The following is a 58,749-nucleotide window of genomic DNA, read 5'->3' on the forward strand; positions in this document are numbered from 1 at the left end:
AACAACAGTGTTACCCCTTATGTTTTTTTTCATGACGACCAATAAAAAACAACAGTGCCCTTATGTTTTATTTGAAAAAGAAAACAGTGTTACCCCTTATGTTTTTTTTCATGACGACCAATAAAAAACAACAGCGTTACCCCTTATGTTTTTTTTCATGACGACCAAGAAAAAACAACAGTGTTACCCCTTATATATTATTTGACAGAACAACAGTGTTACCCCTTATGTTTTTTTTCATGACGACCAATAAAAGACAACAGTGTTACCCCTTATGTGTTTTTTCATGACGACCAATAAAAAACAACAGTGTTACCCCTTATGTTTTTTTTCATGACGACCAATAAAAAACAACAGTGTTACCCCTTATGTTTTTTTTCATGACGACCAATAAAAAACAACAGTGTTACCCCTTATGTTTTTTTTCATGACAACCAATAAAAAACTACAGTGTTACCCCTTTTTTTTTTTTCATGACGACCAATAAGAAACAACAGTGTTACCACTTATGTTTTATTTGAAAAAGACAACAGTGTTACCCCTTATGTTTTTTTTCATAACCACCAATAAAAAACAACAGTGTTACCCCTTATGTTTTTTTTCATGACGACCAATAAAAAACAACAGTGTTGCCCCTTAATTTTTTTTCTCATGACGACCAATAAAAAACAACAGTGTTACCCCTTATGTTTTTTTTCATGACGACCAATAAAAAACAACAGTGTTACCCCTTATGTTTTTTTTCATGACGACCAGTAAAAAACAACAGTGTTACCCCTTATGTTTCTTTTCATGAGGACCAATAAAAAACAACAGTGTTACCCCTTATGTATTTTTTCATGACGACCAATAAAAACTACAGTGTTACCCCTTATGTTTTTTTTCATGACGACCAAGAAAAAACAACAGTGTTACCCCTTATATATTATTTGACAAGAACAACAGTGTTACCCCTTATGTTTTTTTTCATGACGACCAATAAAAAACAACAGTGTTACCCCTTATGTGTTTTTTCATGACGACCAATAAAAAACAACAGTGTTACCCCTTATGTTTTTTTTCATTACGACCAATAAAAAACAACAGTGTTACCCCTTATGGTTTTTTTCATGACGACCAATAAAAAACAACAGTGTTACCCCTTATGTTTTTTTTCATGACGACCAATAAAAAACTACAGTGTTACCCCTTATGTTTTTTTTCATGATGACCGATAAAAAACAACAGTGTTACCCCTTATGTTTTTTCTCATGACGACCAATAAAAAACAACGGTGTTACCCCTTACGTTATTTTTCATGACGACCGATAAAAAAAAAACAGTGTTACCCCTTATGTTTTTTTTCATGACGACCAATAAAAAACAACAGTGTTACCCCTTATGTTTTTTTTCATGACGATCAATAAAAAAAGAACAGTGTTACCCCTTTTTTTTTTTTCATGACGACCAATAAAAAACGACAGGGTCACCCCTTATGTTTTTTTTCATTTCGACCAATAAAAAACAACAGTGTCACCCCTTATGTTTCATTTGATAAAAACGACAATGTTACCCCCTATGTTTTATTCGATACATTTCGACAGTGTTACCCCTTATGGGTTTTTCATGACAACAGATAAAGAACGACAGTGTTACCCTCTCCGTAACTTTTAATAAAAACAACAGTTATAGACCCACTAGATTGGTGGGCATACCAAGACCCACTAAACCACCCCTCACTAGTACCTTAAGTATAAGTAAGTTATACATATAATGTACATAGTAATATCAGTTATTGTACTTCACTAACACCTTGGACTGATCTTGATTGATGTGTCAATGACTTTGAATGTCCAAGTTACATTGTCTGTAACCTGCCTGAATTTGTCTTCTAGGTTATAAAGCCTGTACTGAAATAAGTTCTGTAAAGTGACTATCAGTATCAAATGAAAGAACAGGGCTGTGGACACGACGGTTATCGCAATATTATAAGGCAATTTTGTTGGGACTCAGGGTGTTCACAAGTCAATGAAGTTCCCTTAACTAACTTTTCTGTGAAATTTAGAACTTGGATAAAATTTCTGTTTGGCACTGACATAGATGGACTAAGAAAATACATTAATTACCAGTTGCCATTATTTAATAGCACTCTGTGCCTTTGTTGTAAATACTTCAGAAAATATTGTTGCATGTATTGATTTTGCAAAAGGCATTCACGTTCCCCTGACGAGCCTATGTTTAAGACATTTGAAAAGGCAGTCACGTTCCCCTTACTTGTCAAAAATTGTAGTCAAGTAGTCATGCGCTCATCACATGTCTTCAGATCTGAAATATATGGAAAGTGTTTTAGAAAGTTATCATTCACTCTTAAGATACCATTGGAAGCCAGTGAAATGTGTTCATTTATGACATACAATGGACACATCAATATTTTACATGGTGACATGTGAGATAGCTGAAAATCACATAAAGCTAATCTCTTTGTAAAGGCTGCAGTAATTTAATAGATACTTTGTAAACCACTACATTACAGCAAATCTCGCAGAGCAGCTTGTTCCAGGAACTTGGTTGGAGAAAACTGGATATGATATCGAGGTAGATGCCTTTTTTTATCGTCTAACTTTTAAGGAATAAATCGTTTTTATATGTGTTTCTAATATTATGTTTTACCTTCATGGTTCCCAGGCATATGGTTACAACGGGATCTTCATGATTATGGATTATGGTATATAAAATGTACTGAACAAATATAACAACGCGTGTGAATGTTATCACCAATTACATTTTTCCATCACAGTACGCTTGGTACCTTGCCATGGAGGCACCATTTGACTTCACCGTTGTAAGTAGACATTAAATTTAATGAAAAAAGCTGCAGATCGAAAAGATAAGTTTAAAAAAAGGATTGGATTTTTGACATAATGGTTACAAAATCGAACAATTTATGCTTATATTTTATCATTGTCAATTCTTGGAATATCTCCTTACTTTAGAAAGACATGCCAGTCCTCAGAAAATGGTGGTGCACAGTACTGCTTGAGAACTGCCACCTGGACGGGTATGTTTATGTTTATTTCAAATATGAATAGACACCTCAACCCCAATATTAACTAAATATGTATAATTCCTACAATCATTTCTCTTTATTTATACAGGCACGGCAGAAGGTTTGCACGCTTCACGAGGAGGCCAAACAAATGGCGGTTGGACTACTTCCACCAGTCTTCTTACTGAGAGAAGTGAATAACGTTTCCAGTGACAGAATACAAATAATATATTGTATAGGCTTAATATTGATTTGACTCTTTGATTCTTTTGACAGTGAGTTGGAGCTGATTGCAGTCAGCATGAAGAAGCTATATCTTTATGCTTTTGTAGATTATTTGTTAAAGGTCCCATGACATGAAAATCTCACTTTATGAGGTTTTCTAACATAAATATGAGTTCCCCTAGCCTGCCTATGGTCCCCAAGTGGCTAAAACTTGCGTTTGGTGTAAAACAAGCACTAGCTGTTCTGCTCGCCTTTGAAAAAACGGAGGCTCAAGTGCGCTGATTTGGAATTTCTGTGTTTAGGACGTGCATGATAAGCATGATGACGTCCTAAACTTCATCATGTCCCTCCCCTTACTCTGCCTGGCCCGCCCAGAGACGTTGGCCCGCCAATGAGACTCGACCGTGCGAGTGCCACATGTGTGTGTGTGAATACACACAATGTAATGCAAGTGTTTCTTGTCGGTTCTTTGACGTGTCTTGTATTTCCACAACTAGACTGTTGTGGGGGTTATCTGAGCCATAGTTGAGAAGGAATTGGGGGAAAGGAACTTTGGCTTTGACTCCTACATGAACTGCGACATGCCGCCGGTTGCCGCGAGGCACCATCGCCCGGCAGCGGGCAGCCGGCAGCAGGCAGCGCGCGATTCAGTCGACTTCAGGTTGATGTGAAAGTGGAAGAACCAGAGACGTCGCAGAACCCGACGCAAGTCGTTTGTGATTCATAATATCGTCTGGAGGCGCACACAGCTTTTGGCCGTGATAATATGTATTATATGATATAGATATCTATGTATTATATGATATTATTTAGATATAGAGCTCCAGGACTGTAACGCAAGTGTTGTGCACTTCCTTGTTATTTGGATAACCATTCTGCTTTTGGTGTTATGGCGCATAACACGTCAGACTCTCGTCTCGTATTTCTACAACGAGACTCGTATTGGGGGTTATCTCAGCCAAGGTGGAGAATGAATTGGGGGGAAGGAACTTTGGCTTTGACTCCCTCAAGAACATGAACCACGACATGGAGGAGAAAGGGATTGTTGGCGGCGAATGTCTCCCGCTTGAGCCCCGCTGAGGGACCACCGCCGGAGGCGGAGGTGCCTAAGCGCTGCCCGGCAACGATCCCTTTCTCCTCCTTGTCGCGGTTCAGTCTACTTCACATTGATGTGGACGTTGAAGAACCAGGAACGTCGGAGAACCCAACGCGGTCGTTAGAGATTCATAATATCGGCTCACACAGCTTTTGGCCGTGATAATATATATTATATGATATAGATATCTATGTAGGCTATATGATAATAATAAGATATAGAGCTCCAGGACTCCCGTGTGTTCTAGAATATTTACAGAACATGGCTAAAGGCTGTGTGCGCCTCGCCATTGCGATACATCCACTGTAAACAGAGCGCATGGTACCGTGGCTGCAAGCTGCTCAGGGCCACACCCCCACCCTCCTCCTTGACCCACCTCGCTCCTCCTCATTTGCATTATAGCTAAAGACACCAAAACAGCGCATTTGGGGGAAGCTCAATGTGCGACTGGCTCGGAGTGGCTGTAACTCTGCACCACGGCTGAATTTCGGGAACGTCTTTGAATACTGTGTTAGTTGCCCACTAATACCTATATTAAAGAATACATAAAATAGCATGTCATGGGATCTTTAAATAAATTGTGAGGAAACTTTGGTGTGGTTATTCTTCAATGTCAAATGATGATATCCTTAACAAAAAATGTAATTTGATTCTATGAAACATATTAAAACAATTACTTAATTATTGCTTAATTCTTAATTCAATTAGGCCTACTTAATGAGTAAAGTGTATAATACGCTAAATTCCATTAAATAATTGTCTACAAACTAAATTAGTTTATTTGTCTAAATAACGTTAAAAAAATTAAGCTATAAAAATGGTTACTGACACGTCAGACTCATAATATTGTTCTATTATGTTAATGTTTTGGTCTATAAGATTAATAAAGCAAAAAAGAAATCCTGAGGTATTCGTCTAAAGAATGTTAAAAAACCTTTTTTAAGCTATAAGAATGGTTACTAACGTGTAGAAATATTTATTTATTTATTTGTTATGTTAATTCAAGCGATAAATACGTTTTTTTGTCTATAAAAATATTACCGGAGGTAACTTCCTTCCCGCCTCTGTTGCGCCAGGGTGTTGTTCTCCGGTGCAGCAGCTGGAAACTATTATTGGATTCTAAAGGGACTGAAACAGAGGGGAATAGCGGTAGGCGAGATTTCAGCTTCAAAAACATATGTTCTGGAACTCAAATACTGTGTTTACTTGTTGGGAAAACACCATAATATGTCTCCTTTAACTTGGAGCAGGTCCACTCCGTCAGTACTTTTATGCACACCGAACTTGACCGCTATCAAGGAAAGGGATTTTTTTTGCCCTGATTCACGTCTTTCTCAAGTAGTCCAGATTATTTCAAATTGAAGTTCTGCATAAATGTAAGATCTTTTTCTGCATGAATATATATGATGGTTTGTTTTATTTTAGCTCATGTACCAAACATACATTTTCTGTGGCTGTGTCCCTGCACACGCGCACGCGCGCGCACACACACACACACACACACACACACACTTGTATTTAGAGTGTTAGTGAGTTTTCTTTAACCTTAAATTATTTGATTGAGTGTATAAAGGACATAGCAAGACATTGGAACTATATAACACCAAATTACTTTTGATACTTAAGTACATTCGAAGCCAATTACTTACTTTTACTCAAGTCGACGTTTAAAGGGAGTACTTCCACTTTTACTGGAGTAATATTTTAGAAAGCACTGGGATTCATATCAATCACTCTACCTGCAAAAGGCATATTTGTCCTAAAAATGTAAAACAATTCTATAAACTGGTTACTTGTTACTTTTTGTGTTTGACAACTATTCAGTGTCTGAAGTCGTCCATAATTCTCATGAATAATATTTTAAAACACAGCTGTCCCTAACGATTTGTTCTGTATGGTTGCCATATGGTAATATACAGTAATTTCGTCAAAAGCAGCATCATACACCAACACGAATCAGCCAGTATACGTGTACCTGCACGAAAAATATATCAACAAAAAAAGAATGCTACAAGGAACGAACAACATGACACAATGTTGTTAATGTTAAACAGCAATCAATTAAATAATTCCATACACTTTGAAAGGGAGAACATGATCAACGTTTATTAAGGTCAGATCCCAACAGTTGTGAAAGTGGAGAGAGGCTACACCGAACTATGATAAGCAACCACCGGACCTTCCCGCCACTCTGCATCGTTACCATGGCAACGCCAGCAGCGGCCTTTTCGGGTTTGCTGCGTTTACACTTATCCAGAACCCACTTCCAAAAAACAGTCCGGGTTCAGAACCACCTGGTAGAGTTGTGTGCTGGTTTTTATAGTTTCCTCTTTTTTTTTTCTCCAAGCTAATGTCTTCTAGTGTGATCGGGTTTCTACCACCAGCATCCGGTCTCACAGTCCCAACCGAACTCAAACGTTTTGTTTTTGAATAACATTTGTAAATGCAACAAGAGAAGCACAATCACAACGGAAAATAGACGCGTCGTTTTCTAAAGTCAGTTTTAATAAAAAGATCCGCAAGTAAATAAAAAAGCGGGTCCTTCGCCGTCGCAAACCGCTTCGTGGTTCGGTACCTCGTGGAACACCTAGGGTTCCACTGGTGGAGCCAGAACCGCCACATCCAGCCGCTACCTCAGACTCACTAGGCTGGCGTCCAACTCATTTCTGTCGCGGTTGGTCATCGCCAGCAGACACACTGGCTCTGGGGTGACCCGGGCCGGGGGTCCATTCATTAAGAGCTACGGGGGCACATCATGATAACTTTCACCGACTTCCTCTGCGGACCCAACTACTGCGGTTATAAAAAACGAACAGAAAAAAGACTAAACGCTGTAAAGAGCGCCGGTCGTTCAGAGTGCGTCACCGGGTTCCGTTTAGAGAGAAGAAAAGAGGGATTACATTCTCAGAGTCCGCCTCGGTCCAGCGGGATCTTCCCGACCCCACCCCAAACGGCAGGGGACTCCAGAGAGGAAGCAGGCAGAAAACAGGCAACAGGCAGGATAGCAACAAACTAAACAGAACCAACGCTCGCAAAGCAAACAGCTGCAGCAGCGCTTACAATGCTGTGATTATTAATGTATCTTTTTTAAACACAAAGACATTGGGGCTGAGAAGTTCAAACTTCAGCTTTAAGCAGAGGAGCTCCCTTTAAAAGCAGAAACTACCAGACACGTACCCCAGAGTTAATGACGCTAAACGGGGCGACAGAGAAGAGACACATCACTAAATACAGTATTGTGTATTTATCAGAATACTTAAGTTTAACTTTTTTCTTTTTTTAAACGTTCTTTACTCCTCCTACAATGTTTGTGTCTCCAAGCTCGACAGAGCGACCTTGTGGTGAGAAGGTGGAAGTGCACCGCGGACCGCACCTCCCTCTCTCTCGACCGGCGGAAAAAACACCTCCGGCCGTGTGCAGCCACCATTGGCACACGCTTAGAAAAAAAAAAAAAAAAAGTCTTCATCGACGAAGACAGAAACCAGCCAAAGATAGTTCCTTCCTGCCTCTCTCCATAACAAGTAAAAGTAGTGAAGACATGAGAGACCGCCCCAGTATACCTCCAGGGCTCTTCCCCCAGGAAAATAACGCCACACGACTGCTCTTCCCCTCTGTCTCCCTCTTCCTCCCCCCTTTATCCCAACCATCTCCTCCCTCCCTCCCTCCCTCCACAGAGCGTCTTTAAAAAGAGATATCCGCCGGGAGCAAACAGCCAATCAGAGATCATCGTTGAGTCGTGACGTCGTTCCTGGGAAGACTTTCGCTCGAGGAAGAGAAGAGGTCCGAAAGGAGGGGGGTTCGTCCTACACGTGTGTGTGTGTGTGTGTGTGTGTGTGTGTGTGTGTGTGTGTGTGTGTGTGTGTGTGTGTGTGTGTGTGTGTGTGTGTGTGTGTGTGTGTGTGTGTGTGTGTGTGTGTGTGTGTGTGTGTGTGTAGGAGGGGTCTGTTCTGAGTCTGGGGCTTACAGTTGAACCCGGACCTTGGGTTTTTCGGCGGCGGCATGGAGAGAGAGAGAGCTTGCTCGCTTGCCCTCCCCCCTGTCCTCCCATGTGGTGAGGCGCGCCTCGGCAACAGATCATAGCAACCGTGGCTCCCGTCGTTGGGGCTCTTGGGTGGGTGGGTGGGTGGCGGGGTCAACTCCCCTCCACCGCTCCCCACAGTAATGTGGGTGTTCCTCCAGGTATTCCCCCCTCAGCAGGGGGCGCTGCTGCTCAGTGAGGGGGGTTCATGTTGCCGTGGGCCCGCTGCTGCTTCTGCTTCTGCTGCAGGAGGAGCTGCTCCAGGGCGGACGGGCCCGGCTGCCTCATGGAGCTGGACCAGATGGACTGGGACAGAGAGGGGGGCCGCCGTCATTATAACCTCACTTTACACACATGGTTTGGTTTGATATATGCTGCCGCTTGGCACAGGCATAGCAGTGTGCGTGTGCATGCGCGTGCTTGTGCATATGCATATTAGGGCTGGGTGATGAATCGAATTTTAACCGTGATTTCATCAAACGATTACAAAACTAATATAATCGAGTATTCAATTTATATATATATATTTTGTTTATCATTAAATGTTTTATAGAAAGTGCAGAACAGCTTGATATATTTCTGTACATCCTTTTAGATTTGAACATTTTCATTTTTGTTAATTTTTTGTCCAAGTTCTCAGTTATAAAGTGTTATTTGGGAGAGACATAATGAATAAATACATCATGTTTTCATCTAAAAAATAATCGTTTGAATCATCCTGATTTCAATATTGATCAAAGTAATTGTGATTATGATTTTTTCCATAATCAAGCAGCCCCAATGCATTTGTGTGTGCATGTGCGTGCGAGAGAGGTGGTACCTTGAGGCTGTCCAGCAGCACGGTGGAGGAGTCCTCCATGGGCGTGTCCTGGCCGGCCCAGGAGCTGTTTGCCGGGCCGGGCTGGTGCCAGCTGGGGTCTGGAGCCACCGGCCCCGAGGGCAGGTAGTCCAAGCCTAGGCCCCCAACACCCCCTGGAGGACGAGGGGCAACCGTCAAAAAAACTGTCCCGTCGCGCCCAGTGGCCTAGCCACAAGTAGCCTAAAAAAAAGTACCCTGGCTGCCTAGCAACTAGTAGCATAACAACAAGTAGTCTAGAAGCTAGTAGCCTAGCAACAAGTAGCCTCGCAACACGTTGCCTTGTAATAAGTAACTTTGTATCCTAGCAACAGGTAGCCTAGTAGCCTAGCACAAATAAGCCTAGCCCTAGACTTTCCAGAATTCTACCACTGAGATACAAGAAGCTGCCGAGTGGAACCCGCTTTACCGGTCTTATCGGTCTTCCAGCGGTCAAGCAGCCGGCGGTCCCGGCTGTCCGGAGTGCCGATGGGCCCGAAGTTGGAGAAGGGGGTGGCGGCGTGGCTGTGGGTGGGGGGGGAGGAGGGCAGGCTGCTGGGGTTGGAGGAGTGGGGGGACTGGCTGGCCGGGGTGGACTGGTCTGTCGTACAAAACAACCAACAACATGAGACGGCTGTTGGCTCACATGAATCACCCAAAAGCAATTCTACTCTTATCCTAAATCTAAACATGGATTAACATGCGAGGTCTGAAACAAACAAAGTGGCATTGCGGGTCAAAACCAGTGTGATTCGAGGAGCTTCAGATGGCCGGACTACATGACAGCGGTCGTCATAGAGACACGGACCCACTTGGACTCATCCCGTGTCGGGTCGTTGCGGGTACCTGAGCTGGCGGGCAGCGAGGGGGACCAGGGCGTGCCCTCGAACAGGGAGTAGAGCGAGGGCTCCTGGTGCATCATGGGAGCATCGGGCTTGGGGTGGGGTGCCAGTTGGTGGCCATATGCCTGGCTGAAGATGCTGTTGTTCTGGAAGTTCTCCTAAACACACAAACATTAGCTTCTTTGGTCCCCACACACAGCCACGCCCCCCGCCCCCCTTGGGGTGTCAAGGCACAGTGAATTGTCCACGTCTCATTATAACACACCTGGATGGGGAAGCCGCTCATGGGCAGCAGGGAAGAGGACTGGCTGATCATGTCCGAGACGCCGTCCATCCTGGTCTGACTTGGCAGCTGTTGATTGGACGAGACGGATGTCATTAGAAAAAGGGTGGCATCCCATGCTCCACACACACACACACACACACACACACACACACACACACACACACACACACACACACACACACACACACACACACACACACACACACACACACACACACACACCATCATGTCCGTGTATGGTTTCATCCAACACTCATTTCATATCGACATCATGCCAATGAAATGACGAGTACGAGGTGAACGTGTTGACTTGCTGTTGGGCTGTGAGCAGTGTCCACTAGGAGGAGCCCCGCTTGCAGACACTCACCCCAGCCAGCTAGCTATCCAGCAAACCAGCTAAATAACAAGCTCGCCAGCTAACCAGCCAGGCAGCTAGATAACAAGCTAGCAAGCTAGCCAGCCAGGCAGCTAGATAACAAGCTAGCCGATCATCAAGATAGCTAGCCAGCCAGCCAGCTAGCTAACCACCTAGCCAGCCATTCACTCAAAGCCTGGACAAAGACAGATGGATGGATGACTGCATGGAGCTGTGAACACAGAGAGGTTTACCACCTTCCAAATAACACTGTGGACTACAGTTACTACGGACCTGCTGCTAGCGTGGTTGCTAAGGGTTAGCCACACTGCGCAGATCAAACCCAGTTTGTCTTTTTGGGCCATTTGTGAAAGAGGAAACCATGCGGTTCGGAGGAACTGTAGCGGATGGGCTGTTGAACAGCAGGCAATAAGAGCTTGTGTCCCAGCACCTTTTGTTATTGATCAGATCTGACTGGCATCTAAACACCAAGCAATCAGTGTATTCTTTATTCTGTTAAAAAATAAATAAAAAAGTATAATTTTGTATTTAAAAGAATAAAAAAATGTCTGTGTATATATATATATATATATATATATATATATATATTAAAACGTTTTAAATATATCAAAAAACTATTATTTCAGTGTTAGGATACAGCTCGCTATGGTATTTGGTGGACAACTCATGCAAAAGTAGTCTGGATGATGAATGAATGAAAGTGTATCCGGTCTTATAATGTCTCAAAGACATATCTGTGACATTGCAAGACTACATTCACTTGTTGGATTGGTTCCCTAGAGTCGTGGTTCTCTGTTTGGGTTCTGGGGCCTGGGTTCGAGAGGCGAGGCTACATACAAACAGGCTGTGTCTGGTAGCAGTGCTAAGAGGCCCTGCCAGGGCCTGGTAGAAACCAGGGGCTTTAGTACACAGCAGGCCCTCCCCCGTCTCCTCCAAGTCGGCCAGAGATTTGACCAGCTCTGGCAGGAGGACCGAGCCCCTGTTTTCCTGCTGGGAGAAGGAGAACACACACACACACACACACACACACACACACACACACACACACACACATCCACACACACACACACACACACATGAAGACAGGCGCACACACACACAAAGACACACACACACACACACACACACACAAAGACACACACACACGGGGGGGGGATCAAGGGAGGGAAAGGAAGAAGGAAGGAAGGAGAAAGGGGGAGGATGCAAGAGGGAGAGGGGGACAGACGGCAAGGCAGTGAGACAGCTGGAAAGAGGTCGGAGGTCTGCAGCCATGAAACACGAAACCAAGGCACAAGTGGGAATTGAACCTGCGACCTCGGGTTACGCTACCAGGAGCCCGCCCACACCTGGTGTCTCCTGTCCCCTGCACCTCTGATGTCAGATCGCATTCACACTTGATTTTAGAGGGCCATCTTTGGTTTCCATGGTTTCCAGCCGAGACCCAATACAAACTGCCCCTAATGCTGTGTAGCTCTGCAGCAAAGCACCAAACGCCTATTTCGGGAATCACGCCTGCTGACGACAGCTCGTCAACATCCAATCACGAGTCTTCCAACTCATCACGGGTGTGGTCGGCACGGTAACCCCATCCGTATTCACCGACCCCCACTCGGCTAGCGTTTAGCACCAAGATGGCCGCAGAGTGACCAAGCCGACGCGTGGTTCAACACAGAGGACGTGCCTCACCTCAAACGGAGCTCCGCGGGGCCCAGCGGCGGACGGGGCGTCGGCCTCGGGGCAGAAGCCTCCAGGGGGGGGTCTCTTCCCCAGGCCTCGCTCCCCGCCCCCCATGCGGTAGGCGGCCTGCTCCCAGTAGTAGTCCTGCATCTGGACCACGTCGGGGAACTTCATCCCCTTGTTGCTGTTGTCCAGCGGGCCGGGAGGGGCCTGAGGCGACAGGAAGTAGGGCTGCTGCTGGGACTGCTTGGCGGGCTGCATCTGCATCTTCTGCACCCCCGCCTGGCCCTGGCCCCACATGGGGGCCGGCTGCTCCTGGACCTGCATGTACTGCTGGGGGGCACAACCAACCAGAATCAGTCCATTGGGAAAACCCGGCCCCCCCGCTGTAAGACGGAGGGAGACTGTTGTGATGATGACGAGGATGTGATGATGAGGATGACGACATCGCACAACATGGTCGGAGAGACCATGTAGTAACATTAAATGTTAAAAAAAAATAAGTCCCTAAACAAAGTTTCCGTTCTGCTTAAGAGTTTGAAGGGGTGTTACAGTGTGTGTCTGTGTGTATAGGTGTGTGCATATGCGTGTGCGTGTGAGACCAGGTAGGTATGCGTGTGTGAATTCGTCAACAGTGAGACAAAGGGGACGAGCCAGACCTGCTGCATGCCCGGAATGTGTGGGGGGCTCTTCCCCATCTGGACCGGCTTGGTGGGGGACTGCTGCTGCTGCTGGAGCGGCAGGGTCTGCACCTGCAGCTGCTGGGGTGCGGGCTGCTGGCCCGGGCCCCCCGGCCCGGGTGCTGGCCCGGGGGCCGACGGCCGCTGCTGGCTGTACGGGATGTGGGATGGCTTCCCTCCCGGGCCCTGGGAGGAGGCGGAGTTGGGCTGGGGGCCGGAGTTCTGGAGGAAGGCACCCGGGACCCCCGCAGAGAAGCTGAAGCCCGGGTTCACCTGGAGGCCCGCGAACGGCACAGGGGGGGGGATGACGTAGGCCTGCGGCGGGAAACCTGGCAGAGGGGAGAATCCGGTGTCAGGTGGACAGTCTAATCTTATGACAACCAAATCAACTTGTTGGAAGAAGGGTGTGTGTATCCGGTGTGTGTGTCCGGGTGTGTATCCGGTGGGCGTGTCCCGGTGTGTGTACCTGGTCGGCTGGGAAGAGGGGGGAAGGCTCCAGGGTGGTGGATGGGGATGAACTGGGAGGAGCAGGTGGTCTGGGGCTGACTCACAGGGGTCTTCCTCTGGTCAGGCTGACCCTTCACCTGGAAACACACACACACACACACACACACACACACACACACACACACACACACACACACACACACACACACACACACACACACACACACACACACACACACACACACACACACACACACGCGCAATCATCAAAACCACTTGGGAGTTTCTAATTAGAAAGCCGGGCAATGCTCCTCAACCCCCAGTTTAAAATCATACCAACATGGCTGCCAAAAGTGTTAACGTTAAGAAAAGCTTTACCTTTAAAACACAGTATCATTTTAATCCCGCCATGCCAATACGTGCCCGACCCGTCCCCTCTGGCCCCACGCGAGCGCGGCGTGACGGTACCTGTTTCCCGGCGTCGCACGCCTTGTCCTGCAGCGTCCTCTTGGCCTCACACTTCCTCTTGCCCTCCCTCTTGGGCTCCGCCCGCCCAGCCGTGCCCACGGCCTTGAGGGGGGGGTCCCGCGGGCGCTCGGCGTGTCCGGCGCGGGCGGGTGGCGCGTCGCGGCTCGGCTCGCGGGGCTTGATGTTCTCCTTGAAGGTGACCACGGGCCGCTCGCCGGCGTCCGGGCCGGGGGCGGGGCCTCGGCCCGCCGACAGCACCGACTTGAGGGTCCTGTTGGCGGCCGCGTCGTGCGCCTCGCCGTTGGACGACTCCTGCAGGACGGGCACCTCCCGCTCCTGGGGCTCCGGGACCGGCAGACCCGGGAGGTCGCTGAGGAAGAGGAGCTGGCCCTCGTCGCTCGCCTGGTAGCGCATCAGGCTGCACCGCGGGACACGGCGGCGTGGTTACACATCGTACGATCACGGTCACTCAGTACCACAATGCATCACATCATCACTAGCTTAGCAACACAGCGCAATGTGTGCAGCTTTAATAATTTGCCAATAAAGCTGTCGATGAATGAGAGACAGAGATAGAGAGAGACACAGACGGACAGGCAGAGAGAGAGAAGGAGAACGAAGTTGAAGAGGGCAGAGAGATGAGAGACAGAGAGACTGACAGAATAAGAGGCGAGTAAGAGAGAAAGAGACACACAAAGACCTAATAAGAGGAAGGGAAGACAGACAGCAAGAGAGGGAGACAGTTACCAGGGAAGGGTGTCAGCGATCCATCTCCCCAGGCTGATGAGTCTGTGGTGGCGGGGTTGGAGGGCGGGGGTGTCCCCATCCAGCAGCATGCCCTGGTGGCCCTTACTGAAGTCCAGGGTCCTGAAACACACAGACGGGGTCACTTTCCCACTGGCTAGCCCACCATGAAATAAGTAAGTACGTGCGTAAGTGTGTAAGTGTCTAAGAGTGTGCGGCGTGCGTACCTCAAGGCAGGCCTGAGGGCCAGGAATCCCTGCAGCTCAAACTCCTCTGGCAGGGGAGTGACTGGGAGACACAAACAAAAAAAATTGTAATTTAGAACTTGGGATGATGATTCACAAGTCTTACACATAGATAGCATAATAAAGAACTACAATACAATATTCAAGAACACTGATCGTCTTCAACCAGTAGCCCAAGTTATTGTCATCATGGCTTCGTCATAAGAACTGAATATGCTCCTCACCACCAGCAGATGGCGCCATGATTTCCTCACATGGCTGGAAGCTGTTGAGGATGGAGACCAGCCAGGGCCAAACGCTGGGGACCAAACACACAGCAGCATAAGAACCAAAACATCTCTAATCTAAAACTCACACACCTCTTTTGGTTTCGCCGTCCCCTAATTAGATGTGTTTCTTTGGTGGAACCCTCGAATGTATCCGTCGCCCCATTCGGTCCCTAATCCGGTCATTTCAAACCCATGTCTCATTGCGTACGTTCCCTTGTCAAGCCCTCCCTGTCCAAATATAAAGTATGATTGACAGCAGCAGCACCTGTTGCATGAACCTCAGCAAGAGGTGCAAATGAAAATCCCTGCGGTTCAACGCAAAACGCCTTCAGTCACTGAGATAACCTAATAACACGGTTATTAGGTTGTCGCCCCTGCTGCTCGAGGCCTCTGAGGCGCTGTTAAAGCCCCACGGAGGGCAGGGCACATGTGGTTCGACCGCGAGGAGGTCTCTTACTGCTGCCTCTGGTGCAGGGCTCCCTCCTGGAAGACGCTGGGCCGCAGGCGGAGCCAGTCCAGGGACACCTTGACGGCTGGCAGCGGACACTCGCCCAGCAGCTCCCCCTGGTGCTGGTGGTGGTTCAGCAGCACCCGGCAGCACATCACTCCCAGGAAGGACACTGTGGGCGGAGGGGAGACACACAGTGACATCAGGGGTTCTGGCCTTAATGACGTCACGGGCGCGGTCAGTAATGACGTCATGAGCGCGGTCAGTAATGAAGTCATGAGCGCGGTCAGTAATGACATCATGGGGTCAGCAACTGGCGGCCCGCGGGCCATAACTGGGCCGCAAGACAACATATCTGGCCCGCCAGATTATTCGGAAATGGTTGTTTTTTTGTTGTTGTTTTTTTTCGATTCGAGACACACTCGTCACGGTCACGCGTAAGCTGCGAGGGGCTGAGCGGGAGTTAATGAAAACGATGCAATATTAAATGAAACGGAACCCCCCTCTATAGGCCTTTATACAACAACCATGGCGGCCCGACATTAAGTATTTTTGTGTGATACTGCACGCAGAGAAAGGCAGGAGCTGTTGACAAAAGTCCACAAAAGATTTAAGACGCCAAGCTCTGAGACTTTGCTGTTTAACGCAAGTAGAGTCTCTGATGAGGCTACTTCGCCCACAGCTCTTCTAACGATGAGTAGGCTAGGAACGGAGGTTTGTGTGTGTGAGTCAGTCAGCACCCGCCATGATGTGTGTATATGTGCGTGCGTGTAGACAATCAGCACCCGCCGTGGGGTGTGTATATGTGCGTGCGTGTAGACAATCAGCACCCGCCGTGGTGTGTGTGTGTGTGTGTGTGTGTGTGTGTGTGTGTGTGTGTGTGTGTGTGTGTGTGTGTGTGTGTGTGTGTGTGTGTGTGTGTGTGTGTGTGTGTGTGTGTGTGTGTGTGTGTGTGTGTGCAGTCAGTACCCGCCGTGGTGTGTGTGTGTTGTGTTGTGTTATGTGAAGTATTTTAAGAATGGTTGGCTGCTTTTTTAGGTCACCACTAGTGCGCTCTCTCCAGCATAAGGCCTTTCTACACAGCCAAGCCTTGGCACGCCCGACGATTTCACCGTCTTATCTCATGTTTCCTGTGTAAAACCGAGGGAGTAAAATCCCGGCGTTCGTCACGGCGCGGGCTTTCTTGGTTCACTGGAGAAGGCGGGGCTGCGCACGGAGTCAAGACCTCTAAAGAATAATATTCCCGAATGTTTTTATTTTTTCATGAATGAAGACACCCGGATGCAAAAATGAATTCACGTCTGAAGTTCAAAAACGCTCACATATTCTTTATTTTGCTGACCACTTGTTTTTTTATCCCGACAAAAGCCTCGTAAGGACAGTTCCTCTGCTTCTCTCTCGTAGATCGCACCATCTTTCAACATCTTGGTTTAATACGACTGCATCACCTTCTCTCACATGATCAGCAGCTCACGGATTTCCCTTTCTCTCCAGTTAGAACTGCTCATAATGATATCGCTGCGTCGTCTCTGTGCAGACAGTGCAGCAACACCTCTACCCAAGTGGCCGACCCCTGCCCTAAGTGGTGTGGTACGTACCAAACAGGCCCAGGAGCTGGGCCCAGCTGGTGAGCTGGTCCGGGCTGTAGGTCTGCTCGGTGCCCTCCAGACTCAGGTCCCTCAGGTGGTTCAGGTCAAACAGGTTGATGACCGTCAGGTGGACCAGCTGCTGGGAGCTGAAGGCTTTCTGCAGAACCAGCCTCTGTAGGGGGGGACAACCAGGATATCCACATTATAACCATGAGACCACATCAGAACCAGGAGATCCACTTTATAACCAGAACCATATGATACAAAGGAGAACCACAATATACAAAGGAGAACCACATCAGAACCAAGAGATCCACTTTATAACCAGAACCATATGATACAAAGGAGAACCACAATATACAAAGGAGAACCAAATCAGAACCGCATTATAACCACGAGAACCACATCAGAACCAGAAGACCCACAACAACATTATAACTAGGAGAACCACATTATAACTAGGAGAACCACATTATAACTAGGAGAACCACGTCAGAACCAGGAGAACCACATTATAACTAGTAGAACCACATTATGACTAGGAGAACCACATTATAACCAGGAGAACCACATTATAACCAGGAGAACCACATTATAACTAGGAGAACCACATTATAACCAGGAGAACCACATTATAACCAGGAGAACCACATTATAACCAGGAGAACCACATTATAACCAGGAGAACCACATTATAACCAGGAGAACCACATTATAACCAGGAGAACCACATTATAACTAGGAGAACCACATTACAACTAGGAGAACCACATTATAACTAGGAGAACCACATTATAACTAAGGGAACCACATTATAACTAGTAGAACCACATTATAACTAGGAGAACCACATTATAACCAGGAGAACATCAACAGAACCAGGAGAACATAAGAACTAGAGACCCACAGCAGAACCTTTGGACCCAGAACCAAATCTGAGCAAGGATAACCACATCACAACCAGGGGAACAAGAAGCACATCACAACCAGGGAAACCACATCAAAACCAGGGGAACCAGAACCACATCACAACCAGGGAAACCACATCAAAACCAGGGAAACCAGAACCACATCACAACCAGGGAAACCCCAGTAGGACCACATCAGCGGTCACCAAGCCTATGTTTCCTTTCTTTGCCCTGTGCTTTTACTGCTGTGACAGATAATCTAAACTGTGTCTGAATGTTCTTATCTTCTTCTTATCTCATCCCTAATTTCCCATCAGGGACTGATAAAGAACATTGCTGCTTCCTGAGCTCAAGGTCTGAATGTAAAAAGTTAACAACAAACGTGACCTGCGGATCAAAGGGTTCATGTGATTCTGGCAACCGTTTAAAAGACCAGGTAGGAAATATGCAGGTAGGAAGGAATCAAGGATACACATGGGAAGGAGGTATGTTGGTATGCAGGTGGCAGTTAGCAAGTAGACAGGTTGAAAGCAGGCAGGAAGGAATGAGGTAGGAAGAAAGGTGTTAGGAAGCAGTGAGGTAGGAATAGAGGTGTTACGGAGGAATGAGGTAGGAAGAGATGCTTTAGGGAAGAACGAGGAGCTTTCGTTCCTACCTGGAACTGCTCCTCCAGCTTCTCCCTCAGAGGGCTCAGCTTGTCCGGGCTCTTGTTCAGGTACACGTGGCCGTGGAACTTGATGAAGGCCTTGATGAAGTCTGCCACGTTCCACTTGTTCTTCACCTCATCACGGCTAGCGGAAGGGGGGGGGGGGAAAGACAAGTCATCAAGCAACCACAACTCCCCACTAGAGGTAGGACAGCGCAGGGGCTAGGTAGGTGGACCCCCATCGCAACACAACACACTGAAGCGGTTTACATACACCTCTCCCCATGGATAAGAAAAACTAAACATGGGGGCAGGAAAGTGACACGGTGTTGGACTCCTTGTCAAGAGTGACCTGTGTTTGACCCCCCCTCTAGCCAATCACTACGGGTAGGTTTCATTGAGCAGAACACCCTTGCACCTCCTGAGTGAATACAGACACATGATAGGTAGGGATTAGACGGTGCATTCAGATACATGATCCTGTCCACACTACCTGCTCCTCATAGGCATGCCTCTGAATTCGACACGTGACACTTTTGACAAAGGTGTAAGCTATATAGGACTAACTAGTGAATAGTGAACGAACCGGTTTTGCGTGCATTAGAGGTGATCCTGTTTTACCACCAGGTGGGATGCTAAGGAGTCGCTAAAGGCAGCTCTAGAACGACATGGTGCTTTGGGAGTTCGTCAGCTGATGGAAAAGAGGATAAGGAATTCGCCGTTGCGCCAAACCTTTGGCGAGGTTTCGAGTTTCAAGGTCTATCCTTCAACGCCGACCGGGCGGGAGGGAGCTGAACGCAGAATTCCGCGTTGAGCTCCATTGTTAGCATAGGACTCATAAGAATCCCACCCTTTGAAGGTGTGTGAGCAGTCAGAGCAGCGCCAGGTGAAGGTGTGTGAGCAGTCAGAGCAGCGCCGGGTGAAGGTGTGTGAGCAAGAGCACACCAGGTGAAGGTGTGTGAGCAGTCAGAGCAGCGGCGGGTGAAGGTGTGTGAGCAGTCAGAGCACACCAGGTGAAGGTGTGTGAGCAGTCAGAGCACACCAGGTGAAGGAGTGTGAGCAGTACCTCTCCAGGGCCTTGGACAGGGCCTTCTGCAGGTTGGTGGAGGCAGCGGGGAAGGGGAATTTGACGGCGATGCTGCGGCAGTAGTAGAAGATGGTGGTGAGGTGGTCTCCCTTGGAGGAGGCCAGGATGGCCAGCTGGTTATACGGCTGACCTGTGGACCGACACAGAAGGGGGGGGGGGGTAGACACGTTACTAAGGCCCCGTCCACACGAAGCCGATTTCATGGCGAAACCGCAAAGGTCTTGTACGGTTCGGCCTTCCGTCCACACGAAGCCGGCGAATCCGCTGACCGAAACCGCAAACTTCTGAAACCACCCTCGGAGGTGGTTTCAAATCTATCCGGTTTCGTTTTGGTTTCGTGTGGACGCCTGAAACCGACTGAAACCGCAAACCATGACGTCATCGCCCCACCCCTCGACCTCCTAGCCAATGGCTCTTAAGCCCGCGGAGTCTCAGAAATCACAACAAAAAAGATGATGGAGGACTACAAGCTTGTAATCGTTCTGCAGCATATCATGTCCCTTGTTGGGTTGCTAAGCCATTATTTATTGAGAATCTAGTTCGCCATCGTAGAAGAGCTGTTTGTTTGTGTTGTTAGTGGTTCGGGGGGCAGCCTTTATGCGCATGCTCGCCTCTTCTTCTTCTGGATTTGTGTACCAGAAGCAGCGCCCCTTATGGGCCTGGAATGTTTACTACAGCGTTTCTACAGATCTATCCTGTTTCGCTTGGCTTCGTCTTTACGGAGATACTTCGAAACCGGATAGATCGAACCCGTTTCGGCTTCGTGTGGACGGGGCCTAAAGTGAATCACCAGGTCGATAGCGGCCTGATGTGGTACTGGGACGTGAGAAAGTTTGATGAGCCTGAGGGAGATTTTACAGGTGGTGGGGTCCAGAAGAACCAACATCGTCCTTAGGTCCGGCCTGGATCACCTTGGTACTAGCGACCGACTACAGACCGTTGTAGTGCCTGGCACGGTTACAGACCGTTGTAGTGCGTGGCACGGTTACAGACCGTTGTAGTGCGTGGCACGGTTACAGACCGTTGTAGAGCGTGGCACGGTTACAGACCGTTGTAGTGCGTGGACCTGGACATGCTGGTGATACAGACTGAGGAGCATGAGCACATGGTGGGTAACTTACCGTTGGAGGGCACCAGCTGGGCAGCGTGGCGGTAGTAGGACTCCGCCTGGCTGGTCTGGTTACGGTAACGAGCTGCAGGCACATACACATTATATAGATCTGTCTACCAGCTTACCTAGTGGAATGTAGCACATGTTTCTTATTTATCCATCATACATCGATGTGGACCCTCCCACTTGTGATGTCGCTAAGGCACAGGAACAGTCAGAAATTCAAACGGCTTGTAGAGGAAAATCACACTCACAACTGGTGCTAATAGGGGCCCTTTGGCTGCAAAAAACAAAGTTGGCTACAAAACCGGGCTACATACTGTGCCCGCCCTCATTTGAGCCTCTTGCTAAGCCCCTCCCAGTAAGCAGGCAGGAGACTTTCAGAATTCAAAAAACTCATAACAGTGTTCTGTCCACCCAGTGGTGCCAATGTGCGACGCTCACTAGCGTAGCCAAGCTTGCAGGATGCCGTGAGTGGGAGGGGTTTAAGGAGTGGCGGTAGCACCATTCTTGTAAACAAAGAGAGAGGTAGAGGCAGGCCAGCATATTTTATTTGTATAAGATCACTAATAGGATTAGATTTTATTGATAACATTATTAAAATCTCTATCGCACTGCCTACAGATATGTCCGGGTTATTAATCATTACAATATATATATTTTCTCTGTGTATTAAATGGATTTAGAGCGTGTCAATATGTATAAATGTATCTGTGTATAAAAGGTATAGATAGTGTGTTTATATGTTTAAATGTCTCTGTGTATCAAAGGGGATATATAGTATGTTTATATGTATAAATGGATCTGTGTATAAAATGTATATATAGTGTGTTTATATGTATAATTGTATCCGTGTATGTCCGTCACCTATATCTCCCAGGTGCACCAGGCAGTGCTGGCAGATGTAGGAGCAGGAGCTGCTCTGTGGCGTGACGATGCCACTGCAGACCCCCTGCTTGTTGCTGATGATGCCCAGCTGGGAGGAACGCACCCTGCAGGGTAGGTCCACGTTGAACACCGTGCACAGCTCCTGGAGCAGCTGGGAGAATCAGGGGAAGGGCTCGTTAGGATTGGTGTTGCTGTTTAGGAATCGTGTCGAGTGGGGGGGGGCGAGAGAGGCCAAGACAGACAAACAGACCGACAGACAGACAGACAAACAGACCTGCCAAGAAGAAGAAAGAAAGAAAGAGACAGAGAGAGGCAGACCAAGACGGACGGGGGGAGGGACACACACACACACACACACACACACACACACACACACACACACACACACACACACACACACACACACACACACACACACACACACACACACACACACACACACACACACACACACACACAGATCTTCAGGTTGTTCCACCTGTTACAACTATAACAGGTGGATGAGCAGCGTTTCCACGGTAACTGTTAAGCGTCTTCAAACAATAATAACAGATGGAGCAGTTGGAGATGTTGCAATATATCTTAACACTTTAACTTTTTTCAATTGGATAAATTGACTCTGATTAGGCTGTTCGCTCAAACAGGGCACTCAATTCCCTGTCTTCCTTATTAATCTGAACGATGTGTGTTTGTTTATGTGTGTGGGTATACTCATGTCTGTGTGCGTGCCTGTGTGTGTGTAGTCCTTACCTGTGTGTAGAAGCCACTGGCGGCCTCCAGGAACAGGGCCAGGTTGGCCTGCACCTCGCTGCGGTTTGGGTTGGCCCGGTTCTTGGCCTGGCTCTGCAGGGTGGTGATCTGGTTTTTAAAGGCATGGTTCCACCTGTCCCCCACACACGCACGCAAATGTGACTTACATAGCAATACTTGATGTGCACAGCATACGCAGACACAATGTCTGTAACATTGTGTCAGCGTACATCCTCTGAATATATAAACTCTCACTTAAAGAGAGTAAACCCCAAAACACTATTTGTTTTAAAAGTGGTAATTTGTCTTATTTGATCGACAACGTAGTAATCTATGCCATTTTATAACTGCTACTGAAATAAGTCCCCAATTTAATCCTATGTTTTTTGCAATTCTTCAACATGTGTGAACATTTCACTCTGCTGTGAACGTAGGTGGACTTCTTTTCGTGAAGCCAGGCTCCCTCCCCCGAGGTGGTCTGACGTCTCGACCAAGAGGCACAGGTGGTGCGGTTTGTGTGGACATGCGGAGCTCTTTCTTGGCAGCGGTTGACTGTGTTGTCTGTGAGAAAGATGGGCTTTTCTAAAAACTTATTTTATATTCCCACTGTGTACGTGGATGGTGAAACTCTGTCTGAGCAGCAATTTACCTCGTACTCGTGTCCGAGGGTAAGGCTTGCTCAGAAAGATATAGTATGAAGCAACGGTGCGTGTGTGTGGATGGCGAAGCTCCGTCTGAGCATCAATGTACTTAATGTCCGCGTCCAACTGAGGGTTAGGCTTCCCGGACATATAACGCTACGGTGTGTGGCGGATATCCTATACAACATTGCTTATTATAACGTTCATAACAGTTACATAACGGATCTAAAAAAGTATCATAAAGTTGGCATTGGTCATAACGACTGGGATAACATGCCTTCCACTTTCATAAAACTCGCAGCCCAAAACACATTTTTTTAAATCACAGTTTTCAAATTCTATCTGAAACAGTGTGCTCACTGGCTCTTTAACTACATTGTTATTTATTTTTCATACACCAGAATATTCCAGATAATAATATGAAGGGGTTAGGGTGTTTTAATTTATTCGACTTGGTTGGAATAGCAAATCAAATAGATTATTAATCCTGTTGTTCTGTTTCCCTCTAAATGTGTCTTCTGTCTCCGTCTGACTGACGGCAGTGCGAATCGGCAGTGAAATATTGCTCTAACAGTACGTTGTCATCTGTTCAAGAGGAGCTCCTTACAAGTCCTGCTCCACTTTCTTGTCCAAGGCGTACTCCAGGTCGGTGACCAGCATCTTCTGGTACACATCCTGGAGGGCCTGCCTGGACGTCCACACCTCTGCTGCTCCCAGCTTAGAGTCTGCTGGAGAAAGGGACAACAGATCAGGGTCTGGTTCAGTCCTTTGTGGTCAGGTACATTGAAGACATGGCACCGGCAACTTCCAAACATACTAGCATTAAGCTTTTACAGCTGTAAGCCCTGAGTAACATGACGAAGAAACTAAACTACGCGCAACCAACACACCATGTTACACATACTTAATAATGTTAGAGAAAATTTAAATAAAAGAAATACCCCGCAGAGACACACAGGTCTCTGGACCGATTGGTTCGCTCTATGTACTTTTTTTGAAATCACATTTCCCACACTGGCACAGATCATCAAAAATAATACGCTTTCAAATGCCTTTCTCTTTTCTTAATGATTTCTTGGATTTTTATGAAAAGGTCAAAGACATAAGTCCACTGGTATTTTGTTCCTCCCTCAATTGAACATGTAGGTCTTTGTTAAAGACATTTGTAAAAGGCAATACAAAGTAACACAATTAAAAGACAAGCAAAACAACAATGCATACATCAATTAAGTAGTTGTAAACATACCAGTCATGTCAGCTTTCAGGGCCTCTGCCTGTCTGCTCGGAGGCAAAGTGAGAAATATAAATGACAATCAACATTTATATCCAATGAGATACTTCCTCCTCATATCCAACTATAATAGTAGTCGAGCAAGCTAACTGCTCTATAATGAATGGATGATCGAATAATATTGTCACCATGAGAGCTTCGGTAGCCACAGACTCTTAAACTAATGCAGATAATCAGGGTAAATGGCAGGTGGTGTTGTCTGTATCCAGACCACGCAGACATTGAGATGTTACAGTAGTATGAAAAGGTAAACATGGGACCCAGCACACAGACCGCAAGTCCAGACCTCGCAGGACGAGACGCGTTTAGCGGCTTCACACTCGTCCCGCCAAACCCACACGTCCAGTCACAATCAAAAATTAAGAACCTTATTATATCGTGATAAGGCTACTCCACCAATACCACCCATCCCAAGCAACATGCTAATGCTAACCTGACACACGCAAAATATAATGCAAGCTAACATTAGCAAGTTGGCAACAACACACAAACCAGCCAGTCTCAGTGTGACCCCTTCATGACCTCGGCTACAGCAACATAACAACATGGGACATACTGGCAGGACACCCAGGGCGAGATACCTGTCGCAGGTTCCACTGTAAACAACCACGAAGACCCCCGCTAAACGACAGGCGCAATGGTAGTGCTGCTACACGGTGGTAGCTAGCAGGGGGCTGGTCCCCGGGCTAGCCACACAGCTAGCAGTTAGCCACACAGCTAGCCTTTAGCCACACAGCTAGCTATTAGCATCCCAACCAAAACAAGTATTGGTATGAGGTAACTGATCAAGACCCTCTCGCTGGGCGATATGGAAACGAAGTGTATGGGTGACGATTTACCGTAAATATTGAGCGCAGAGGTTCATCCTGTCCGATCGTCTGTCTTTCAGACAACGACTGGCCAAAATCGTAAAGCTACTCCACCCAGCGCCATATTGTTACTCTGTGTGTGTCTGTGTGTGTGGGTGTGTGTGACGCTCCGTCACACAGGCAACCTGGAGGGAGGGGGCGGAGAAGTGTGCGTGCGTGTGCGGGTTGTGCGTGTGGATTTACGTGTGTTTTGTGCGCGTATGTTTGTGGAATCAATGATACGAGGTATTAATGTGTCACTAACGTACTAAAATGCTAACAATTATTTAAAAATTATTTGTATGTTGTCAATCTTCTTTGATCGTACACACCAATTTTCCCAAACAGCAGAGGACGCCTGATATGTGTATTTGGTTGCAGGAGATTGCGAACATATAAATACATTTTTATTAAATTAATAAATAAATGCATACAAACTTTTGTTTGTGCTTTTTATCCCTCCATGGAGAGAAAAGTGGCGAGAGACAGAAAAGTAGGTTAAGGGAGAAATGTAGCATAGGATCGCAGGTTGGATGAACTCGTTATGAGTTGTCGGATGACAATTTTGTTTTACAAAATGACTCGGAGAGTGGTAAATGTTCAACACGTGGTTTATTAGGAGAAACTAATTAAGGTATAAGAGCTTGCACTCTGGAGGTGGTTCATGAAGCATCTCTCGAAGACAGGTAAGAACTGCTCAAATGACCCAGGTAAACCTTCGGTCTGTCGGCCTGGGCGGAATGACTAAATCAATTGTAGGCCTAAGTGATCGGGTCACACGGTGATCCATTGAAAACGTAAAAAAAAAAGATTGTGTGGGTTAAGTTGTGTATCCTTTATAGACGGAATTGACTATATCTCTGTATTAATCAATTCTCTTTCCATGTTTTCATATTTGATACATTCATGTTATTCAACGTTTTGTTATTAACCTCTCCTATGAAGGATGGAAACACTGATATACTGCCAGGTCTCCTCCTGACCTATGACGTCTTCCATCACCATCATAAACCTACGACCTAGCCCCGTTAGGAGACGTGAGTCCGCACGCCATCGCTCCTCTCCACACGGTGTCATCGCTGAAGGTCCGTGGCCAATGTGACAGGCTTTTTCCGCCCGCCCTGGGCCCCTACAGAACTTGTGTTCGGCCCGCGCTGTAGCCCCCCCCCCTCCCCTTTCCTTCTGCTAGACCTTCCCCACTAACGTGGCGGACCCCATTCCTCCGGCGTGGTCCCCCTACTGGTCTATCACCACCAGGGGTGATGATGCTCAGCCATGACGAGACACTTCATGTTCCACCCTCTAGTGGCATCACACATGGGAGTGTCCAGATGTTGGAAAGACCAGGCTGTCTGGCGGTTCGGTCCACTGGGGAGGCTGCACCCATTCTTTACACCTATCTCCTCCCTCTCAAGGAATACTTCATGTTAGATTGAGGTACATTTGGACAGGGTTGTATTCAATTAATAACTATCATACGTTATTCGCCATTTCACTAATCCCTATTAGTAATTTAGCAGATGCTTTTATCCAAATGTTAAACTATTGAGGAGCAGCTATGGAATGAGGCATTTTTGCATAAGGAAACCACCAGTTATTACAGGCTGCTGACTTTGTTTATCGAACCCAGAACTTTTCAACCCCAGGCAAAAGGTTCTGGCTTGAATCCAATGTTCGGGGTGATGCTGTCCCATTTAATCTCAGATTATCACTGGCAGGCTGGATGAACGGCTGTGATGCCTTGCTCAATGGGTGTGGAGCCCTAGTTACGGTGGCCTCACTGTAGTGCTTGTAGCACCGATGGCATCTCTTCGACATTCTGCCGGCGGACGGGGGTACATGCGCTGGCGGGGTTAACTTGCAAGTGCAGCCGAGCATGGGACCATCTGAGAACATCCAGAGTTGAGTTTAGTCTCCGTGAGAACCAAAGCCCACGACCACGACATCCCTAACCTCAACGGTGACCTTACCATCAACACTCAAAGTGAAACATTATTTTTGTACATCTGCAACATCTCTACTGCTACTACGATATGGACCTACATGGGAGGCCATCATCATCTGAACCATTTGCTGCAAATTTCATGGCTTTCGTTTTGAGTAGTACTGACTTTCGTTTCAGTTTTTCAATTCATTGTATTGTATGCGTGTTGGTATTCAGAGCAGCACTCATTGGTGTTTTCTTCGGTGTGTGCATGCGTGCGTGAGTGCGTGCGCGCTTGCTTGCGTGCGTGTGGGCAGTGTGCCTTTAAAGGGCTCCGGGATGACGCGCGAAGGGCTGGTGTAAGTGCCGCAGCCGAATCAACCTCGCCTCTCTCGCGCTGCGTCGTACGGGCTTCAACAGCAACAACAAAAGGACTGCGAGGCGCTATCCGTGGACATACACCGCGCACTACACCCGTCAGGATGACAGAAAACGCCAAAACCCACGTTATTCTGCTGTCGTGTGGCAGTTTCAACCCCATCACCAAAGGACACATCCATATGTTTGGTAAGACGAGGTGATGGAGATGTAATGATGATGGAAGTGATGTGGTGCTTTTTAGACGGCAGTCCTGAGGACCCTTATGATCCTGAACTAAAATAAATCAAAGCTTTACGTGTTAGAGCAACACGGTTATTTGTGTTGTGCTTTGACATGCGTCATGGGTTGCTTTCCACCCGGGAGGTGCTGAAAGGGGCGATGTCCGGAGTGACGGCGTCGGGGAGTGTCAGCGTTGGCAGGCTATGAGGCATATCTCTGTTGACGTTTCACGTGGGCTTCACATCGTTATGTCACGTCAAGCCTTTCTAGGACCTACTCTGTCGGATCGGAAGACGGGTGAACTGTAACAGTTATATTTTTATAGCCCTACGAATTAACGAAACTTTGTGTTTATGGCGTCGGCGTGGAGCAGTTTCTATGTCAAAATCCCCCAGAGAACACAAATGAATAAATAATGATTAGGCCCACATTGATCACAACCCTTTAAAGTGTCTTTTGGCGGAGGGATAGCGGGATACGCAGTTATTTGTTCAGTTTGAGAGTAATCCGAGGCCACATGCTGAGAGACCTGTTTAATCAATTCAAGTCACCTATGAATGGACGAGAGGTGCCCTGGTTGGCTGGTCGCTGGGAGATAGTGAGCTACCAAAATAAAAGCAGGAGCCGATGCGTGCCTGCCATAGGTCTATCGGAACAAGTTGAGACAGTATTAACCGCTGTACGCGCTTGTGCGTGCGTGTGCGTGTGTGCGCGTGTGTGTGCGTGTGTGTTTGCAAATTGCTCATGACCATTAAACTCAACGGATCTATTAGGCCAAGTTTCATATAGGCCTATGTTGAATTCTATACAGCGCCTTAATGAGGCAGGGAGAAAAAAGCACATCTATGCCTTCTGACCTACTTTCTCTCTCCCTCTCTGTTTCTATCGGTCTACCTCTATCTCTCTCCCTCCCCGTCTCTATCTGTATACCTCTGTCTCTCTCACTCTCTCTCTCTCTCTCTCTCTCTCTCTCTCTCTCTCTCTCTCTCTCTCTCTCTCTCTCTCTCTCTCTCTCTCTCTCTCTCTCTCTCTCTCTCTCTCTCTGTGATTTGTATACCTCTTCCTCTCACCCTGTTCCTATTTCTATCTCTCTTTCTCTCTCCTTCTATTCATCCCTCTCGTTCCTCCCTTCTTTCGATCTGTCTCACTCCATATCTTTCACTACCGTTCCCTCTTTGTGTCTCTATGATGAAAGCAAAAGCCCTGTAACTCCGGCCAGGAGGCAGCCTGAGTTACATGTACATATCAGTTACAAAGTGAGTTGCATTACATGGTTAGTAACATGGTTATTAACATTGTTATTTACTGTACTTACAGTTACATTTATGGTTACATACACAGTTACATATTACAGCCAGAAACCCAGAAGGATGTAATGCAATATTAAATGTAGCTAAGGGCGGCTTTATAGCTTAAGGAAGCTGTGTTTAATGAAGTGAGATTTCAAACATGGACGTGACCCAACCCTACGGAGACTCATGCAGATTAGCTTTTCCGTTGCGAGGCCCGTCGGTCAAATTAATCAAATTAACGATGGCTTTCTCAGGCCTGGCCATGGTTCCCTGGCATGTCTCCATGGTAACCGGCAGCTCAATGGTTCCCCGGGTTAAAAAAGTTCTTTGGACGCCAGAAGAATCCGGCCCAAGACATCGCAGCAGCCAAGTCTGCTACTCAATGCTGTTCTAAACTGCTGTGGCAGGATGCTATGAGACAAGGGGTGTAGGCTGCTTTAGGCTGGGATTGTAGGCTGCTGTTTTGGGCTGTTGCTTTAGGCTTGTGTTCTATTGGTGCTGTAGACTGGGGTTGTAGTTTTGTCTGGTGTTGTAGGTTGGTGTTGTAGGTTGGTGTTGTAGGTTAGCAATGTTGCAGGCTGCTATAAAACAGTGCTTCGAATCCAAGACAATCCAGTGGTGGGCGAGCAGGATTTAAGGTCTGGAATTCATTGCCATGCGATGCAAAGTCATTGTTGTCATGTGCTAACACTCTGTTGTCTCCTGGGTGTTTGGTTGTGTGTTGGATTGTGTGATTGTGTATGGGGTCGTGTGTGTGTCTATGTGTGTGTGTGTGTGTGTGTGTGTGTGTGTGTGTGTGTGTGTGTGTGTGTGTGTGTGTGTGTGTGTGTGTGTGTGTGTGTGTGTGTGTGTGTGTGTGTGTTTGTTTGTAGAGAAAGCCAGAGAATACCTTCACAAAACGGGCCGCTTCATCGTGATTGGAGGGATCATCTCGCCTGTGCATGACTCTTACGGCAAACCTGTAAGTACAAAAACACACAGACATCCAATCCTGTAAGTAAACACAATACACACGCACATCTAACCCTGTCCGTATGCAATACACATCTCTATCCCTTTCAATATACAATTCGCGCAAACATATAATCCTGTAGGTACACAATCACACACACGTCTAACCTTGTCAGTGCATAGTTGCATAAACATGTAAACAAACCCAATATGAGGGAACGCACATCTTATGCACTTTAGTGAAGGTTCCACGTAGACATCATGAATAATGAATGGTTACACGATTAAACCAACAGCGATGAGTCAAACGGAGCTGGATCCATTTACAACCAACTTCGGATCTCATCTTTCATATAAAACAGGGTTTCTAATGAACCAACAGATGGATAGGCCGACAGAGAGACACACAGACAGTTGTCCTATAAACAGTCTTTTTTACAGCTTGTTTTCCGCACTCCATCTTCTCAAATTAATGCAGACCTTGTCCTAGTTTTGCTCCGCTGCTGCTGTGGGATAAAGATTGCATAGTTGCTGGAAGGGAAGCTAAATGATAATAACTGTGAGATACAGAGCATAGACGCTAGCAGAGAATCTAACGGGTATGAACTGTGAGATACAGAGCATAGACACTAACAGAGAAGCTAATTGCTAGGGGGTTAGGAAGGGCAGTAGAGAAATTATTGGTAGTCAACGAAAAATAAACGGTTCATTAAAGTGAACCAAATCGAAAAATCCAGTTAATCAATCCAGCTCCCTAAGTATTAATCAATCAAAGAAGATAGACCTGCCAATAACATCTTGAAATAATGTCTACCAGTCTGTGGTTGCACTGGTAAACTCCCAATGTCCACCAGGAAAATAACTGTGGTTATACTGGGCAGCTCCCAATGTAAACCATTAGAAGACTGTAGTTGTACTGGGCGGCTCCAATGGTCCGCCAGGAGAAGACTGTAGTTGTACCGGGTAGCTGCCGGTGTCCACCGGGGAAAGACTGGGGTTGTACTGGGTAGGCTTTATGATGACCTTCTGGTAAAATTACTTCCTGGTATGATGAGCTCTTGGTTTGATGACCTCCTGTGTTTGATGACTTCCTGTGTTTGAGGACTTCCTGGTGTGATGACTTCCTGTGTCTCCTGCAGGGCCTGGTGCCCAGTAAACATCGGCTGACCATGTGCCAGCTTGCTGTGCAGTCTTCTGATTGGATCAGGTAGATAACAGTTACCTATCAGATTACATCAATATTTCAGTTACCTTTTGGATTACATTCAGATTACAGTTACCTATTACATAACATTCGGATTACAGTAACATATGACACCGTGTTTGTATGGTGTAATGGATGCATAAATGTGACATGACAAGTCATAACGTGTGTGTAGAGTGGACCCCTGGGAGTGCTACCAGCAGACCTGGCAGACCACCTGCAGTGTCCTGGAACACCACCGCGACCTCATGAAGGTACGACACCAAGCTACATGCTAATGGAAATATATGCTCAATATGCTCTAATTAAAGTGCACAAATATATGAAATTAGCATGCCAACTGTCACTGGAATGGGCCTACTCGGTCTAGGGTACAGTATCAGTACTGTACTGGTCCTGCAGGATCAAGGGTACACTATCAGTACCTGTACTGGTCCTACTGGGTCTACTCCAGGGTACAGAATCCGTACTGTACTGGTCCTACCGGGTCTAGGGTACAGTATCAGTACTGTACTGGTCCAACCGGGTCTAGGGTACAGTATCAGTACTGTACTGGTCGTACCGGGTCTAGGGTACAGTATCAGTACTGTACTGGTCCTACCGGGTCTAGGGTACAGTATCAGTACTGTACTGGTCGTACCGGGTCTAGGGTACAGTATCAGTACTGTACTGGTCGTACCGGGTCTAGGGTACAGTATCAGTACTGTACTGGTCCTACCAGGTCTAGGGTACAGTATAAGTACTGTACTGGTCGTAGCGGGTCTAGGGTGAACCTCTCTCTCTTTCTCTCTCTCCAGCGAGTCACTGGGTGCATCCTGTCCAACGTAAACACACCCTCCTCCACTCCTGTGATTGGTCAGCCGCAGAACCAGGCCCCACCGGTCTACCAGAACCACAACAACTTGGCCAACAAACCCACCGCAGGTGAGTGTGCTCTGTGAAGTGCAAAACCTGTACTAGAATCAAGACTCAGTTACCCATAAGCCCCTATTACCTGAAACTCTAAATTTGAAAGGACGAGAGAGAGGGACCTATCGCTGATGTAAAGGCAGAGGCTTTTAGATAGACAGGAGCATGAGGTCATTTCCTGTCATGTATTCAGGGCTTCACCGGCCCCATGTGAGACAACACAACCTTATCATACTCCCCCATCAGACTCAGGAATCAGTTCCCAAGTCCCTCCTTCCAGGCTCTGGTAGTACAGCAAGAAGGTCCGAACGGGCAGAAACCAACAGCCCAAACAAATAATTTTATTTTTAAGATTTTGGTTTCGATTTTTATTCAAACAAGAACACAAATTGTACGATGAAGATGTCTCGGAGGAAGTTACGAATACAATGATTCATCTGAATAGACAGTGGAAAAGCTTCAGTGACAAGGTCATTTGCGTGAGACCTTTACTTTGAAGCAAAGCACATGTGTGTGTGGGTGTGCTTCCTGTCTAGTCAAGCTGCTGGGGAAGGTGAGTGAGAGCCTGGGGAAGATGTGCTGCGCCCGACCCAGCATGGACCGCTTCACCTTCATAGGTGAGACACACACACACACACACACACACACCAACCGTTCTCACCAACAGAAACACATATACCCCCCCCCCCCCACACACACACACACACATACACATACATACAAGCCTACATACAAGCACACATATACACACACAGGCTGACTCTCTGACCTGGAGTAGGGACAAACCACTCCAAGTGCTGCGTGACCCAGTTAAGGAGACGATAGCTCTAGGAATCAGAACACAACCTCAGCATTTCCTCAAAATACAAAACAGGTTTCACCAGAGCACGGACATAGTCCACACTTGGTTACCGTTTTATTACATTTCCCTTCCCTCCCCCTTTCAGATGAGAACGCCAACCTGGGACCCGCCATGAGGTATGAAGAAATTGGTGAGTGTTTCCTACAACTTCCTCTTCCCCTGCCTCCAGTTCAACGAGACTCATTGATGCAATCCATCCATGAGTTCCTGTGGGTAGCTTGTGCTGGGTCCAGTGGTGCTAGCGTTCCCTGTTAGCCACTAGACCATTGTGTTTGTGTTCGTGGACTCAGCAAGATGTCTCCCTTGCCTGTATGTACAGTACATCCAGTAAACTTCTCCTGCCTGTGTGTGTGTGTGTGTGTGTGTGTGTGTGTGTGTGTGTGTGTGTGTGTGTGTGTGTGTGTGTGTGTGTGTGTGTGTGTGTGTGTGTGTGTGTGTGTGTGTGTGTGCGCACGCGTGTGTAGAGTTACGCATCCTGCTCCTCTGTGGAAGTGATCTTCTGGAGTCCTTCTGCATCCCTGGTCTGTGGAAGGACAGTGATGTAAGCACCCTGTAACTCCGCCCACCCCTCTAACCCCACCCACCCCGCCTGTCTAACCCCTCCAACCCACCCGACTCCACCCCTTTAGTGTCCTCCGTCTTACACAAAGGGCTGAAACGAACAACATGTTACTGGGGTTGAATGGCCTGCCAGCCTACTCAGTGGACAGAACCAACTGGGAGGCTGATCTTTCCAGATTATCAAACATCTACTGTGTGTGGACCCTGCTACTTGTGATGTCACTAATTATAATGGCTGTTTCAAATTACACCTGGTGGTCCAATATAGGAACTTTAACATGGTATGCAATAGGCTGCTAATGAGAACTAGGTTAACATTCTGTTGGTGTTTTACTCCTGGTCAATTCAGTGTTTTTCATTTTCTTTAACATGGTTGCATAGTGTATAGAGGCCATTCGTTTGATCAGCTACACATTTATCAGTACATGTTTCAAATCCAATCCGGGCAACCACTCAAAGATCTCAGTGTGGTTTTTAATTGACAATGTTACACAATAAACATCTGGATTTAATTATCACAAGTGGAATGTTTCTGCTCCAGTTAGTTTAATATTTTCTGATCCAATCTAGTTATATGGAAATTGAATCATGATATACTATACTATACTATACTATACTATACTATACTATACTATACTATACTATACTATACGCGTTTGGAGTGTGGGGCTTAACCCAGATACGGGCCATTTCGGGATGAAGAGGTTATTCAAATTCCAAAAACCATCGACCATGACGCAACACAAGGAAAATGTTGTCTCATGTGTAACAATCCCGGTCAGTTAGCATGCCTCACCTGCAGCGTGGAGCAGGAGTCGGGGGGCCGGAGCAGTAAGGGGCCTTGTTGTCTCTGTTTCCCCCCAGATGGAGGTGATCGTCGGGGACTTTGGCATCGTGGTGGTCCCTCGTGATGGAGCCGACACGGAGCGAATCATGAACCACTCTTCTGTGCTCCGCAAGCACACGGTCAGAGTTCACCCTGACCCCCTGACTCCGAGCCACCCCTAGCCCCGAACCCTACTCAAACCCTAACCGCTCGCCCCCGACTTCTTACCTCTGATCAACCCCTAACCCCAAGTCCAACCCCAATCCATGCTTCAAGCACCGGGTCAGAGTTCAGCCCAACCCCTGACCTCTAAACTCTGATCCAACCCTAAACCCAAACCCTAAGCCAAAGGATATCCCATAACCCCCGGTCGGTGGTCCGCAAGTACAAGGTCAGAGTTAAAAGACAAATCACTCCTAGAAGAGGGGGAAACCTTAACTCTACCCTAAATTTGAGAGAAAGTGTGAATATCAAATATGAAGACCAAAACAATGAGACAAAGTAAAAAAGAGATTGATAGAGAGAGAGAAACACAGAGAAGAGGGAGAGACATAGAGAGGAGAGAAACAGAGATTAACAGAGAGAGAGAGAAAGAAACACACAGAAACGAGAGAGAGGGAGAGAGAGTGAGAGAGAGAGAGAATGAAATGCATAGAAATGAGAGAGAGAGAGAGAGAGAGAGAGAGAGAGAGAGAGAGAGAGAGAGAGAGAGAGAATGAAATGCATAGAAATGAGAGAGAGAGAGAGAGAGAGAGAGAGAGAGAGAGAGAGAGAGAGAGAGAGAGAGAGAGAGAATGAAATGCATAGAAATGAGAGAGAGAGAGAGAGAGAGAGAGAGAGAGAGAGAGAGAGAGAGAGAGAGAGAGAGAGAGAGAGAGAGAGAGAGAAAGAAACACACATAGAAAGGAGAGAGAGAGAACCAGAGAGTGGGAGCACAATAGACTAGAAGGGCAGCACTGGTCAGACCCTCTGTTTATCCTAATCAGATTAATCCAATTATTTGTCAAGGACTACTTTTCCCATAATCCCTGTGAAACACTAATCCCGCCCTTTAATCCCGCCGACACTGGTGTCGAAAACCAATTAGAGAATAATGGCATCAACTTGGATTACGAGCTGAGCGGTGAAGGAAAGAGTTTCCAGCTGACTGCAGTATTTCAATAGAAACAAGTGGTCCTGGCTTCCCTCTGGTCCTCAAACTGTAGTTTACCTCTTCTTTCTCACTCAGGAAAACATCCTCATGGTGAAGGATGACGTGAACCACCCCATGTCCATTGTCAGCTCCACCAAGAGCCGGTGAGTTTCACCTTTGACCTCCTGGACTCAATCAGTAGAACTGCTGGTATACAAATCTCCTGAACCGTAACCCCTATATCCATACCGACCGTTGTGAGCATTGTGTCATCAATTACTGGCTATGGTACCCTGGCTGTTATCGATCTAATTTAACGAATGGCAAAGCTGTTTCACAGTTGGTCTGCACTAAATGCTGACTGCATGAAAGTACACTCTAAAAGTGATGAGAAGGATTTCTACAGCATAAAAAATTAAATCGAAATTAAGATGCCCTAACCTCTACCTGACCATGATTTACCTGTCTCTGAGTTAACTGGACGTCCCTTTGGATAAAAGAGTCATCTAAATCACTGATCCTCCGGCCCTAACATTGGTTGCCCAAATGTTAGGGCTGGCCAGTGCTGGTTCTAGGGGGTACTTGTAAGAAATTCATTTTGTTTCTCTATGACGATGTTAAAGCCACAATATGTAACATTTAAACTAGCTTGTGTCTTAAAATACCCTTGATAGGTCTTTAGTCAATGCTGATCAATAGGGATTTCAATAATGACAACTAACTGATATATTTTAATACTTTTAATATTTTATTTTTATATTCGGCCCATACCTCTCTCTTTGTTTCCAAGAATCGTACTACCGACACACAAACCCCTCCCACTCACAGCACCATAGCCAGCCGGGCTACGCTAGTTATCGTCAAACATTTAGAGCCGGTCAGAGTGGAAACGACAGTTATTGAGTTTTTAGAATTCTGAAATTAACTGGGAGGTTCTCGATGTTACACGGTGCGACTTTGTTATATATAGTTTTGGGGTGGTAAATAAGTCAGAAAAGTTTGCGAAACGTGGCTTTTTAATTCAAGTCAATTTAACCTTTGCTAAAATAAAAACATGTGCATAATCAAGAAGGTAAAGTGAATTGTCATTGTAGTGCTAAGCTGATTTGTTGCGTTATCATTATTGTGATTCTAAGGTGGTTTGTTGTGTTATCATTATTGTGATTCTAAGGCGGTTTGTTGTGTTGTCATTATTGTGATTCTAAGGCGGTTTGTTGTGTTGTCATTATTGTGATTCTAGGGTGGTTTGTTGTGTTGTCATTATTGTGATTTTAAGGCGGTTTGTTTTGTCATCGTTATTGTGATTCTAAGGCGGTTTGTTGTGTTATCGTTATTGTGATTCTAAGGCGGTTTGTTGTGTTGTCATTATTGTGATTCTAGGGTGGTTTGTTGTGTTGTCATTATTGTGATTCTAAGGCGGTTTGTTTTGTCATCGTTATTGTGATTCTAAGGCGGTTTGTTGTGTTATCGTTATTGTGATTCTAAGGCGGTTTGTTGTGTTGTCATTATTGTGATTCTAGGGTGGTTTGTTGTGTTGTCATTAGTGTGATTCTAAGGCGGTTTGTTTTGTCATCGTTATTTTGATTCTAAGGCGGTTTGTTGTGTTATCGTTATTGTGATTCTAAGGCGGTTTGTTGTGTTATCGTTGACGTTATGATGTGCTGTCGTGTCTCGTGGTAGGCTGGCCCTGCAGCACGGAGATGGCCATGTGGTGGACTACCTGAACCAGCCCGTCATCGACTACATCCTGCAGACCCAGCTCTACATCACCGCCTCAGGATAGGCACACCGCCTCACTCCGCCCACGTTATCCTAAACCCCCTCTTATCTCCCAACTGCCAACCCTTATTAACCCCACCCACATACTGCTTGACCCTGCCCACCAAACCCCACCCACTCTCAACGTCATCTCCTAACCCCGCCCCTTCCAGCACCACCCCTTCCAACAGTCCGGCCGTTACGTTTGTGTCAAACATCCTACCATGTTTGTTGTGCTGCACCACCAACCCCAAAGGCAACTAAGAAGCATTTAACTGGAACTTCAAACGCTACAGCAAAACTGCAACCAATACTTACAGAACTATACTTGTCAGAACTACAACTACTCCAAGCAGTCACACTAGAACTACACACCACCAGGAACAGTTGCACCAGAACTACATCCTAACACAAGCATTTACATCAGAATTACACCCATTAGAACTACTACTCCCTCAAGTATTTACACCAAAACGACACCAGGACCACATGGGCTTCAGCCTGGTACCTTCTGTTTCAATGGTATAATCAAAAAGGCCAAGATTAACCGTCAATAATGGCTGACTTTGGTCCTCAATACTGTATACTGGCATACTAGTTTAGCTAGTGTTTAACGCTAACAACCATTAAATACAGTTAGTAGTTTATAAAAGGTTAAATAGTTGCTTTGCCTTCACCAATGTTTGACTGTCGGCACACGAGATTGTGCTTGATTGCAGTCCTGGCACATCGATGTTAGGGAAGCTAATGCTATGTAACTGCTGTAGCTCTTGTGTGCAGAGTGACATGTGGTTGCCACTATCTTTAAGTAAATGCTTTTCTGGTTATTATTCCTGTTGCTCTCACCCAGATACATCCTCACCCCAACCGTAACCAAAACTTTCTGCCACCCCACACCAATACTTAACCATATCTAACTTTGTAGCTAACCATACCCATCCGTAAGCTAATGCCATGCCATCTCTAATGCATTATGGGATAAACACAGAAAAAAAAATGATAGTTGCAGCCAATGTCTTTCCTTCCTTTCTGTGTCATGTGATGTACCATATGACCTATGCCTGGACAGGGAGGTCACCCGGAGAACAGGGGTATTGTTTGATTTTGTTTGAGGATGTCGATGTTTTCTGTTAAATTGACCTCTGACCTCTTTAGCACTCCTCCTAGACTGCATGCCTAGATGGTTTGATTTTTGGCATGAATGTTTACTTACTCCGTAGAATATTATCTGTTGTGCAAGTGTTTAAATATACTTCAAAAACTATATATATATATATATAAATATATATATATATACATATAATATAGTGGGAACCTCATCCTACTCTTTTTGTTTTAACTTTATAAATGGATGTAAACATTATTTTCTTTCTTTTCTAATCTCTGTGGAACATAAAGTTTATTATGGTTTTGTTGAAAGTCAGGTGGCTCTCAAATAGAAGAAATGTTTCTACGTTGATCAGAGATTTCTGGCAATGTGATTGAAGCCATGTGAGGCTTGAACAACACAATGTTCAGACAAAATGGGGCCTGTAACGGCTCGTTGCTTTCTGAATGTAGACGAGAAGGAGCCTCAATTTTTTTTCTCCACATTAGTTTCAGTGCGACCAATTTCTGAAAAGTCGTAATGGGGGGATTCTTCAAAATGAATGGCACATCCTTTTTATGTGTGTATACGTTGGAATGTTTGTTGTGTGAGTTTGTGTGTGCGAATGTGTGTGTATGTCAATGGGGTTGTGTTAGTTTTAGAGAGGTATGCGTGTGTGTGTGAATAAGAGTTATGTAGCCTCACAGGTAGAGATTGTATAGTCTGATGCCCTAAACACTGTAAGGAAATCCATGTTAAATCTTAACAACGAAACATCCCATAATAAAACTATTTAAAACCCTGATTTACAGAATTTCTATATAAACGCACCACACCCACCAGATAGGTGATACACCAGTAGAAGTCTGTGGTTGTACTCGGCAGCTCCCAGTACCTAACAGTAGAAGACTGTGGTTGTACTGGTCGGCTCCCAGTGTCCAGCAGTAGAAGACTGTGGTTGTAATGACTAGCTCCCAATATTCAGGCTATTGTAGTTTTATGATCAAGTAGGAAATAAACATAACTAAATGTTTACAATTTTTAGATTATAAATTAGAATGAACAAAAAGAAACAAGAAAAGACAAGAGAGTGTTGTTAATATTAATGGTGAAAACTGAGTGTATTATGGGGCAAAGGGTAGGCGCCACTCGCCACGTAAAAAAAAATTAAATAGTCACATGATCTTGTCTTCTTGACTTAATACTGACGCCAAGAAAAAAAAAAAAAAAAGTTTAACAATATTGATCTTATGTACATGTATAAATACCACCAGCCTCGTCATCTACTAGTAATCACAGTCTCAGATACACTATATAGATATAGATATCTATATCTATATAGATATAGATATATACACTATAAAACACGCTATTTCTAACACTTAACAATACAAACCCATCTTCCAAGTTCAGCGATCATACCGATCTGATCCGACAAACACTATCCTACGCTAGGCTAGCTTTCAAACGCTATGCTAGTTTTCAAACGCTAGCCTAACTTTCATTCATCATTTCGCTCCTCAGTGCAGTTCATGAAAACATGTGGAGGGGGTGTGGCTTCAAACCTCTAGGTTGGGGGGAGGACAGGGGCCGGGGCTGAAGGCATCTTGATGGGGGAGGGGTGAGCTTGGGGAGATGGGTTCTTAAGGCCACTTTATAGGGAGAAGGGGGTGTGGCCTCAATTGGGGGTTCAACCTCAGTTGAATGTAGGGGCACAGGGATAGGGAGGGATCAGGGGGAGGGGCGGGGCTTAAGCCAGCTCGATGGGGGGGGTGTTGTAGCAGCCTGAGGGCACAGATTTGAGGATGACCTCCAGGTTGTTGATGTCGTACAGGATTTTGTCGATGTCCACGTTCAGACCCCCCAGGAGGCGCCGCTGCGCCGCCTCCAGGTCCTCCATGTTGTGGAGGCGGGGCTTGAGGTCCTGGTCCACTCTCTTATGGGCGTCGGCCAGGGAGCGTTCCAGCTCAGCTATGCGCTCTTCGTCAAGGCTGCCGGACTGGCCTGTCAGACGATGATGGACAACACGTCAGTTGAAAACACGTCAGTTGTCAACACGTCAGTAAACAACTGTCAGTAAACAACACGTCCGTAAACAACACATCTGTTAACAACACGTCATTTGACAACACTTCAGTAAACAACTGTCAGTAAACAACTATCAGTAAACAACACATCAATAAACAACAAGTCAGTAAACAACGGTCAGTAAACAACACATCTGTTCACAACTCGTCAGTTGACAACACTTCAGTAAACAACTGTCAGTAAACAACTATCAGTAAACAACACATCAGTAAACAACAAGTCAGTAAACAACTGTCAGTTAACAACTGTCAGTGAACAACACATCTGTTCACAACTCGTCAGTAAACACTACAGTGTGGGTCTAACAGATGTGAGGAAGAAGCACACTGATAGGACATCAGATCTGCAGGACTCACCGATCATGTTGAGCAAGTCGCTGACCTTCTGCAAAGTTGTTGCCACGGCATCCCTCGTATCCATGGCGTTGTCATGGGCAGCCTCAGCATCCGAGACAGCCTGGAGACAACACATGACATCAGATTACATCACGGGACATCAGGTGACACATAATGGGTCAACGTCTCAATACACGGTTGTTCTGAATCTGAACAGAGAGCCAAGGCAGGTATACAGCTAAGCAGCCCCAAATGTGGTCGTATTACTCCCTAATGAATCTCGAATATACACCGGTACCTCCATCTCATGGAGGTTTACGTTTCCTAGGTCTGACCTCGGTCAGCGTTCCTCCACCAATCCCCAGCCCACACCCACCTGCTCGGCGTCCATCTGCAGCGTCTGCGAGCTGGCCAGCTCCCCCTTCACCTTTCCCTGCATGGCTCCGGCCCGCTGCGCCATACCTTCCAGATCCTGCCTCAGTTTGGTGGCATCTGTCACCAGGCCGCTGCTAGGCTCCAGGGAACCCACGCCGCTCTAGAGAACCAACACAGAACCACCACGGGGTCAAGAACAGAGGTACCCCAAGTTTATTTTAAGCTATATTGCATGGATATTTTGTGTACATGCATATTTATTTCTTGATTTCATGCTTTTATATTTTTTTGTCTTGATTTCTTATTACTCTTACAGTATTTATTTAAACTTGAACACACATTTTCATTATTTTCCCCTTTTTCCCTCATTCCCCCAGGATTCGTACCCACTTTTGAAGGGTAACAGCGTTGCTCAAATCAACTCTATTCATATAGCCTCCGGGCTCCACATTACCGAGACCCCTCAAAACCCCAAACCATAAACCCTAATCCCTATACAGGGCAAGAAGAAAACCTCCCCAAAATTCAAGGGAAGACACATTGAGAAGAAAAGCCCTACACAACAAACCCATAAATGATCATCAACCCTGACCTCATTGTTTTGACCGACTGATCCATCAGGTTAATAAAAGGTGACAAATAGTAAAGATAACTGGACCATCTGATTAGCCTGTTACGAGGTCTACAGTGTGGCGTGTTGGTGACGTTGAGGTCAAACCAGAGCTCTGTTACCTCCAGGCCGGCCACCTCTGTCTCCAGCTCTGCGATGGTGGCCAGGGTGTTGGTGTAGTCCTGGGAGAAGTCCTCCAGGAGGTTCAGGGTCTGGCCGTTTTTCAAGACCGCCTGCTGAATGGTGCCGTTGATGGCCGGGAGTCTGGCAATGGCTGCGTCGGCCAGCTTCTTGCCTTCGTCGATGCTCTGGTCAAACCCTGCAGAAGAGGAGGAGGAGGAGGAAGAGGAAGACACGTTGTTGTTGGCAGTTTTTCAGGAGGGCCAGAGGGCCGCGATTTCTCTGGTGTTTTGTTTTCGCCCGGCGCTGTCACTACTGGCGGGCTAGCGGGCCAAAACTGGGGCCTGGACACTAGTGCCACTGTCTAGGGGGACAATAGAGAGCCCAGAAGAGAAGAGACAGGCTGCTCTCTCTACGGGGGATCTGGACAGGAATGTGCAATTACCCACCCATCCAGTCAGCAATCTGTCCATCCACCATCCATTGCTCCATACATACATACATACTTTCACCCATTCATCCATTCACTCATCTATCCATCCATTTACTTATCCTCAATCCATCCATCAATCCACTCATGCCTCAATCCTTTCATGCATTCAGTCATGCCTTAATCCATCCATCCATCAATTCCCTCATGCCTCAATCCTTTCATCCATTCACTCATGCCTTAATCCATCCATCCATTCACTCATCCATCCATTCTAATGCCAGGGTCAGAGTAAGGTGGAGGCTGACAAGGAAGTCTGGCTGGCGCTGTGGTACCTCTCAGTGAAGTCAGGGTGTCTTCCACTCCTTTCAAGTTGCTCTTGATTCCACTCAGCGCCCCTTCGGTTTCGGCCTTGGCAGCATTGGCCCTGACCAGCAGACCGTCGTACACCTGGGGTGGGATGGCCATTCAATCTCTATATGAAACATGTTCTTCTAGTTCTACAAGTTCATGTATGTAGCTATACAAATCCCCACGACGCCTATCTAGTTCATGTGTGTAGCTACGTAGCTAAATCCCCAAGACGCCTATCTAGTTCATGTGTGTAGCTACGTAGCTAAATCCCCAAGATGTGTATCTAGTTCATGTGTGTAGCTACGTAGCTAAATCCCCAAGACGTGTATCTAGTTCATGTGTGTAGCTACGTAGCTAAATCCCCAAGACGTGTATCTAGTTCATGTGTGTAGCAAAGTAGCTAAATCCCCAAGACGTGTATCTAGTTCATGTATGTAGCTAGACAAATCGCCACGGCGCCCATCTAGTTCATGTGTGTAGCTGGCTAAAACCCCTTAAACGCCTATGCAGTTTACATGTGTAGCTATTTAATTTACAAGGAAGTCTATGTCGTTTTCTTGATTACGTGTTTGGTGGGCTAACTCTCCAACACGTCTATGTTTTTTAGCTAGACAACGTACCTTCTGAGCATCGTGGCCTTGTTTCAGGAGGCCCCGCGCCAGATCCTTGTCCTGGTCCACATCCTTCAGGAGCGCTCGGGAGGCCAAGATGTTGGGCGAGACCTGGTCCGTCAGGGTGTCCAGTCTCGACACCAGATCATCTACCTGTCGTACCAGAACACAGTCAGAAACACGACTAGAAATACAGAATAAATAGCTTAGCTTTTTATCTTGCCTTTCAAACGTTTCTAACCATTGTATTTGTAATGGTTTGTTTCTAACAGTATGTCTTTATCAAGTTGTTATTAGTTGCCAACCAGTTTCAGCATGCATAAATGCATTTCTCAAGAGCTCCCTGCCCAATCTGTCCTTGGCTATGAGGCTTAAGCTATGGGTAACATTGAGTAGGATACAGGCGTCTACGTTTAGGCCTACGTGTTATACTCACGTTGAACCTTATTGACATGGGGACATAGGGTTATTGTCACTAGGGAATTACTTTAGAGGTGGTTAAGACACTTGTGTACAGTTAAGTGGAATTACGGTATGAGGTTACCCATTTGAGATGTGTATACATTTTGACAGGGTAAAGTTACGCTATCAGGTCAAATCAATGTTTTTAATTAATATCATCTCTCGATTCTTTGTATAATGTCAGTTGTTGTTGTCAGCCAAGCATCACGTCTACTAAGTCAACCATCACATAGAGCCGACAGGCGGCTTGTTGCCATAGCTACCTGGATAGGAGGGCCGATGGCCGGCTCCATACCGGTGATCTGCTTCAACATGTCCCCAGCCAGTTGGCTCTCAACCCCAGCCTGGCTGCTCAGGCGAGTAGCCTGGTTCTCCATGGTCTTCACCTTGCCGGAGGTCTTGTCATACCTTGAGAAGGAGAAACACAGTGTGAGAGGAGAGGAGAGGAGAGAAGAGGAGAGGAGAGGAGAAAAGAGGAGAGGAGACAATGGGGAGAAGATAGGAAAAAGGAGGAGAGCAGAAAAGGGGAATGGAGAGGAGAGCAGAGAAGAAAAGAGGAGAGGAAAGGAGAGAAGAGCAGGTGGTGGAGGAAGGACTCACATGTTGTTCAGGTTTCCCAGCAGCTCCTTGACCTGGTTCTCCCGGGACATGAGGCCCCTCATGAGAGCCAGGCTGTTCCCAGAGTCGGCGAGGGCGTCCCCGGCACTCTGCTCCACCTCCTCCGCCTTCACCAGGTGTCTGGGAGGAGAAACAGCGTCACACTCGGAACATGATTCAAACAGTCAAAAGATCGGAAGTTGACCTCTGTCAACTGCTAGCCTCAAGGGAGTGCAGCCCCTGAGGTCCCTGCAGAACCTTCAACTGCTGGCTTTGACAGAACCCAACCCCTGAGGTTAGGGTTGACCTTTTTTGGGCAGAGTTATGTTTTCAACACAGAGAGTACAGTCGAACCTGTGATGCTACAATACTTTTTCTAGACTACGTTACAAACACAATCTCTATTTTACCCATAACATAACATCGTAAGCTTCTAAAGCTCATACAGAAATTGACATTCAAGTCCACAGACCCACAGTGTTAACAAGGGGCCTGTTGCCCAGCTTTGTTCAGCGGGCGGCTGGGGTTCTGCTGTGTGTGCATGGACCAGGGCCGGATGGTGTTTCGTATTGCACCATGATGGTGTATTGCACCCACCTCTCAGCCAGCTCTTTGGCCTTGGTGATCAGGGTGGAGAAGAGGTTGTTGCTCACGGCCTGGGCCTCGTCACCCTGAGGAAGATCCTGGCACAGAGACACATGGAGGAATATTAATATATACACACACACACACACACACACACACACACACACACACACACACACACACACACACACACACACACACACACACACACACACACACACACACAACCATGGATCCCACTAACCAGATCACCATTGATGAATATCGTGCAAAGCTATATTTATCTCAAGCTGTCGCTGTAAGAAGAACAAGGGTCTCCTATCCAATAGGGGGCGCTAGTGCACCACTGCTGTTTGAATTAATTTGATTCAACTAAAGTCATCAACATCATCCATGGTCGGTACATTATGCATGGCCACACAGACATTTCTTACGCAATAACCCCCACTTGGTCCATTTCAATTTCAAAGTTGCTTCTTCACAACTGCCTATTTAATCAGAGAGGATCAGATGGCCTTAGTGGCTGAACAACTGGTCAGCATCTCAAAGTATCATCACGACGATAGCGCCACCACCGGCACCAGGCATGGCCTCGGTCTCTGAGCGTTGTGGGCGGGCGCCTACCGCTGCCTGGATCTTGGCCTTGGCGTCTTTCAGCGTGAACGTCATCTGGTCGATGAGCGTCTGCACCGCCGCGCTGCGCGTGTCGTAGGCCGCCTGCTCCTGGCGGAGCCGGGCGGCGGCGCGCGTCAGACTCTGGACGTCCTGGCTCTCTTCCAGCTGCTGGTCGCTAATGCTGGTCACACGCAACTGGAGATTCCGCTCCGACACTGTGGGGGGGGGGGGTTGACTTCATCAGATCAGGCATGATGACACCATCGAGATCAAGCATGACACCATCGAGATCAAGCATGACACCATCGAGATCAAGCATGACATCATCGAGATCGATCATGACATCATCGAGATCATGCATGACATCATCGAGATCAAGCTTGACATCATCGAGATCAAGCTTGACATCATCGAGATCAAACGTGACATCATCGAGATCAATCATGACATCATCGAGATCAAGCATGACACCATCGAGATCAAGCATGACATCATCGAGATCAATCATGACATCATCGAGATCATGCATGACATCATTGAGATCAAGCGTGACATCATCGAGCTCGCGTTCTCCAGTTCTAAGCGGTTCCGTTTCTCTTGTAGCCAGAGAGGTGTCCCTGAGCGACAACTTACCCTCACCTCTCCCGCCAAGCCAGCAGATGACACCGCTGTCGGTGTTGTATGAATGCTTACATGAATGAGTGTATGAATGGCTGAATGTGTCTATGAATGGATTAATGTTTGTATGTGTATGAATAGATGTAATTGGATGTATGAATGGATGAATGCAAGGCACAAATGAAAGAGTTCTCTGAGGGACCACAGGTTAGTAATGTGCTCAATGAAGGCAGACCGTTCAAATTGGTTTGCAGCCAGCAGGGTAACAGAACATTAATGCAGAAAAACAGCAACCACAACTTTACAATAAGACACCGAGGTAATCTCGACAATTCACATCTGAGATGAAATTACACAACGGGAGAACCATTCGTCAAGCAAATTCTACTCAACGATGGACGGGTTTTTACTGTGGTGGCCTCTATCCAGGCTGACAGACCAGGAAGACGTCCTGCATGGAGGGCTCTCTCTCTACAGCACTGGCCTCATTCTCAGCTCAGGCTTCGACCTCTTCCCTTGCTGACACCTCCTTCAGCCTCCACAATAAACCAGAACCCACTCCACTAGAGTCAGTTCACATCATCTTCACAGCAAAGGACATCTGGCCAACGCAACACATAATTTCATACTATTCTTGTAAACCTTTCCTGCAGAATGACCAGAACACAGACTGGGGGTCTATCCCCAATCTCTACCTGCAGGCGCCCCTGCCCTGAGCAAGATGTCCAACTAACCCCTACCTGCTCCTCAATGACATGCATCAGTGTTCCCTTTATAGCTTTAGGTTAGCCTCCATCTTCCACCAAATGACTCAATCGTCCCAGTTTAACCCTGACCTTTGAGTGTGTCCACGGTATTTGTGAGATCTGTCACCAGCGCGCCGGCGGCTTTAAGGGCGGTGTCCAGCTGGTGGGTGCTGTCGGAGCCGGTACCTCCGCCCAGGTTGGAGAACAGCTTCTCGAGCTCCCGGAGTTTAGCGGCGTAGCCCTCCACCTACAGAGCAGAGTCAGGGACACGTAGGAACATCAGAGAGCCGAAGGAGATCCAGGATGTAGCACTCACGATGAGATAGTGCTTTATCACTCCCAGACGTGGGCGGGCCTAATGGTTTGTGGGCGATACCTGGGAGATGATTGGCTGGAAGCATGACGGACAGGTGGAGCGGTGACACCTGCGTCCCTGGTAGCCCTCCCTGCAGGTACACTGGCCCTCCGCGCTGCACAGGCTGAACAACGAGCCAATCGGGTCACATTTGCAGGCTGCAGGGAAGAGCGACAGTGAGCCAATAGAAACACGGTTCTTCATCATCACCACCATTACAACCACACAATCACCATCACCACCACTACAACAATAACCATCATCATCATCATCATCATCATCCTCACCACCATGACAACCACACAATCACCATCACCACCACTACAACAATAACCATCATCATCATCATCATCATCCTCACCACCATGACAACCACACAATCACCATCACCACCACTACAACAATAACCATCTTCGTCATCATCATCACCACCATGACAACCACACAATCACCATCACCACCACTACAACAATAACCATCTTCGTCATCATCATCATCCTCACCACCATGACAACCACACAATCACCATCACCACCACTACAACAATAACCATCTTCGTCATCATCATCATCCTCACCACCATGACAACCACACAATCACCATCACCACCACTACAACAATAACCATCTTCGTCATCATCATCATCCTCACCACCATGACAACCACACAATCACCATCACCACCACTACAGCAATAACCATCTTCGTCATCATCATCATCCTCACCACCATGACAACCACACAATCACCATCACCACCCCTACAGCAATAACCATCTTCATCATCATCATCATCCTCACCACCATGACAACCACACAATCACCATCACCACCACTACAACAATAACCATCTTCGTCATCATCATCATCCTCACCACCATGACAACCACACAATCACCATCACCACCACTACAGCAATAACCATCATCACCATCATCATCATCATCCTCACCACCATGACAACCACACAATCACCATCACCACCACTACAGCAATAACCATCATCACCATCACCACTACAACCATCATCACCACCACCACTACAACCATTATCATCAGCACCACCATTACTACAACCATCATCATTATCCCCATCACCAATACAATCATCATCATCATCACCACCACCACATCCATCACCTTCATCATCACCATCACCATTACAACCATCAGAATCATCACCATTACCACCAACACTACAGATATCACTATCCCACTCATCATCAACATTAAAACATCAACCCATGATCTTCATCATCACCACCATCATCATCCGCGTCATCGTTACCACTGCGATCATTCCTACCACCCCACATCATCCCATTGACCCCCCCCCCCCCCCCCACACGGCTCTGGTTCCTCACCCTCGCACGCGTCCGTCAGGCGGCTGTGGTAGGAGCCCTCGGGGCAGGCCTTGGGCTGCCCGTCCCGGCTCTCGTCCACACACTTCAGACACTCCCCGCTGAACGGGTCGCAGTGGGTGCCCTCCAGGGAGTCCCCGCGCCCGGGGCAGGAGCAGGCCTGGCAGGGCCTCTGCGGCCCCCTCTCCCCCAGGGGGTCGCCGTACAGACCGTCCCCGCACAGCTGGCAGCGGAAGCCTGGGTGGGGGGGGGGGGGGGGGGGCGTCAGCATCCCTCTATAACATGTTCTATATTTCTATCTATCCATCCATCCATCAATCAGAGGGGCCGTCCGGTGGTTGACCTACCAGTGACCCCAGGGGGGCAGTTGTCACACTGGACCTCCAGCGAGCCGGGCTTCAGGGAGCACCCCACGCCCCCGGCACACGGGCACCTCACGCAGGACAGCGGCTGGTTCGGGTCGCTATAGTAACCACCGGGACAGGCCTGGGACCTCTGTGTCTCGTCGGCAGAGAAGCAGTCGCCTAGGCAACAGGGAGAGGAGGAGGAGGAGGAGGAGGAGGAGGAGGAGGAGGAGGAGGAACCATTTCAACAGCGAGGTCAGTGATGATGAATTACTTTTGAACGGTGAACCTGGTCCCGTCCTACGGGTGGGTGTGTCGTCGTGAGCGCGCTCTCACCTGTGTCGGGGTCACAGCTTCCCGCCTTACAGTCACATGGTTCGCAGGCGCCGAAGGCCCCGTCGGCGGGGGACGTGCGTTTGAACCCGGCCCCGCAGCGGCCGCAGTGCGCGCCCTGGTACCCCGGCTCACACACGCAGCTCTGCACCCAGGGGGCGGGGCCACCGGCGCCGCCGCCGCGCGCTGACATCAGGCTGACGTTGTCAAGGTAACCGCGCCCTGAGGATAATACAGTTGGTCGGGTCAGTAGGTTGCTTTTTTATTATTTTGACAATGCTTCCTTTTGTGTTTTTATCTCGTCTGGTTCGGAATGATTAGTACAATAAAAGAAAATAAATAAAATAAGGTTTAAATTAAATTAATTAAGTCAACAAATAAAGAAGATGAAAATAAAGTGTTTGTAAGGTATATGAGGCTGATACGAGGCTATAGAACGTCCTAATGCGCTGCGTGTCCATGTGTAGGACGCTGAGGCGTAGCATCAAACCAGAAGACCCAGCGGCCCGTACTGACCGTCCTCTCCGAACGTGGCCCGGATCTTGATCGCCGTGAGGTTGTGTAGGAGGGACTGGAACTGCAGCTGGGAGAGCTTGGGCCTCCACTTGCTGCCTGAACGCTCATCCAGCCTGAAGAGGGACATGGGAAGGACCACCAAGCAGGAGTTTAGTCGCTGGTCGGCGTGTAGGATATTTTAAACCGGTTCCGTTGAGTGCTTCAGAGACGGAAGGGGAGACCCTCGAGACACACCAGGGGGCGCTAAAGGTCCTTGTACAGGAGATCCCCCATGGTTTCTCATTACAAAAGACTAACCCTAACCCTATCCCAGCTGTCAATCCCGCAGCATCTCTGGGTGAAGTAATGACAGATGTCCACTAGGGGGCGACGTTGCGCAGGGAAATACTTGAGAAACGCTGTTGGCTTGAAAGGGTTATGTCTCTCGAGGTCAGCTGCTAATGAGGGTTAATCCGTCTTTTAAACTACTCTCAGAGGACATTTTCCTTCTCTTGTTACCTCCCACAAATATAGAAATAAGCCATAACAAATCTTTCACCCGTTGAGTAATGCACGCGGTAAGGGAGAGGGAAAATAAAACAGACATTTCTCAACTTGTCAACAATCTGTCTTTCCCCAACGTTCCTTTGGGTTTCTATGTCTCTATGACGAATGGAATGAGGCTTTTGCATGCCGGCTAAATATTGACAAATGGTTCTCTTGACAGCTGCGTCCTATTAGTCCCTCCCAATGGAAAACAAAAGCATATTCTCATTCGGTTGCATGACCACAGCAGCCCTGAACAAGATGGGGCTGGCCCCGTGTTTGTCTGCAGACGGACGTGCGTAAAGAACACGATGATCCAAGACAAATTGTTCCCTGTCCAGACAGCTGGGATAGGCGCTGTGCTCTCAAAGGAAACCTCTTGTTGTGTTTGGACAAGCTACCGGGGTGGGTTTCACGATGACGGGAGATTAGACGTAACTGCGGTGGAAAATACTGGCCATCAGGTTACTGGGGAGGGGGGCCAACCTTTTCAACTCAATGCCCCAAAAAGTGGAGTAAAATAAAATAATAAAATTGCACATTAAAAAAGTGTTGTGGCTCCATTGCGGTCTCAAGGCTCTAAGGTTCCCCAGAGCTTCTATGCATCTCGGTCCTAAGGGGGTTCTTAGGGTCTAGCCTGGGTCTAAGGAGGTTCGGCCCACCTGAAGCTGAAGGGGATCTTCTGTCCGCAGGGGATGATGGACCTCAGCTCCCCCAGCGCTGCTCCCACCCGGAGGCCGGCCCCCTCCAGAACCACGTCGTTGGTGGAGGGGTGGCGCACGCCGCGGTCCAGACGCAGGGAGAAGCTCAGGTTCTGGCCATAGCTCAGCACCTGGTTACCGAGGTAACGAGCTGGACGGAGCACACAGAACAGAGCAGGTGAGGAGAGGAGGAGAGGAGAGGAGGAAAGTAGAGGAGAGAGGAAAAGAGGAGGGTAGGATTGGAGAGGAAAGGGGAGAGGGAAGGGGAGGAGAGGAGGGAGGAGGGAGAGGAGTGAGGCGTGTCCTACCAGGGGCGTTGAGGTAGGTGGGCAGGCTGTTCTGAGAGATGACTTCCAGGTCCTCGTGGATCGGCACCCAGCGGAACTGGACCTGTGACGTCAGCACCCCGCGACCCGTGCTCAACTGCCAGCCCTCCGGCCCTGCAGACCAACCAGCATGTTCATATTAACGAGCATCACAACATTATTATCTTTGGACTTCTATTGTGGAGTAAGGGGGCTTTTATTGTGGAGTAGGGGGCTTTTATTGTGGAGTTAGAGGAATTCTTTACCATCAGTGAATTTGGACTCGATGGGGTGGGCAGCGTATCCATGGGCGACACCACAGCTGGAGGCGTGGCCATGGCAGAAACAGGAAGTGGACCGATCCACAGGCTCGTCTCTGAGGACAGCTCTGTTCACACAAACGACACAGTACTTTGAGTACTGCTACAGTACTACCGTAGTACCGCTTACATAGGGCCGACATACCGGTTGTACCAACAGTTTAGTGTTACCTCAAGCAGGAGATTTAAGGAGCCGGTAGAGAGCAGCAGGAGGAGAGGAGACGATGAGCAGGAGGGGACCAGGAGAGAGACAGAGAGGGAGAGGTGGAGCAGGAGATGAAGAGGAGGAGGAGGAGGAGGAGGAGGAGAGGAGGAGGAAACATAAGCCGAGCGGACATTAGAGGAGCGGATATAAGAGGAGCAGGGTATGAGGAGCGGGAGGAGAGGAGGGGATGAACAGGTGAGAGCAGAAGAGAGAAGGAGCAGGATAGTGAAGGAGCAGCAGAGAGAAAGAGAGAGAAGAATCAGGAGAGGAGCAGGAGAGAGGAGCAGGAAAGAGAAGTAGAGAGAAGGAGCAGGATAGAGAAGGAGCAGAAAGGAAGGGTCAGGGTATGAGGAGGGGTAATCCTACCCTGTGCAGCCGTTGGATCCGAGTGGAGCTCCGTTGGTGCAGCGGTCGCATTTGTCTCCCGTTACCCCTTCTTTACAGCTGCAGCGCCCCCTGCTGTCACACGTGGAGGCCACAGACCCTGCAGGACCAGAGGTCAAAGGTTATGAACCTTATCCTAACCATCCATAATGTCGTTCGGTTGCTATCACAGCTATCTTCCTGGGAGAAGACATTGTGGACAATGGGAGCGGCCCAGTACAACCCTAAGCCTCTACTGGTGGGTGCTGAGCCACATTAGCTGACACAATTCAGTCGCGACCAGCGGAGTGTATCTACATAGTAACCGCCATGCGTTTAAAATGACTAGCGCTGCATGGCTTCAGTAGGATCACCTGGGACAGGTGTGGTCTCACCTGAGGAGCTGCACCGGCAGGGGCTGCAGTGCTGCCCGGGTACCCAGCGGAAGAAGCCGACTTCACAGTGCTCACAGCGCCGCCCGGTGGTGTTGCCGCGGCAATCCAAGCAGCGCATCCCCTCCGCGTCCAGCACGCAGTAGCGCGACTTCCGGTTGCAGTCGCATCGTTGACCGGCTGGAGCGGGAGAAACCAGGTTAAATAATTGAGTGATTTGGAACTTCAAAATGCTACATGTTACCGTTTGTGAGTGCCAACTCTACATGGTAACTGTCCGATTACAATAACCACTTTATAACATGTCAATCGATATTAAGGTCTCCTAAAAATCTGGTGTAGACCGGCTTTGTTTTGGCACAGTCGTGGAAAACATCTTCACCTTGTTTGGCGGCACTCCAGGATTTTTTTTTAAGATACCTGTATATAGTGTCTCCAATTTTGAATAAGAACTCCTTGGCCTCACTTGTAATTCCGTTTCGGTGAAATCCTTGTGGAAGAAATTAATGATTATATTCTATGGTAACCATGATTATTATTAGGCCTATATATCTAATGGTAGAAAACATTTAAAGCGCCTCTGGATTCTGATCCAGGGCTTGACACGGTGCCAGGGAGTCTGGGGTCAGAGCGTAAGTTGGAACCCCCCACAGGACCAGGAAGCTACGGGGTGAATAATGCTGACCTTAGCCTGGTGTTCTAGATTATTTTGTTGACCATTCGCATAGAGGAATTTATGATTGATTGTGGGCGGACACCTTAAACAAGAAACTGCTTTGTGTGTGTGGATAAAGGGAACGCCGGGATCTGCGGACCGGCAGTGCTTTGCAAACTACTCAGCTTTGTTGTTGTCTTTTTTAACGATAAAGTCTTTTTTGTCATACTTGCCCCTCGATTTCTTTTCCTGTCTCTTAGTCAGTCGAAGTGAGTAGATCTCGGTTAATTCCACCACATCCTCAGCTTAATATCATTAATCTCCCTCTGTCGGATCTGAGACGTTTCTCTTACAGAACATCTCCCCCCCCGGGCACGGGCTGTACAGGGCTGACGTAGGGCCTGCCCCACCCACCCCTCCCTTCCTCCAGACCCCACCCAAGAGCCCCGCCTCTCGTTAGCGACGAGGTTCTAACCAGACGGTGCGGACTGGGTTGTCCGGGAGGGGCGGGGTCGGGCGAGCTACAGCGTGCCGGGTGGAGGAGACGGAGCTACAGCGTGCCGGGTGGAGGAGACGGAGCTGGGTGGGGGATCTAAGTGGTGTTTACGTGCTGGGTGGGAGCGGAGCCTCACCGCACAGGGAGTCCAGGGGGCTTGTTCAGGGGGATTTCACTAATGCCTCACAGATCAACGGTACGCCGGAGCGCTAAGTCCCTGCGGTTGGGTTCTCACGGTGGGCCAGGGAACATTACGTCTACAGGTGATGACGCTGTTAGAAGTTAGCACAAACTCTCCTCATCAGAACAGTGAACTATTATGGTCTGGCATCTTTCATTTAGCAAACGCCAACAGCTGGAATTTACCGGGTTAGATCCCTAAGTGTCCACAGCCTACCTAAAGGTATCGTTGAGCAAGATGTCCCCTGACCCCTACCTGCTCGTTACAGTGGTATCTAATCCATTAACAGCCGCCTACAGTGAATATTGAACACCTGAGGATGTAAACACTGGTAACATGCAGGATACAAGAACAGGAATTAAGATAGCAGACTGCACACACACACACACACACACACACACACACACACACACACACACACACACACACACACACACACACACACAATGCTTGGAGAGAGTTTGCTGTAACCAGGGTAACGCCCATGGGACAGGGTGTGTTTACCTGTCCCGCCCTGGCAGTACAGAGGGTGAGAGAGACACACACACACACACACACACACACACACACACACACACACACACACACACACACACACACACACACAGAAAGACAGACACAGTTGGAGAGAGAGAGCCAGAGAGAGTGGGAGACCCAGAGAGAAAGAGAGAGAGAGACAGACAGAGACCGAGAGAGACACACACACACAGAGTTGGAAAGACAGAGACAGAGAGAAACACACAGAGGGACACAGAAATAGCCTGATAGTTGGAGAGGAGGGAGATGGAGAGAGTTGGTTTAGCTCAATGTTGGAAGATTTACCGCAGAAAACGCGTGCCTTTACTTTCCGCCTCCATCTCTAACCTCACCCTTCATTCACTGTTATGTTGATATGATTACATGAAGCATTGAAACACTTTGATCATTTGAATGGTGTTTCAATTTCAGTTTAACCGCCCCTCACATAAAATATCACACAAAACCTCTCAACCTACTATGTAAAACCGTATACTATGCAGTATGATATATAGTTTATGGTTTTATATACAATGTAGCCTACACCATATGATATATAGTTTATGGTTTTATATACGATATAGTCTACACCATATACTATGTAGTATGATAGACTAGTATGTGGTTTTGAATAGTATATAAAGAAAAAGAGGAAAAGTAACTTGTTAAGATAATCATCTGTCTATCAACACATAACGGTCTGTAATTAGCAATCAGTCACTTCAATGTGTCCATACGTGAACCTCCAGAACCAGTGATACTCACAGTTGTGCTGTGTAAACGTCCCGTGGACGACCACAACGAAAGCTAGAATCCCGCAGAAGTGGACCCAGGTCATGATGGAATAGCTTCAGTCCCAGGTTCTTGTGATAGGTAGTGTTAGATCCTGTGAGTTCTGGTGTATCCCGGGAGTGTCAAAACTCTTATCCCGGCACTTGTCCCGGAGCGCTGCTTTTATCAGCCCCGCTGCAAGCTGCCACACGCAACACTTACTCACTGGTGATTCAAACACGCTCATAAACACTCACGCACACACGTTATACACACACACACACACACACACACACACACACACACCCACATTCAACCAGCCCTGAACCATTAACAATGAAATAGATATCATTTAACGTATCTTTTAATAAAAGCCTTAATATGTACATATTCTGCAAGATAGATATAGTTTATACAAAATAATGAAGCCCAGGAGGAATTAAAAGAGAGAAAACATCCTGTCATTTTTTTATATATCTTTTAGGCACACTCTATGTACACAATAATCGACGCACTTGTTTGCACACACACGCTGTTTTTTCAAGCACATACACACAATTATAAAACGTATAATCACAGACACACACTCACACACCTACAATCTTATACACGCACACACCCAATCATACCCACGCACGCATGTGCAAACACGCACACACACAATCACACTTGACACACAATAACACATGTGACTCACATGTGATTCAGTCGCACACACACATACACACACACACACACACACACACACACACACACAGGAAACGGCGTGTTGCGTGGCGGCTGGCAGGACGGTCCACAGTGTTGCGTTGTTCTGGGACGTCCAGACGTTTCCATCCTCATTTCCATAAGGTCCGCACAACGGCCGGCTCTCAGCGACCCGCTCCGACCCCAACACAACAGACGTCTTTGTTGCCGGGGTCCCCGAATCAGGTCTGTCCTGCTTGGTGATCTGGGTGGCGGTTCGCCCCCCGCCCCTCACCCTTTCCTGCGCTCCCAGGTCTGGTCTGGTGAACTTTGGGTGACCATGGTTGACCTGAAGGCCCAGGCTCGGCGGCGGCCGTCTGGTCGGGTCTGGTTTGGTCTACAAATGGACGACCAGAGCGACTGGCCTCCAAAGACATGATTGGGCCAAACAAATATGAAGTGATGGGGGTGAAACGGCGTTTTCATCCAGACTTCAGCTTGTCTGCCATTTACAGTCGGATAAGGGAAACCAGTGGTTCGGTGACCACTCCAAGTCTGGCTGGGTGGGCACCCAGTGTTTACCCAGCCAGGCCTCAACACCACGCTTTGTAGTTTGGCAGCCACCGTCTGGTTCGGTCGTTTCGGGCTCTGGTTGGATCAGTCGCCCCAGCGGGACCTCTGCCTCACCGTGGTCCAGTTGGAGCGATCCGGCAGCACCCATGGGTGCTAGACTAATGCCGGTAAGCATTAGTCAGGTACTGGTCGGTAAACACGGCGTAGATTAGCTCAAGGCCGTCGGTAAACAGTCTGGTGTTGGGTTATCACTCGGAGCTTTTTGTCTGAGTCACGGAAACGAAAGAAAAGGGAGAAGGGGGAGAAAAATGGGTGACCTTGGCCCCGGACCCCGGTGTTACCCTTGTGTTACGCACCACAGAGCTGTCGCTGGCTTCATGTTGGACCCCACTTAAGTTACTATTTCTTAATCGTTAGTCATTTAGAAGAAGCTGTCATACAGCATGACTGACCGTTAATTCATATTTGAGTCATTCATAAGCAGGAGAACGATCATCTTGCTCAACGATGCTTCAGCAGACAGTGAGACTGACTGCTGACATTGGGGTTCGAACCCAGAAACTTTTGGCTAGTAGTTTGGCTAGAACTCCCTAACTACCACACTACCCCGTTTGTCATGTCTGCTCCTGAAAGTGTAACTTGGTCTTGTCTGCTCTTGATGTTAACTTTATCTCTATGCTTCCCGGAATGGTTTGCACTGACTCAATAATCTCCAGAGATGAAGACTTACATCTTGGATCATCTCCAAACATTGAACATATACAATAAATGATGTGTGTCAAGAGTCTATGCCTCAAGTCATGATTTCCTAACATGAGCCATTGATAAACCTCAAAGCGAGTGTTCACTTTCAAGGGAAGGATTCCGACAGATGTTATCCTAAAGATTCCTGAGTGAGGCGTGATGCAATCCGAAGACCAGAACTCTCTGGGGGAACGTTCTCTCTTGATGGATGCTCACCTTTCCGACACCTTCAAAAGGTTTCCATTCCCTGGTCCTGAACACATGACTCACCTGACGGAGCACCCTCCACGCCCAGTTGGACAATTACACCGACAGCTAGCACGGACTTTGACCCTCCACTTCCGTCAGACTGGATTCTCATTTGTTGTTTTTTATAGGATCTAACCGTTTGGTTGGTTGATTCGGCGTGTGCACACCCGAACACACACACACACACACACACACACACACACACACACACACACACACACACACACACACACACACACACACACACACACACACACACCAATCTGCAAAGAAACTTAAAGCAGACAGCCAAGTCATTGAAGCTACTGCAGTGTAGCAACTGCAGTAGCTGCTATCATTGCTGTAACACGTGGAATTGGTTAGCCTAGCGATTGTTGTACTGTACTTGCACTTGGTTCTATGAACATCCTTTCTGTACCGACAGCGATATATTGTTGCACTTCTTATGACCAATGTACTTATTGTAAGTCGCTTTGGATAAAAGCGTCTGCTAAATTCCCTAAATGTAAATTGAATCACACAATCCTATTAATTTAATTACTCATTTAATATAAATAATTTGCTTTCTTCAAATAAGATCTAAATAAGTTTCAAAGCGTTGGTTACAATTAATAATGTAATATCCAGAACAAAAACACACAAAAAACCCTGATTGATTAAATCCATGCGTTCCGTTTCTTCACAGTGCACTGCGCTCCTCCCACCTTTTGATCAGCACGCTGACGCGGCCTGTTGCGTTCCTCGTGTCCGCGGGGCACGGAGACTGAGGCGGGCATGGCCGCCCCACCCGAACCCTCAGACACTGGGTCACACATCTGTGGCCCCGGGGCCTTCGGTTCTCCGCCACGCCCTGCGACGTGATCCGACAAGACGGTAGGACACATACACGCACACGCACAGAGCCTGGAAGAAATAACAGAACCAGACAAAACACACAGACACACCTAGTCCCGGTTGTCATGACGACAACCAAACCGTGACCGCACCGTGTGTCAGCAGACCCCATCTGTCTGGGCTCCTCCCCCTCACACACCTATTCACTCACGTCCGGACCGGAGAGGAAAGCTGTG

At 47.4% G+C, this 58,749-nt stretch overlaps 3 protein-coding genes across 9 annotated transcripts; 1 reads left to right on the top strand and 2 right to left on the bottom strand.

Moving 5' to 3' along the window:
• Positions 1 to 6,425: 6,425 nt before the first annotated feature.
• On the bottom strand, positions 6,426 to 25,583 carry smg7 (SMG7 nonsense mediated mRNA decay factor). Of its 7 annotated transcripts, none has more exons than XM_030363822.1 (23): positions 25,432 to 25,583; positions 24,548 to 24,579; positions 23,909 to 24,026; positions 22,661 to 22,793; positions 21,890 to 22,061; positions 21,033 to 21,104; positions 19,891 to 20,041; positions 18,834 to 18,969; positions 17,280 to 17,442; positions 15,691 to 15,853; positions 15,189 to 15,262; positions 14,947 to 15,007; positions 14,723 to 14,842; positions 13,976 to 14,393; positions 13,527 to 13,644; positions 13,040 to 13,389; positions 12,390 to 12,710; positions 11,541 to 11,690; positions 10,307 to 10,393; positions 10,046 to 10,199; positions 9,630 to 9,800; positions 9,185 to 9,336; positions 6,426 to 8,670 (listed from the first exon to the last, which is right to left on the bottom strand). In XM_030363822.1, the coding sequence occupies exons 1-23, from the start codon at positions 25,455 to 25,457 to the stop codon at positions 8,557 to 8,559; spliced, it is 3,456 nt and encodes a 1,151-aa protein (XP_030219682.1). In that variant the 5' UTR covers positions 25,458 to 25,583; the 3' UTR covers positions 6,426 to 8,556. The 7 variants fall into 7 exon arrangements, with proteins under 7 accessions (XP_030219682.1, XP_030219679.1, XP_030219680.1 ...); XM_030363819.1 differs by having other exon boundaries at positions 11,541 to 11,693; positions 12,390 to 12,713; XM_030363820.1 differs by having other exon boundaries at positions 23,909 to 24,029.
• A 2,121-nt stretch (positions 25,584 to 27,704) lies between these two features.
• nmnat2 (nicotinamide nucleotide adenylyltransferase 2) lies at positions 27,705 to 39,351 on the top strand. The gene is made up of 11 exons (XM_030364528.1): positions 27,705 to 27,931; positions 30,129 to 30,217; positions 31,347 to 31,414; positions 31,587 to 31,665; positions 32,209 to 32,335; positions 32,857 to 32,937; positions 33,268 to 33,312; positions 33,647 to 33,723; positions 34,608 to 34,709; positions 35,798 to 35,865; positions 37,382 to 39,351. Exons 1-11 carry the CDS (start codon positions 27,847 to 27,849, stop codon positions 37,482 to 37,484), a joined length of 924 nt encoding a protein of 307 aa, XP_030220388.1. The 5' UTR covers positions 27,705 to 27,846; the 3' UTR covers positions 37,485 to 39,351.
• A 286-nt stretch (positions 39,352 to 39,637) lies between these two features.
• Positions 39,638 to 56,042, bottom strand: lamc2 (laminin, gamma 2). Its single transcript, XM_030364693.1, has 22 exons — positions 55,424 to 56,042; positions 52,814 to 52,990; positions 52,422 to 52,539; positions 51,797 to 51,918; positions 51,534 to 51,665; positions 51,187 to 51,376; positions 50,000 to 50,112; positions 49,487 to 49,705; positions 49,154 to 49,330; positions 48,810 to 49,043; positions 47,469 to 47,605; positions 47,183 to 47,339; positions 45,738 to 45,943; positions 45,126 to 45,211; positions 44,532 to 44,669; positions 44,195 to 44,339; positions 43,479 to 43,622; positions 42,840 to 42,954; positions 42,077 to 42,273; positions 41,346 to 41,504; positions 40,991 to 41,090; positions 39,638 to 40,550 (listed from the first exon to the last, which is right to left on the bottom strand). Exons 1-22 carry the CDS (start codon positions 55,494 to 55,496, stop codon positions 40,297 to 40,299), a joined length of 3,393 nt encoding a protein of 1,130 aa, XP_030220553.1. The 5' UTR covers positions 55,497 to 56,042; the 3' UTR covers positions 39,638 to 40,296.
• Positions 56,043 to 58,749: the final 2,707 nt, after the last annotated feature.

Source organism: Gadus morhua, chromosome 8, assembly GCF_902167405.1.
Source record: "Gadus morhua chromosome 8, gadMor3.0, whole genome shotgun sequence".
NCBI classification, from domain to species: Eukaryota; Metazoa; Chordata; class Actinopteri; order Gadiformes; family Gadidae; genus Gadus; species Gadus morhua.

Excerpts from the sequence above, each read along its gene's own strand:
- nmnat2 (XM_030364528.1), top strand. The coding sequence starts at position 27,847 with ATGACAGAAAACGCCAAAACCCACGTTATTCTGCTGTCGTGTGGCAGT. Across the intron at positions 32,336-32,856 it reads GGCCAACAAACCCACCGCAG|TCAAGCTGCTGGGGAAGGTG; the intron begins GTGAGTGTGCTC and ends CTTCCTGTCTAG. Across the intron at positions 33,724-34,607 it reads GTCTGTGGAAGGACAGTGAT|ATGGAGGTGATCGTCGGGGA; the intron begins GTAAGCACCCTG and ends GTTTCCCCCCAG.
- lamc2 (XM_030364693.1), bottom strand. The coding sequence starts at position 55,496 with ATGACCTGGGTCCACTTCTGCGGGATTCTAGCTTTCGTTGTGGTCGTC. Across the intron at positions 49,044-49,153 it reads CTGCCCCCCTGGGGTCACTG|GCTTCCGCTGCCAGCTGTGC; the intron begins GTAGGTCAACCA and ends CCCCCCACCCAG. Across the intron at positions 47,606-48,809 it reads CCTGACGGACGCGTGCGAGG|CCTGCAAATGTGACCCGATT; the intron begins GTGAGGAACCAG and ends TCTTCCCTGCAG.
- smg7 (XM_030363816.1), bottom strand. The coding sequence starts at position 25,457 with ATGAACCTCTGCGCTCAATATTTACG. Across the intron at positions 22,794-23,908 it reads AAGAAAGTGGAGCAGGACTT|GTGGAACCATGCCTTTAAAA; the intron begins GTAAGGAGCTCC and ends TGTGGGGGACAG. Across the intron at positions 9,801-10,045 it reads CTCGCTGCCCGCCAGCTCAG|ACCAGTCCACCCCGGCCAGC; the intron begins GTACCCGCAACG and ends TTTGTACGACAG.